The 60,948-nt window shown below is 39.5% G+C and overlaps 9 protein-coding genes across 14 annotated transcripts; 6 read left to right on the top strand and 3 right to left on the bottom strand.

The window, feature by feature from the left end:
• Positions 1-515: 515 nt before the first annotated feature.
• si:dkeyp-121d2.7 (zinc finger protein 436) lies at positions 516-5,839 on the bottom strand. 5 transcript variants are annotated; one of them, XM_060885515.1, is made up of 5 exons: positions 5,695-5,839; positions 4,841-5,157; positions 4,404-4,597; positions 2,885-2,966; positions 516-2,650 (listed from the first exon to the last, which is right to left on the bottom strand). In XM_060885515.1, the coding sequence occupies exons 2-5, from the start codon at positions 5,133-5,135 to the stop codon at positions 1,827-1,829; spliced, it is 1,395 nt and encodes a 464-aa protein (XP_060741498.1). In that variant the 5' UTR covers positions 5,136-5,157; positions 5,695-5,839; the 3' UTR covers positions 516-1,826. The 5 variants fall into 5 exon arrangements, with proteins under 5 accessions (XP_060741498.1, XP_060741500.1, XP_060741499.1 ...); XM_060885517.1 differs by having other exon boundaries at positions 4,841-5,154; positions 5,695-5,766; XM_060885516.1 differs by having other exon boundaries at positions 5,658-5,755.
• Positions 5,840-6,475: 636 nt separating this feature from the next.
• mif (macrophage migration inhibitory factor) lies at positions 6,476-8,026 on the top strand. Its single transcript, XM_060884963.1, has 3 exons — positions 6,476-6,723; positions 6,934-7,106; positions 7,731-8,026. The coding sequence occupies exons 1-3, from the start codon at positions 6,616-6,618 to the stop codon at positions 7,795-7,797; spliced, it is 348 nt and encodes a 115-aa protein (XP_060740946.1). The 5' UTR covers positions 6,476-6,615; the 3' UTR covers positions 7,798-8,026.
• A 650-nt stretch (positions 8,027-8,676) lies between these two features.
• On the top strand, positions 8,677-11,061 carry selenoh (selenoprotein H). Its single transcript, XM_060885029.1, has 5 exons — positions 8,677-8,774; positions 9,287-9,407; positions 9,652-9,794; positions 10,006-10,127; positions 10,265-11,061. The coding sequence occupies exons 1-4, from the start codon at positions 8,753-8,755 to the stop codon at positions 10,110-10,112; spliced, it is 393 nt and encodes a 130-aa protein (XP_060741012.1). The 5' UTR covers positions 8,677-8,752; the 3' UTR covers positions 10,113-10,127; positions 10,265-11,061.
• Positions 11,062-11,394: 333 nt separating this feature from the next.
• clp1 (cleavage factor polyribonucleotide kinase subunit 1) lies at positions 11,395-15,764 on the top strand. Its single transcript, XM_060885625.1, has 6 exons — positions 11,395-11,511; positions 11,823-12,091; positions 12,683-12,790; positions 12,885-13,004; positions 13,130-13,267; positions 14,513-15,764. The coding sequence occupies exons 2-6, from the start codon at positions 11,825-11,827 to the stop codon at positions 15,206-15,208; spliced, it is 1,329 nt and encodes a 442-aa protein (XP_060741608.1). The 5' UTR covers positions 11,395-11,511; positions 11,823-11,824; the 3' UTR covers positions 15,209-15,764.
• Positions 15,765-15,882: 118 nt separating this feature from the next.
• zdhhc5b (zinc finger DHHC-type palmitoyltransferase 5b) lies at positions 15,883-27,114 on the top strand. 2 transcript variants are annotated; one of them, XM_060884961.1, is made up of 13 exons: positions 15,883-16,006; positions 18,781-19,243; positions 19,998-20,152; positions 20,250-20,371; positions 20,880-21,037; positions 21,133-21,305; positions 21,823-21,925; positions 22,056-22,147; positions 22,229-22,343; positions 22,756-22,864; positions 22,992-23,092; positions 23,944-24,698; positions 25,533-27,114. In XM_060884961.1, the coding sequence occupies exons 3-13, from the start codon at positions 20,016-20,018 to the stop codon at positions 25,636-25,638; spliced, it is 1,971 nt and encodes a 656-aa protein (XP_060740944.1). In that variant the 5' UTR covers positions 15,883-16,006; positions 18,781-19,243; positions 19,998-20,015; the 3' UTR covers positions 25,639-27,114. The 2 variants fall into 2 exon arrangements, with proteins under 2 accessions (XP_060740944.1, XP_060740945.1); XM_060884962.1 differs by lacking the exon at positions 15,883-16,006 and adding an exon at positions 16,160-16,396.
• A 37-nt stretch (positions 27,115-27,151) lies between these two features.
• tmx2a (thioredoxin-related transmembrane protein 2a) lies at positions 27,152-30,876 on the bottom strand. Its single transcript, XM_060885317.1, has 8 exons — positions 30,636-30,876; positions 30,026-30,086; positions 29,518-29,631; positions 28,733-28,809; positions 28,527-28,633; positions 28,367-28,432; positions 28,092-28,221; positions 27,152-27,578 (listed from the first exon to the last, which is right to left on the bottom strand). The coding sequence occupies exons 1-8, from the start codon at positions 30,822-30,824 to the stop codon at positions 27,432-27,434; spliced, it is 891 nt and encodes a 296-aa protein (XP_060741300.1). The 5' UTR covers positions 30,825-30,876; the 3' UTR covers positions 27,152-27,431.
• Positions 30,877-31,544: 668 nt separating this feature from the next.
• si:dkey-6i22.5 (polyamine-modulated factor 1) lies at positions 31,545-33,616 on the top strand. The gene is made up of 5 exons (XM_060885261.1): positions 31,545-31,773; positions 32,333-32,438; positions 32,634-32,734; positions 33,031-33,226; positions 33,433-33,616. The coding sequence occupies exons 1-5, from the start codon at positions 31,553-31,555 to the stop codon at positions 33,490-33,492; spliced, it is 684 nt and encodes a 227-aa protein (XP_060741244.1). The 5' UTR covers positions 31,545-31,552; the 3' UTR covers positions 33,493-33,616.
• An 808-nt stretch (positions 33,617-34,424) lies between these two features.
• med19a (mediator complex subunit 19a) lies at positions 34,425-38,873 on the top strand. The gene is made up of 6 exons (XM_060884986.1): positions 34,425-34,756; positions 34,858-34,980; positions 36,702-36,835; positions 37,659-37,755; positions 38,193-38,287; positions 38,592-38,873. Exons 1-6 carry the CDS (start codon positions 34,537-34,539, stop codon positions 38,655-38,657), a joined length of 735 nt encoding a protein of 244 aa, XP_060740969.1. The 5' UTR covers positions 34,425-34,536; the 3' UTR covers positions 38,658-38,873.
• A 1,845-nt stretch (positions 38,874-40,718) lies between these two features.
• On the bottom strand, positions 40,719-59,918 carry slc43a1a (solute carrier family 43 member 1a). Its single transcript, XM_060885240.1, has 15 exons — positions 59,680-59,918; positions 56,469-56,626; positions 56,138-56,321; positions 55,392-55,447; positions 53,536-53,612; positions 51,025-51,117; positions 50,097-50,230; positions 49,320-49,429; positions 47,754-47,900; positions 47,517-47,552; positions 46,508-46,640; positions 46,239-46,371; positions 44,308-44,381; positions 43,212-43,335; positions 40,719-41,970 (listed from the first exon to the last, which is right to left on the bottom strand). The coding sequence occupies exons 1-15, from the start codon at positions 59,682-59,684 to the stop codon at positions 41,791-41,793; spliced, it is 1,644 nt and encodes a 547-aa protein (XP_060741223.1). The 5' UTR covers positions 59,685-59,918; the 3' UTR covers positions 40,719-41,790.
• Positions 59,919-60,948: the final 1,030 nt, after the last annotated feature.

The following is a 60,948-nucleotide window of genomic DNA, read 5'->3' as shown; positions in this document are numbered from 1 at the left end:
CCCATGAAGGATAAACTAAGGACAGGTTTTAAAGTTTCATGAATCCTATATTGAATATCAGTATGAGACCTCAAACGTTAGCTCAGTATCAGGTCTGGTTTAATATCTTCAAATTCAACCTAAGAATCGAAATTGAATACATTCTCAGATGTGATATCTTTTGTACCTTTTAAAGTGACAGAAGTAAGTATCATATAAGACAAATATGGATTAGTCAAAACTTAGGGCACTGATATCTATATAATTTAAAAATGATATAATAATAACAAAAAACATTTTTCAGAGACAGACAATTTGGCAACCTGACATTTTTTGAGAACCTCATGGGTCATATTTTGACTCAAAATAAAAATATATAGTAAAAATCTGCTTTTGTGTACTTATACTTAATACTTACTTATATTATACTTACTTACTTAATAATCCTATTAATGCTGTTTAGGGATTAATATGGAACTGCAATGTATGAAGGTAGCACTGTGTCAGCATAAGGATGGACGTGAGTCCCTCATTCCTTTTTGTATATTTTGGGGGTTTATTGAATGGGGAGTAATGAAGCAGACTGTAATTAAACCAACTTTAAAGCCACTTTACAAACGGGATTAGTTTTCCCTGGGGTTCCTTCACCAATTCCATCATTTGCTGTAGCTAACAAATGTTTGTTTTTTTCCCTCTCTGTCTCTTCAGAAAACTGCCTACTAAAGACCAGCATTACTATAATGATGGTGGTGTAATAAATTTAGTCCCACCCAGACACGGCACCCTTGTGACTTTACACAATATACAGCAATATTTTTTTTGCAGTTTTGACTCACCTATGATGTGATCTTATCTCTCAGGCTGATTAAAAAGACTTTTATACTCATGGACTGTATAAAGTCACGTTATATAAATATATTACAATTATCATATATCCTCATCAGCACTTGTATTAAGCATCCAAAGTTTTGTGTAAATAAACAGAATGCTGTGAAACTCGTCCCTGGAAATTGTTTACTAAAAAAAGAGATATGTGAGTTTATAACGTCATGTATAAAATGATTATAACAGAGACCATTCAAATAAGGCTTAATATCCTGATTCTTCCTCACAAGTGAAATGCAGACTTTATTCTAGCTCTAGCCGAGGATGACATAAAGACACCTAACTGTATGACTCACACAGACAGAGTGTAACGCACCAAACATGGTGCACTTTTTTGATGCAGAGGAGTGTGTGCTTTTTTTTTTTAAGCATAACAATTTACGTATATACTTTCACTGACATGTTTGTGCAAGAAATGCAGTCCTTTCTTATACTGTATGAATGTTTAGATTCAGGACAAGATATTAGGATAGTAGGGCTGTACAACACGGACAAAACGAGTAGATTACTGATTACAGTATATTTCTACATGTGTTGATTGAGATATGATCACAATATATTTTTACTAAAAACATCATGAGCCTGTGACTTTTAAAAGGTTTGTATTAATTCAGATTCCAATACCGACACGCCAAATCGCACCATTGCCATGTTCTTCCAAAATACAGCCACAGATTCCATGTTAAGAAGCTCTGAGATTCCAGAAAGCTTGCAGATTAAAAGAACAAATAATAATAAGTTGTGCTCATTTGCATTACCTAAGCTTCTCCAATATTGGTGTTGCAAAATCTAATCCCGTAATAATAATGATCGATATCAACAAATAATATACATATATTGCAGTCCTATTAGATATTAATATTTGTGTGAAAATCAGCTTTGAGGATCTAAGGACATTCAGAAGTACAGATCGTTGGTCTTTAAAGCTGGATGGAGAATTAGGTCAAGTGTTTAGCAGTTCATCAGGCGCTGGAGAAGCACTGATTGCGTTTCAGCTCTGTGTCACTGAGCGTCTGGTTCCTCTCTCCTCTCTCTCCGCTGTGGATCTGCTGGTGCCGTTTGAGGTACTCGATGCGACTGAAGCGCTTGCCGCAAGCACCGCACTCATACGGTCGCTCGCCAGTATGGATGCGTTGATGTCGCTCTAGGTTGCCCAGACGGCTAAAACTGCGTCCGCATTGTGGGCACTGGTGTGGTCGCTCGCCTGTGTGTACCAGCTGGTGGCGCTCGAGAGAGCGCGAGTGTGTGAACCGTTTCCCACAAAGTTCACAACGGTGCGGCTGCTCGCCCGCCTGTACGCACTCGTGGCTCTTCAAGCTCCAGGCGTGACTGAAGGCCCGTCCACACGCCGAACACTGGAAACGTTCCTCGGCTAGCGGACACACGTGTTCAGCCAGTTCGGATGCAGAGTTAAAGCCACCGCCACACTGAGGGCAGAAATGCAGTAAGTCCTCGACCTCTTGTCCTGACTCCTCCCCCTCGTCATCTCCTTGGCTCCTGGGGCCTATCTCAGCAGGGCTGGCTTCATGTGTTGAGGGAGCAGGGTCCTGCTGAGAGCTGCACAAACCATCCAACCCTATAAATTCCACACTGTCGCTTCTGTCCACTGCATTAGACGGACTGGTTAGTACAGACTCTGCCTCCTCCCTCTCACGCTCCACCTTTAAGGCTGTTTCTAGGCCGCTCATCTCGTCACTGCTCTTTGTGGGTTCGGCTGACAGACCGGGCTGCTCCCAAACATCACCCACAGCTGATCCAGGACCGGTTGAAACAGGATCCAAATCTTCTAAACACAAGATGACTTCAAATGTAAGGACAGTAAAAAGCTCTGGTTCAATGTATCTTATCTGGGTATCTATCTATTTATTTATATATCATCTTACTTTATTAGGGCACTGTGATTAAACAGGATCATTGTGAGACAACCACTTTTCAGCATAAAGCTGCCAGTTTCTCTTTCCCACACTAAGCATGCAGCTATACGCTTTCTCTTACCGACACACTGCCTTGTGGTGCTCACCTTGAGCTGTGTTGCTTTCAGTCTTGCTCATCTGAAGTGCCTCCTGCAGCAGCCTCACAGACTCACACCTGTAGACATCCTCCTGATCAAACACAAAGAAATATCAGCACATTGTATTTAGATACACACACACACACACACATATACATATACATATATATATATAGAAAATATTCAAGGATTATTGCAGTGATATATATTGTATTAATCTGTGTCTTGATGTTGCTGGTCATCTATCTATCCATCAATCACAAGTGAGATACAATTAAGACATTCGACCTATGAACTGGCTTCATGATTTCATCTTAGTCAAGAATCATTTGAACAAGATCAAAACTAGACTTTTTTTTTCAGAATTTCGGAATGATAAACAATCCAAAACAATGTGTATTTTTGTCTGTACAAAAATGTAAGAATTCAAAAACAGATTTTGAAAGGAAATGTACTATAGGCTAAAAAAAATTGTTTATCTTATCTAACCATATCTTAATAAATAAATAAATAAATTTTATTATTCTCAAAAAGATTTTGATTAACAAAGTGTCGAACTTGGGAGCTTTAAAAAGAGAGACTTAGACACAAGAAATAGAGCTCCAAAGTTGATGAAAATGGCTGTTTTCTGTGACTCGTAATGACGGGCTCTTATCGTTATAATCGTTATAACATGGTCTGTATAATGTGTACCATTTGCTGCCGATGAAGTGCACAACACAATGCAGCTTCATTGCATGCATAATTAACAGAATGCACAATAACTGATTGGCACAATAATGGCAATGTTTGCCTGGAAACTGACCAGCCAACAAAGTGGCATCTACAGTAAAGTAATAACTTTATTACAATAAAGTAATAAATATGGTGAGCTAGTTAGTTAGTAAGTGCAGTGTTACAACTAAGGCGATTTAATAAACGTATGATTATTATCTTTGGCAAACAATGTTTCATAACAGAATATCAGTAATTTACTGTTGAATATTTCAGTTATCATGTAGATAGTGGGTTTATGAATAATTCACATATGCTATAGTTACAGCATTGTGGTATCATTGGTATGTCTGTGACTATATACTTATTTACATATTTATCTGTCTGGCTAAATGTCTCTTAATCTATCTGCCTATCTCTCTATGTTTCAGTATAACAGCATTTCTCGTTTATCCTTGTTTATCTTGCTGCACTTTCCTGTGTATTTGTTGTATGTTTGCACTCATGTCACATTGTTTTGTATTTGCACTTCAGGTAGTCATGGTCCAGATGAAACATTTTTGCTCCAATGTATACAAATTATATAGAGGAATTACAAAGTCCCACTTGACAAACGCAACTGGCTTCACAAGTTTGTGTGAATTGGAGCGTCTCTTGTTTTGGCTGCTCCTGCTTTGTTTCATTCCTTACTCACGGTTCCCTCCTTCCCTCCCTCTCCTCATCATACACTCTCTCTTTCTTTCCTCCCTCCCTCCTGCCATGCTCTCCTTATCTCTCTCTGCATCTGCTTCCTCGTCTCTGATTGGCCGCTCACCTCCTCCTTAACGGTGGCCACCTCCTTTCTCTCCCCAGAGACGTGTCTCCTCTCCTCCTCCTGCTCCTCTCCTTCCCCTGCGGTTGGTGGATGTGTGTTGCACACGTCCCTCCTCTCGTCCCTCCTCTCATCTCTCACTCCTCCAACACCCTCCTCCCACACGCCACCACTCCACTCCTTAGCCTGCTTGCCTCCTGAAAGGGAGGGAGAGAAGATCAGGAAGGGGGAGGGAGTGAGACAGCCAGACAGAGGAAAGGAGAAGAACAGAGAGAGGGAGAGGGAGAGGGAGAGGCAGAGGGAGGAGAGAGAGAAAAATGAGAACTGAGGAGCAGGTCGCCATTACACTCACTTCCTCAGTGCATTTTGGTTGCATTAAAAGCCAAAGTCAGACGTCCACCAGCACTCATTAGTAGTAATGAACTTGTGCCTGTGCTTACTAGATTCCAGCTTGCGCTTTTTTGCACAGCCACTCTCATCAGGACCGAGCAGGCCGGCTGCGCGCCGACTGGCCGCCCAAGCGAGCCCGTACTTCCGCTCGTTCCTCAGCTTGTTCTCGGTGAGCCTCAGGCGCAGTTTCAGAGCCTCGTTCTCCTTCCGGTTGAGCGATATCTCCACCAGGTAGTCGTTCACCGTGTCCTCGAACAGCTTGGTGATCTCGCACACAGAGGCGCGCACCAAGCTGTCCATCACGGCCGTTAGATGCGCCTGGAACGTCTTCACCGAGTCCGCCATGGCGCTTTACGCACGAGCACTGCTAGGAATAAGCACACACACTACTCACTCCACTGCATTAGATTATCTACACTTACTATATTCTCTCTTAAAGTGCATCACAATTATTAACACTTGTCCTAATGCAAACAAAAAGAAAGATTTTCTGGGGAAAATTTTACACTCGTCTTGGATGAAATCAACCCCAGGTGAAAAGTTGGAACTAAAAACAAACCCTTATCATGCAATCTTACAGAAGCTGTCATATATATTTCCTACTCTGTTAATCAAACGCTCCTTATTTACACTACAATTAAACCAGCATTCATTTGCATTCGCCTTCCAACGTGCACATAACTCCTATTATTATTACTGTAATTACTATAAATGAACAACTTCACACACACACACACACACACACACACACACACACACACAGCTTTTAAGAAAGACCGCACAGTTTATCTCTATTCTATACACAACACTCTTCCCATCAACTCCACACACACACACACACACACACACACACTAAGTTTTTCTAACCCGTTCACACAAGTATAACGTTACACCAAAAAGAAACCTGGCGTTTTGCTCCCCTTCAAGTCTCAACTCAAGTGCTTTTTAATTCTCGCCTACGATATCGGCCGTATCCTAAAACCCTACTTCATCCTTTTCTAAGTGCCCTGTGTGAGGTGTTACATAATGTCTTCTACACCCTACGCAGTGCACACTATCTCCTAATAGAGGACAGTTTGAGATTAAACCCTTTTTTCCTGACATGAGGTTGTGCGCATGTGCGGCTTTTATACCGTAAACACCAGAAACCGCCATCGTTTTTGTGTAGAACTAGTTCATTTCTATTTTGCTTATAAATGTGTACATGTACAAGAAATACAACAACGAATAAGAAGGAAATGCATAATATCCGAAAAAATGTTATTTTAATATTTTTATTATTTAAATGTTTGTTAGATGTTCTTGTCATTTATTTATCGTTAGTATACAGACCAAAAAAAATGACTCGACGCAAGCACTTGTTTTATAGCAAAAAATAATGAATAAAACAGAATAATAAACTAAGATTTTTTTTTTGTTAAAAAATAAATAAATATGTAATATAATAATAATACTACTACATTTAAAAAAAGTTTTATTTTTGTATTATGAATAGTTTTTTTTAATGTACATTTAAAGTTAAATTCTGCTAAATTAAACCTCAAACCTGTATTCAGATATTTATTCTTAATTCCTACATATGAATTGTTTTACTTCGTTTTTCGCTTTCATTTCTAAAGTTTACGATAATTTGATTTGACGTTTTTATTGTCCAATAGGCGAGTCACAAAATCCAGAAGGCGGGGCTTGTATGAAAACGGGTGGGATAAAGAACGTGCGGGACAAAGTCCACGGCTATTCACCTTAACTGAACTGTTAGATTTACAGTGCATCGATTTAGTTATTTTCTTCAATTCTACGGTATTTTTTAAGGAAGCTTGTCACCATGCCGATGTTCGTGGTCAATACAAATGTATCGAAAGATGCAGTTCCTGCCGGATTACTGTCTGAAATCACCCAGGATCTTGCTAAAGCTATGGGGAAACCACCCAATGTGAGTAGGAGCTCGTGCTCATCTGTATAGGGCAGAATGCACGCGTCAATAAACATTAGGAATTATGTTAACTAATGATTTCTTCATCTCACAGCCTTCACGGGTCTAAATGGATCATTTCATGCCATTGAACTCTATTATCATTCAGTGTGTTTGTTTATTAATATACGCATGTTACTTGAAGCCTGATGTTTGTGTTTCTTTCCCCAGTACATCGCTGTGCACATCATCCCTGATCAGATGATGATGTTCGGGGGCAAAACAGACCCTTGTGCCCTCTGCTCCCTCCACAGCATCGGGAAGATCGGAGGCTCGCAGAATAAAAATTATTCCAAACTGCTCATGGGCTTGCTTAATAAACACATGGGGATCGAACCCGACAGGTGCACACGCACACAACACGTGCACATGCACACGACACACGCGCACGACACGTGCACACGCACTGATCGGTTTACTACAGAGTTTGGGTAGGTTGTAAGTCGTGAGGGATAAAACTTGGTCTTTATTTCTTTTATACCACAATTTGTCGTTTAAAAATTATATTAGAATATTTTTTTTATCCATTTATAGTTACATTTAACGTTTTATGAAACAAAATCAACTACTTTTATGAGACAAAAAACATGATCAAGCTCATGGAAAACATTACAGAGAACCTGGAAAGTGCAAACTGTCCTAAAGATTTTCATGTGGTGGAAAAGTTATTATTTCAAAGCACTAACATTGGAGACTCCTTTCTATAAATGTTAAATAAACACCTCCTTACAGAATGGTGCACCCTACAATAGTTTTACAGTTGGCTTTGTTAAATAACGACACGTTCATTCTTGTTATTAGGTTCAGATTATGTGCGGCCTTCGTACATGTCCCCGTGCATGAGCTGTTGCTATAGAAATGATAACGCATTAGAACAAATGTATTAATATAATCCTGTTAGAGAACATTAATTAAAACCTTCTAAACAGTCAGATTTGTTTAGATTGTTGATTGTTGTTGCTTTTCAGGATCTACATCAACTTTACCGACATGGATGCAGCAAACGTGGCCTGGAACAACTCCACCTTTGGTTAAAGGATCTGGATTTTCTCAATACAGCTATGCATTCCTTCAAAAATAATAAAAAGGAGAGCACTAGTCTCCTATAATTGATTTTTCCCTACACAGCACTTAACGCAATTGTAGTTCATAATGGTTACATGAAAAGTTACTGTTTTTTTCCTGATAAGATCTTAATGTCACTTTACAAGCCTTGTACAAAAAAAGACAAAATAATAAAAGTATGCATATGAATAAACCTGGACACTGCTGCCTCTCATGTTTTGTGATTGTGTGTGTGTCGTATTTTGGCAGGTATCACATCAAAGGCTTGATTTACATATACATTGATTTTATATATATTTTCCTCACGTGTCCCCACACTTGCCTGACCGTAGTGTAACCTGGTGAAGTCTTGTACTTCATCCACTTTAATGTTTAATGAGTTGTATCCTCTGAGATGCTTTTCTGCTCACCGTGTTGGTAAAAAGTGCTTGAGCTACCAAAGCCTTCGTATCAGTTCTCCCCAGTCTAACATTTCTCATCAACAATTCATTTCCATTTGTTTGTTTTTTTAAAGTCTATACACCAAGGTCAAAGACACTGAGATGACACCTCCCCCCATCTATTCTTAGATCCCACTCTTTACATCCATGGTGAGCAGAATGGCATTTCAGATACAGCAACACATCAAACCTGAGTGTCACTACTTTCAGAACAGGAATCAGAGATTAACATGTTTGAAGAGTGGGAAAAATATCAGCTGTTTTTTTTCTGTCCATAACCTGTATATACATGATTGTATGCATCTGTGTTGCTGCCTCGTGATTGCCTGATTAGACATTTGCAAGAAAAAACAGATATACAGCCAGGTGTTCCTAATAAAGTGTGCGGTGAGTATTAAAGGCTGTCATGTCACTCCTCCACCGATAGATGGCGCACCTCAGTGATTTTCCGGTATAGTCTGAACCTCTCTCTGTTGTGCACGAGAATGGCGACACGTGCTAAAGCAGGTATAATAAACCCTTGACTATTATCTTGGTTGAAGTTGTAGGTAAAGACTTGCACCTTCAACAATGTGGTAGTTTAACTTAGAAGAGCTAGAAAAGCCAAGATTATTGACACTTTTAGAAATTGTATGGGATGCAAAATCCTTTATCCATTTTATCCACAGCCCAGGCTGGCAGGATTTATTGTGTATTTAGTTGTAGCAATGTTTAGATGTGTAAATGTTCATACACAAGGAATAACATTCAGGTTCACTCTGATGAAATAAAATGTGCTTGCTTGTATTAATGAGAACTTTGATGTAGCAGTGGTGGAGACGATGGTGCAAAGTCCCAGAGTGCAATGCAATGCAAGCTATATGACACAGTTGTGTGATCTACAAGATATCTGATGGGATAGTGTTTACAGTGGTATTAGCATGAAAGGTGAAGCTTGGGAGGCTTCAGATGAGGACATGAAAGCGCTTGCCAGACAAGTATTCAACAATCTCCATGTACTTATATTACACCTTGTGTAGGTCGTGTGGCAAAGCGTAAAGCGGATGTGCTAGCAGAAGCAGAACCTGTGGCCAAACAGGATAAAGGGAACAACGGTGAACCGGAGGATGATGAAGGACAGAGAGTCGTCATCGAACACTGGTCAGTATGCAACATGGAGGGAAAGCCATTTGTTTTGTTGGAAATTTAAGTCATGGATAACTGAGATTTTTTTTCAACACATTGAAGGAACAGCTTTGTATAATACTTTGTATTAGGTCACACATGACTTTTTGAATATTACGGTTGTTTTTTTTTTTTTATTCAAGTGATTACTGTAGATGAAATTATTCTTGTGATGCTTGAATTGTGTACGATGTTCTGTGATAATCTCTCTGTCTCTCAGTAAAAGCTGACGTGTGTACGGGCGGAATGCCGATGCAGTGCGTGAGGCTCTCTTCTCTGCACATCCTCAGCTGCGTGTCCTGCTCAACCCCCAGAAGCCTCGACGCAACAGCTTTGAGGTTACTCTGATTGATGGGAGCAAAGGTAGTTTTACAGCTGACCGTTTTACAGAAAACTACCTAGAGGTCTTTAAAATCCTGCTTAAACAGGTCATACTTTATACACTTGTGTGTTCATTTTAACAGCATAATTTCAGGTAAATTTAGATGACTTTGCAGACTCGGCCCATGCAGCATATATTAGCTTTATTTTGAGGATCCATTCGTAAAACATTTCTCCACGTATCTTGTCGCAGAGGTGGTATTGTGGACGGGTATCAAGAAGGGTCCTCCCCGTAAACTGAAGTTTCCAGAGCCTGCTGAGGTTGTAACTGCTCTGGACAATGCCCTGAAGAGCAAGTAGATATTGTGAGGAAAGGTTCGTGAGGAATTTTCATGTATTTCACCAATGAGCTAATAAATGCTTGACACTTAAAGATTTTGTAATGGAATATGAATCTGAATTTAAGTCATGGAAATGTCATAACAATTAAATGTCTCTATCTCAATTTTTAGTTACTAATCTTGGGTTTCTTGGATGCATAATGATGAGAATGGACCAAACAGTTGACTCAGTCTGTTCTCTGATGACTCGGCATCCTGACCTGAATCGTTGCTTCCTCCTTTTTGTGTGATCTTCTGCTTTGCATCTTTTACAAACTGAGATGTTCTGTCTTTAACTGTGTTATGTTATGTTAGTACACAAATTTGTCTAGACATTTGCTTCCATTATGTCTTGGGAAATGTTTTGTACACTATATAGGCAAAAGTATGTGGACACCAGACCAATACATTTATGGCACTTTTACAATTATGCCCTCATCCAGAAAGACTTCTCATTTATACAACTTAGCAGCTGTAGGTTAAGGGCCTTCTTCAAGGGCCCACCATTGACGGTTTGGTAACCATGATACCTCTGTGTTTGTTGAACATACTCTCTCAGATTTGGTTCCTTTATTGCTGTTATAATAACCTTTTTTTAATCTACCATGACGATTCGGACATGTGCCAACTGACAACAAGCATCAGTAAGGCACTGATGTAGAAAGAGGAGGCTTATGGTGCAGTTGGCATTTTAGTTTATTAAAAGTGTTCAGTGGGGTTGCTGTCAGGACACACAATCTTATACTTTATCCTTTAGAAAACTGTCAATTATAATTTTACATCATACAGAAGACCCATATGTGGGTGTAATTGTAGGGTATGCACATAAATGTGGCCATATAGTGTACGTTTGTTATTGAAATGTATGTACATGGTTTTTGTACATGGTAAACTACTTGTGTAAAAGAATAAAATGTATCTCGATTCTATTTTCCTTAATTATTTTGTCTCACTACATACATTCCTACATTTACATAATACGTACATACTGACGGGCAGGAAACAACAACAGGTGAGACTGGGAGGTGTTACATCCAGTATTCGGACAATCAGCACTGGCGCTCCTCAGGGATGTGTCCTCTCCCCACTGCTATTCTCCCTCTATACTAATGACTGCACTTCAAATGACCAAACTGTTAAACTCCTGAAATATAGTGTTATTTATGTCTGTACTTTTGAGAGTCACAAACAGCTGGAATCAAATTCCTTTGTGTCAACATCAACACAATCGGCCAATAAACCGAGTTCTAATTCTGATTTCGAAGCTTGTGTTTGAGGGCTTCTCTCGTGACGTCATCACCATGCGCCCGAGTTGCCCTAACGCAGGTGGAGGATTTGAAAACACGGGGGACACATTGGGAGTTTCCTTCTTTTTAAAAGTAAGCAAGTTTACTTGTATAAAATACACACATATGCTTTATAGCACATTTAGAGGTCGAACGGACTAGTTAAATCAGAGAACGGAAGTAGAGAATCCGACAAACCTGTTAACTCCTAGCTTAGCTTATGGCTAACTGCTAACTCAAGCGACGTAGCGTTTGTGTTATCTTAATAAGTGCTACTCACGTATGAGTAAAGTTAATTGTGTTTCTGCTTTAATTTAAAGATGTATGGTAAGTAGGTCTAGCATGACTGATCATGTAAAACGTGTTAAAGTTGGTATAAAGCGTATTTTTGTCTTGTGTGTCAGGTATGAGCACTGAGGCGCCTGAGAAAGCTGCTGATGAAGGCCAGAGCTCTGGGGGAGCCGCCGGAGCGCGGTTTGACTTGGAGAAGGAGACTGAGCTCAGGTTTGAGGTCGAGGCTGGAGAGCGAGTGCAGCTCGAACTGCTGTCCGGTCTGGCCGAGGTGTTCGGATCAGAACTGAACCGGAACAAGAAGTACACATTCGGACCTGGCTCGAAGATCGCAGTGTTTACGTGGCAGGGATGCAGCCTGTCTCTAAGCGGCAAGACCGAGGTGACTGATGGTCACGTATTCAGGAGGACAGCTAATGACGTCATGTATCAATTAGCACGTTCGTTTACTCGTCGTGTTAATTTGCATATAGAGTAAAAGGCTTTATTTTGTCACATGTACATTACAGCACAGTGAAATTCTTTCTTCACATATCAGATATGATACAGTGCCCCTGGAGCAGAGACAGGGTTAAGGGCCTTGCTCAAGGACCCAACAGTGACAGCTTGGCAGTGCTGGGGCTTGAACCCCGGTCCTCTGATCAACAACCCTTAGCCTTAACCACCTATGGCTGACGTATCATAACTTATTAAAGAACATTTCTGAATTTTATTAGAATAGAAAATACCCTTACCATGTAAAGTGAACTGTTTTCATATAAATGCAGTGTCATGTTTTACTCCAACAATAACTGTGTATAAATTATGAACGGCCTGTCGCACGTCGCAATCGTTCTTACTTTCACTATCGTTTTTACAAAGCTCTGACATCTGAAAAGCTGTTTGGAAGTGTGAATTAAATGTCTTCTAATAATGCCCACATGTCAACTGTAACTCTTTTAATCTCTTTATGTCTATGTTTCATTGTATATAGGTGGCTTATGTCTCAAAAGACACCCCTATGCTGTTGTATCTTAACACACATGCTGCGTTGGAGCAAATGAGACGACAGGCTGAGAGAGACAACGAGAGAGGCCCAAGGGTATGTTGCTAATCCCACCTCATTTATCTGCATTTTATTTAGAGACATGTACTGATGGCAGAAATTTGAATAGCCTCTCTATTCACTTGTGCAGGTCATGGTGGTGGGGCCGACGGATGTGGGAAAGTCCACAGTGTGCCGTCTACTACTGAACTATGCAGTGAGGCTGGGCAGGAGGCCCACGCTAGTGGAGCTGGATGTCGGCCAAAGCAGTGTAAGAGAATATGAGCTAGAAAGTTTATTGTCTATTATTGGAGTTTAATGAGACAGCTGCTCAATGGATTGTCTGCAGCCGTTTTTCTCTACTAAAGGAAAAATGTCTTCTGCTTATATTTTCAGGTGTCTGTTCCAGGGACAATGTCAGCACTGTACATCGAGCGTCCAGCAGATGTCGAGGAAGGCTTTTCTGTCCAGGCTCCTCTAGTTTTCCACTTCGGTTCCACAACACCAGGAACCAATATCAAACTCTATAACAAGGTGAAGACGACAAAAAATACAACACTCAGATCATTATGACAGTAATATTTGCCATTGTTGACAATTTACAGCCAGGTGCTCATAGTATGCAATATATTCAGCTTTCAGTATACAATATATTGTTCTTGTGAACACTTGAACACAAAATGTTCAGCTTTCATCAGGAGGAGGTTGTTTACGTAGACAAACATTTTCCCAACCGTATTTGTGCTCCTGCAAAAAAAAAAAAAAAAAAAAAGGTTATGGCACCTTTATTAACCTTCACTAACACTTATGTGCTGGTGGAAAGTCTTTATTTTGGCCCAAGCTGAATGCAGAATTGCATGTGATGTGTATATACATCAATTTCTCATAGGATCAAGTGGAGATATTTATTTGATAGGCTTCTTTTTTTTATGAATATAAAAATACCTATTATATACATGTTAAATATTGGTCATTTAAGTTGAACTGATTTGTCTTTGAGTTTTTACATAAAAAATTGATTTAAGCAATAAATGTGTAAATGTATGCATAAGACTATGACTAGATTCTGAACAACTTCAGATCGTTTGCATGAATTATTGTACTTTATCTACACATATTTGGAATATACTGTTTCGTTTAAATTGCTTATTTCTATTAATTTACAACATTTGCTGATACCTTTATTCAGAGTGTCTTAAAAAAGGGAAAAAAAGAAAGTGAGCCAATACAAAGCCATACATTAGGACAATTAAAACTGAACATTCATTTACAGCAAAAGAAATGGTGTATAAACGGAGGACAGGCTAGTCTGTCTGCTCAGAGCTGTAAGCCACAAGCAAATGCCTCAGTTCTGCATTCACTTATTACTGTTTATATATATTATGTTTATATATATTTAAAATGTTTATTGCGCTAGAAGTGGGTCAAAATAAATTCCATTTCTGCCTTTCAGCCTTTACCCTCATTGTTCATTGCCTGCTCCTGTCTGTCTGTCCGCTTGAGATTTTATGGAGTTTGGAGGACATTACTAATACATACATTATATTACATATATTATTAGGATCAGCATACACACTTGAGTACATAAAAGCATTTCCAAAACTTTTGCAAAACTGGCTACGGCTTGGCTTGTGCAAATATTTACTAAAAGATTGCTAAATGAGGCCCAGTGACTGCCTGCTATAAGTCTGTCTATAGGAGCACAATTAAATGAAGTTCAAAATGTAAAAATGTTGTGATGCTGTTATCTCACTAAGTACTTCCTGTGTGTGTGTGTAGCTGACATCGTGCCTGGCGGAGGTGTTCTCACAGCGCTGTGAGGTGAACCGGAAGGCCAGCGTTGGAGGCTGCATCATCAACACGTGCGGCTGGGTGAAAGGGTCAGGATACCAGGCGCTGGTCCACTGCGCTTCAGCATTCCAGGTGGACGTGGTGCTAGTTCTCGATCAGGAACGCCTTTACAACGAGCTTAAACGGGATCTGCCACATTTTGTCCGTGTCGTACTGCTACCTAAGTCCGGCGGTGTCGTAGAACGTTCTAAGGACTGCAGACGGGAGACCCGGGACGACAAAATCCGCGAGTATTTCTACGGCTTCCGTGGAGCCTCGTTCTACCCACATGCTTTTGATGTGCGCTTCTCGGATGTGCGCATCTACAAAATTGGTGCACCTTCCATTCCGGACTCGTGTTTGCCACTGGGCATGTCACAGGACGACACGCAGCTGAAGCTGGTTCCTGTGAGCCCGGGGCGTGACCTGACGCATCACGTGCTGAGTGTTAGTTGCGTGGATGATGAAACAGAGGGAGGAGAGAGCCGGAGCAGGGGGATTTTAGAAAGTCCGGTTTGTGGCTTCATTGTGGTTACAGCTGTGGACACTCAGGCTCAGGTGATGACTGTACTTGCTCCAGCACCCCGACCTCTGCCTCGCCACACACTCCTCATCATGGACATTCGCTTCATAGACCTGAAGTAAAGGGTGGGGTCGAGTAAGAGGGCTGATGTGCTGGGGAGAAACAGGAATGTGGAAATGGAGCGAGATTACATCTGTATACGAACTGAAGTGGGATTAGCAGATCATGATGTCACTGTGCTCTAATTTTACCTCGATTATAAACACACTGCTTTTTCTTTCATGTTTTTATTCCTCTATTTTATTGGTCTCTGTCTTTCTGTCTAACCTCATCCACTTTTTCTCTGTTTCTGCCGTTGACACCTTCTCTCAAGCTCTGATTTCTGTTTCTGTTTTCTGATTTCACTTGTTCACACTTTCTTGTTTTTTTTCTTAGATTTTTTGTTTTCTTTCTTTCTCTCTCTCTCTCTCTCTCAGGGTCAACAATTTCTTTCCCTCCACTTTCAGTTCCTTGCAAGAAACACAGATATTTTATGTGTTGAAGTATTTTGGACTAATATTTTGTAATAAACGTGTTGAAGTGATTTGTGGAGTTCTTTCTTATGAAAAAAAGAAAAGAAAAGAAAGAAAGAACAACGAAAAAAAAACAATAAATAAACGCCCGGTGTTTAGATGTAAAGATTTATTGTTTTTATTCGCTATTCGTGATGAGCAGTGTGTGGAAGTGTAAGGAGTGAGTGTGTGTGTGTATATGAGTGAGTGAGTGAGTGAGTGTGTGTGTGTGTGTGTGAGAGAGAATGATAAGTTATTTTACTCCTGACCCGATAGGAAGTTGAGGCGGTGAGGAGTTGTCACAGGAGGGAATCTACACACACACACACACTAGAGTTTTCACCCCATTCCATCTCACACGACATCCAGGTATGTTAATAAACACCTTTTTAATGCTTAGTGAATGTAAAGGTCTTTTCAGGGAATCTCCCTCGTGCTGGAGTGACATTACAGCCGTAATCTCGTACTGCAGATAGAGCGTTAGCTAACTGGCTAATTCTCTAACCTGACATTTTCAGTTTTGGTTTGTTTTTTTTTACCATGAGCGATGACGTGTAGAAAACACGTCGAAGACCTGCTCAGGGTTAAGCTACTTTATTACAAGGATGAAAACAACAAGAGGATTTAAACGTCCATCTGTCAGCCGCTAAACTAGCTGCTTAAAACTAGCTAGCTGAGACTCATAAATATCGGCCTAGCATGAAGGACTTTAAGAGCTCATTTGGCTAAGAACAAAGACCTGCTGGATAAACTGAAACAGTAAGATTAATTTCTCCCTATATATATTTTTCGTTTGTTACTCTAAACAATTAATATTTTTTTCATGGGCACTTGATAGTTTCTGAAACGTCCTAGCTAGCTAGTTAGCTTGTTAGGACCACAGGCCGTTTCTTTCCGCTGTGATCCGACAAACTTTTTGCCATCTCTTACTCCTTTTTTGTTCACTTTTTTTTCTTGTAACAACTATTTTAGCGGTATCTTATTGTTCTTTGTAGGGTTTCACTTTGAAAGAAAGTCCGTCTGATATGTTAAAGGCTTTGTTTTCGGGATTGGGGATTTGTTTTTATAAGATTTAGTCAGGCGCATCTTCATTTCAGATCCCATTCGGTCCAGAGCCTTAAAACACAGGTCCATAAAATAACATTATTATGACTTAATACTGGCTATTTGGATTTCTGTTTAATCTTATATAAATGTAATACCTTTTTTTGTACACCGTGTTTTAATGGACACGTCTTCACAGCATTAGTCCACATTTGTAAACACCAATTAAAATCTAAATGCCACATTACATCATTCAACGTTTCACTTTCATTGTCTTTTGGTGGAAAGAAGTGTAAAACACTGTAATCTTTAGTTATCCTGTAAATCTACTCTATAGGTCAATCTGCATGTGTCTAATGACAGAATATATTGATTTGAATAGCCTATAATATGCTGACACTTGTGTATCAGGTACAGCAGGTTTTGAGCATTGTGTCAGCCAGAGAGCAATGTGTCAGCCAGAAATATATGAAACAACTTAAAAATGCCTTTAACATTTTCACCCATTTTGCAGTTGCAAGCAAAAATTGCACATTGCTAAAAAAAAAAATGCTGATATGAGGCTTGATTTACTGTTACTGTGTAATGCCAAAGTTACACAGAACAGCGATCAAACTTGTTGGGAGACTTTGAGTCAGAAAAAAAGTTAAAATTAGGAAGGATGTCATACACTTCTTATTACATCTCATTACACATAACATTTTCTTCAGTGTGTGTAATGCTGCCCTGTGTATTAGCAGTTTAGGAAGATTTGGAAGGCTGCCTTTACGTGTCAGAGGAAGCATGTCACGCTTCATCCACCCTTCTTTTGGGTAGCTGTCATCTCATAGGGAAAACCTAATCTTCATTCAAACACTTACACTTTCTTGTAGGTGTTTCCGAATACTGGTTGTCGTAGTAATAACGTATATCAGTGGGTGTTGCAAGTAGCATACCGCTGTTGACGACAATATACTCGCCGTTTATATCGAAAATTCAACAGTGTATATATATACATCATATCATACGAGATAAAGTCAAGTTTGTCCGTATTCTCACACCATCGTTGTGGCTGGACATGCCCACATCTTGTTTCAGTTGACGATCACTGTCGATCATTGCTACATTTTCTCAGTAAAAATGAATGGCCTCTGGCTGCTGTGTTCCTGCGAGTCACTGTAATTTGTATGCCTTTTTTGACAGAGACTGCAATCTTTCAGTCAGACTGCACAGAGTTAAAAATCCGATATAGTGTTGGTGTGCTTGATACACGTAACAGTCAATAGAGAGAGCAGCTGTTAAGGCAGTTTTCCTCAAATAGCCTACCTGAAGGTGTAGAAAAGGAAAAATGTATCTATAGTACCAGATGAGTTAGTTAACAACTGTTCAGATGAGTATGGTATGTTTTCCTGGAGCAGGGGTATGATACGTTTTTTTGTTTGTTTGTTTTTTTTAAAATAGTGTGATACAGCTTCTAGTGACAGCGCTATATAAGCTATGATGGATTAGTTAGCGATATAGGAATCCTCAACTGCATCAAGATGAATGAAACTAAAATAGATATTACCATGTGATCACACCCATTTTCTGGTGAGTCAGACGTGATAGAAGGAAGAAGGCAAATGATCAGGTTTTGACCTGTTGTGTACACATACGGATGTCAGGGCTGTGCCTTTTTCACTTTCATTGCGAAATGCTTGTGACTGTTGTTGAACAGACAGTTATGTTGAATTAAGAAGGTGTTGATTAATGATCTATATAAGCTGCACTGACAGTAGTGTTGTCTATAAGTCAAGTAATAAGTTTATATACTGAATTCATACTTTTATTTTGTCATTGAGGTTTTTGAAGTTTTTTGTATGGAGATTTTATTTTATTTTCATGTCAGGGCTTTAACAGTTAAATCACCTTTCCACTACAGAAGAGCATTTTGGTTTCTCAGTAACATGACAAGCTGGTTTTGTCATGGAAGAGTGAGTAATCACTGGCTAATTTTTGAACATCAGAACAAATTGTAAAAGGAAAAGAATAAATCTCCAGGTGTTAACAGTTTTGACGCAAAAAGCATCGCAACAGAATGTGTGTAATTGTTAATGTGTAATTGTATTTCCTTCTCACAGGTTGTATCTGTGGCCTGCTTGTAGGACAAGAAGGGGAAAAAACGAAGCCATTTCGGAAATGCTCTTAAACTCCATTCATTTTTGTTTCCGGTAAAACAAAGAGGGGCCCGATGGGTTGCAAAACAGAGCTAAAATGCAATTGGACTCACGTGGGCGCCGTGACTTACACACTCGCCCTGGTGGAAACACACGCAGGCGAGGGAGCCGTGTGTGTTCATACAACCCTCTGAAGGGCTCCGGACATTGCCGTCTTCATATGGATACTGAAATACTCAAGCGTTCACAATATTTCTACAGAAGAGACAAGTTTTTTTTCCCCTGGCACGAGTTAAGTTCAGAAGTATGAGCTGTCATTTAGGCCAGAAGACCACAAGAGCTCCGTTTTTGTTCTCCATTTTCATAATTACGGTCTTTTATTAGACGGACCATCCCAGCGGGCACCGGGGCTCCTGCAGAGACTGTGGTGGATTTAAAAAATTTTTTTTTTTATTCATTGTTTCCCTTTTCTCTTTGACTCGATATTTCCACATACCCTCCATTGTTTTTGTTTTTTTGTTTGTTTTTTTGTTTGTTTGTTTTTTTTGTTTTTTTTTTGTTTTTGATTTTTTTTTTTGAGGGGGGTTTCATTTGGTCTGTCTCATGTTTGACTCATGCGTTCACATTCTCTAGTGTACTCTGAAATGTACACCTTGTTCTTGAGAGAGAGTACTGTTTAACTGGGCTTCCTGTATTACTGACTGCTTTGTTTGCTGCTGTTTCTATTCAGCCTCTCTGATCGCTGAAACACAGGGCTTAGAATCGATTTGCACTAAACGAGCTTTCACTTGATCTTATTTTTCTCTCTCTGCCAAATCGTGTCACATTCAAGCCATATAAATTTCTATTTTTTGATGAAACTATAAATCTATTTTATCACGGTTCAGTTAGATCATATATTGTATATGTATTTTTATGTATAGACACCCATAAACACCTGCACTGTGCACATCAGATGAAATTGTTTTGAATTTGTGCACCTTCTTTTTTTTTTTTTTTTTTTTTTTCTGAGGCTATTTTTACATTTCAAAATATAATTTATAAAGCGTGTAAATTATATATTATTGTTATATTTACCTGAAGTTACTATGAATGGTAGACAGTATGACAGTTTTTTCTTTCTGTAGCTTAGCAAGCGGACATCAAGCGCTCGTTTTCTGACCCCTAAAATCCGCTTTTAGCTCCGTGTTTTCTCCCCAATGCCTGCGGGTCTCAGTGTGGGTGGGGCTCTTGGAGACCCCTCCCCTTCCCGCCGCTTTCGTCCCAGTCGCTATGTGCCTGTATCTGCAGCGACAATCTTCCTCGTTGGGGCTACGACACTTTTCCTGTGCTTCACGTAAGTCACTCTCTTTCCCGGTCATCTGTCTCTCCATGACTTAAGTCTGGGTGAAAAGATTGATTGTTTCTCTTCTGCTCTCTTTCTCTGATTTCAGTTGTCCTTGGCTGGCAGAACGTTTCTCTTCTTCCATTCCTGTCTATAACGTCGTGGTCTTCCTCTTCACCCTGGCCAACTTTTGCATGGCTACATTTATGGACCCAGGCATCTTTCCCAGAGGTACAAACTCATCCTTGCCAAACTGTAAGATACATAGTGCAGGATGAATTAAAATCTTGGCACCACCTTGCGTTTGCTGTTGCCTTGCGGAAGTTGATTGAAGTTTTTGTTTCTTTTTGGCAACAAACATTTGCCAATAATTACAACTGTTCATTAATTAAATAGAAACATGCTATACATTGAAGAAACCTTTCCTCACCAGACTCTCCTTTTTTTCTCTTTCTCGAAGAGAGAACCCGCAAAGTTCTCTGTCCTGTAGAGTTTCCAATGTCAGAAAATGTTAAAACTGTCTGACACAAAGCATTGAAACTGGAGACTCCTTCCATCAATGCTAAATAAACATTTCCTTAGAACAAGCATGTTAATAAAAACTCTTCCGATACAGAGTAGATTGCTCTCATCATGATAGAAATGTTTCATCAAATGTTTCTTCTACAAGGTGATACAAACTGTATATTTTAGTAACTAGTTGCTGGTTATTTGTGTTTGTTGCCTCTGTATTATGCAGCGGAGGAAGATGAAGACAAGGAAGATGATTTCCGGGCTCCTCTTTATAAGACGGTGGAGGTAAGGAACATTCAGGTGCGCATGAAATGGTGTTCCACGTGCCGCTTCTACAGACCTCCTCGATGCTCTCATTGCTCCGTGTGCGACAACTGTGTCGAGGTACATGCTCTTTTACTACATTTTTCTGTTCACATCATCATCATCATGTTGAATTCATATACATCTGATTGATATCACTGTCTCTTGGATTTTAGGAGTTTGACCATCACTGTCCTTGGGTCAATAACTGCATCGGGAGGCGGAACTACCGTTATTTCTTCTTGTTCCTTTTATCTCTCACTACACACATAATGGGAGTGTTTGGATGCAGCCTGCTGTACATCCTCTATCACACCGAACAACTGAATGAAGTGCACTCTGGAGTTACGTATCTTTTTCCCTCGAGGCATCAGCAAGTCTTATTCAGCAAGTCTTATCGCTTGTTACCACAAGATAAAACTAGCCTTTGTTCCTCCAAAGGAAAGGTTCAAAGAAAGTGCTTTTGTAGAAGAAGCCTGCCAATTAGTACATATTTTAATTTCTCACACGCTGAGTGTCCGCTGTAATCCCAGTGGGTTTATCTGTGTTGTGAATTTTCACTTAATCCAATCCAGTTTTATCTGGATACTACATGTAACATAAAAACTCTTATAAAGTACACTCTTTATACACTCTTCTGTGTGACTTGCAATAACTACATGAAGTAAACTTTGAAGCAAATTCATTCCAATCCCTCTGATTATAGATTATTCTTTCAATGCAGATTTTCAGCTGTGTTGTGCATGCATGCATGCCCACAATCTCTAACATGCATGTACAAAATAAAGTTAACAAGACATTCCACACATTTACAGTATGTGCTTCCTGTACCGTTAAAGTTGTAAGTCTTTAACACGGCACTCCAGTATGGCAGTGATGTGTATCGCAGGCCTGTTTTTCGTCCCAGTAGCAGGACTCACTGGCTTCCATATTGTGCTGGTAGCCAGAGGAAGAACGACAAACGAACAGGTGTGTGTGTGTGTGTGTGTGTGTGTGTGTGTGTGTGTGTGTGTGTGTGTGTGTGTGTGTGTGTGGGGCTGTATGAGTATTATTCATATTTTTGTGGTAGAAACCAAATGATCTCTCTCCCTCTTTTCAGGTTACAGGGAAGTTCAGAGGGGGCGTCAACCCATTCACACATGGATGTTGTAAAAACGTGTCTCATGTACTCTGTAGCTCTCAGGCTCCAAGGTTTTAACACTTATTTATTTTATAAATTTGTGTTTTTGTATTTTATCTTCTGGCACAGATCTAATGTGTGTGTGTGTGCAGGTACATAGGGAGGTTGAAGCAGACCCAGTCCCTTCAGGTTCAGCCTCCGTTTCTGCGGCCTCAACTTTCTGAAGCACAGCTTGCGGCAAAAGCCCTGGACAACGGGATCCAGCAGGTACATGTTTACACACACACACACACACACACACACACACAAACGTGCATGCGAAGACAAATTAACGCTGGTGTTGTTTATGCACTTGTATGCTAATGCTGTCTTTAAATTATTAATGAATGGCAAATTGTACTTTTGATATGTTTAATAGTTACAGTTTCCCTTTTTATAATTGAAACTAGTTCTTGGGTGGGAAGTACAGTAGAACCCAATAGGATCTTCTGCTGGTGTAGCACATTTTAGATACTTATACTGTGCACGAGTTTGTGGTTGGTGACTGTAGATTTATCGAGTTTATAACCTTTTAAATATTACCACAGTGTATCACAGCTCATCTTGGTTCTAATGGTTGTTAGTTTATTTAGCATTTTATTTTATACATGAATAAAGATGTTGTGTTTGTGTGTTCTAGTCTAAGAGCAGTCTGGAGGCCATGGAAAGTCAGTCTACAGACATTGAGCCGCCCCCACCTCCTAAACCGGAGCACAGATACCAAGGGCTGCCTCACACACATAATGAAGGTTTTTAATTTAACCGTACCCAAACAGTCTGAATTTTTATGAAATATGAAAATGAAATCTGTCACTTATTTTTCACATAGTTTTATTTGTTATTTCCTTCCTGATGGTTTTAATATCTTCCAATCAGAGAGCAGTCTCCTCAGTGAAGCACCACCCACACCGGCATTATATAAATATCGGCCGTCCTACAGCAGTCCAGGAAAAAACCACACACATTCCACACACAAGGTAGGAAAGACTGCAGATGTTCCACACTCACACACACACACACACACACACACACACACACACACACACACACTGGTTAAGGCTCCTCAATCTGGATGGTCAGCAGTTTTTTTTTTTTTTTTTTTTTTTTTTTTTTTTGTTTATAAATATGTCTGTTTTATTCTTGTTTCATCTCCTAATGATTCTGTAGCAAAGTCACAGAGTAAGAGGGGTGTGTGTGTGTGTGTGTTGTGTGTTGTTTTGTTTTGCTTTGTGGTTATATTTGCATCATGCTGGCCACTTCTTATGAACATGATTCTCTCTGCCTTCGGGTTTGTGTTCTGCATTTCATCTGCCCCTTCGGTTAACATGACGTGAAACAAAAACCAAAATAAAGATTAGATGGCTAATAAACAATTTAAATACTGATGTTTGAACACTGATGAGTCAAGTCAAAAAGCTTTTATAGTCATTTCAACCTTGTACAGCTAATACAGTACACAGTAAAAAGAAATGGCATTACTTCACCATTGTGATATATATATATAACATAGAACAACAGGAGACAACACAGAACTACATAGACTTTTACAGTACTACATAGTGTATGTGTCCTGACAGTGCAGTGCCGACCGGGACACAGTTTTGTAATGAATAAAGAGCAATAATGTAATTTAGTATAATTAAATCATTCCTGTTGTATCCATCATATTTACTGTAGTTTACCACTCTCTACTATTGGAAGTCCATTACATTTGATAGACTCTGTTTAGTATTGTTTCTGTTTCACATCATTTTTAAACCTTCCCCATGTTACTGCTGCTGTTTGGAGCGTTTGGTACACTGTCTACTTCTGTGTGTCTTTCTCTCAGATGAATCGGGGGGACAGTGTGACAGAGTCGCCCTCCGTCCCCCTGTCAACTGGGCACGCCAGCTATCGTTCAGAGCCTAGTCTTTCGGGCCGGGGAATTTCTGGGTGGCGACCAGGAGGGGGAGGGGAGGGAGGCAGAGCAGGCTCGGGGGGACTGGGTGGGCCGTCTGCTCTCGGAGGGCGGTCTTATCCTTCCTTCACTGACACGCTCCTACACTCAGCGGTGGCCTCGTGCTCCTCCAGTATCCGCTCTGCTCAGACAAACCACAATGCACTTGGGCCACTGCTGTCTGAGGGCACAACCTCTACTAGCTATAAAAGTTTGGCTAATCAGACACGGAACGGCAGCCTGTCTTATGACAGTTTGCTGACGCCTTCGGAGAGTCCGGAGTTTGAATCAGCTGCTCCTGAGCTGTCCCCGCCCAGGCCGGCACCCCCACGCTCCCTCGGTTCTACTCCTGGGGCTCCACCCATCATGGGTTACACCTCACCGTTCTTGTCTGCTCAACAGAGAGAGGGCTCTCTCCAGGCCTGCCCTGCCCCCCTAAGACCCTCCCCCAACAGACCTTTCCTGCGCCCCACAAGCCCACCCCCTTCCCGAGCTCCACCCCTGTCTCCTCGCGCTCGCTCTTTGGGTTCACCGCCTCCTGGCCCCACCACAGGAAGCATTCCTATGGGCAAATCGTTTTCCTACGCAAGTGGAGCGGAGTTACGGCAATGCCCATATAACACAGGGGGTGGTACTTCCACGTCAAAGTGAGTAACGCCCACAGATTACGCGGTTCCGTTTTTCTGTCCCTCCTCTCACACGTCGCCTCTCCTTTAATGATGTTAAAAATCTGTGTCCATGCTACGGTTTGGTGCTCTCTGTTTTTGGGTTAATATCTCTATCACTTTGATAAGTAATGTGATATTTTTCTTTCTACATATTATTTCTACTCTTCTGCTGCCTCTTCTTCATTTGCCTGTGCGTCTGCCATGTTGTTGTCCCACCATTCCCCTCTCCTCCTTTATTTTTGATCCCTTTTCCAATCTTCCTCTCCTGTGTCTTCCTCACTTCTCCTGCCTTGTGACCGTTAAGGATGACTCTTTCTCTGTGCAAAGGTTTGTCTCTTTTTGTTCATTCTGTTTGTGTGTGCTGTGTTCAGAGAGAGTGTGTGTGTGTGTGTTTGTGTCCATGCATGATTCAGTCTCACCCTGCATGCATCACACCCACTGTTGTAGAGGGAAGGCAATACATTGGGAGGCTGATTTTTAGTAGAAGAATTTATATTTTGTTTGAACTAATATCTTGAAGTGATTTTTTTTCCCCCAGTTTTAAAATTCTTAATGACCATAAGTACAGGGTACTGCATACGCCTTGCATAAGCCAAATTCTCCCTCCTTAAACTTCACCTTTCAGTATTATGAACTAACATTTAAAGAGATGTGCATAATTATTCAAGAACGTCTAATAGAATCTCATAACGTTATTTAAACGATGTATCGCCCAGCTCTGGATCCTAGCTTACTCTAACAGGACAGCTTTTTTTGTTTTGTTTTTTCAACTTATGCTCCTTTGTGTCTTCCTTTTGCTTTTCACTTAACCAGCTCTAGGCAGAGACTGACCAATCACAGCACCCATGCACACAAACCTGGTGGCGGTGTGAAGAAAGTGAGCGGTGTTGGAGGAACAACTTATGAGATTTCAGTATGATTTCTTTTTTTGAACGACGCAGAGGATTTACTCGTGTCTTCTGCCAACAAGATGACCAGAGAGCAGATCATCTATGTAAGCCAAAAAAACAATCAAAGTACAAAGACACAAAGAAAAAAGAAAGAAAGAAAACCTGGATCCAACTTTGGAGGAAGAACGCTAAAATGTGGATTAGTGAATAAAAAGCCTAATCTCCATATCATGGTTTATGAATCTCCATTATTATTATTATTATTATTATTATTAGTATTTTTTACATATTTAAAGAATTGTTTATGATCCACGAAGGCTGTTCCATCCAGACTGGAGCTGCCGAACTTGCTGTATGAACAATTGGTTATAGACTCCAATGTAAATCTTTTGTTTTGTTTTCTCTGCATACTCTGGGCTTTCATTTTACTTGTAATTTTTATGTTTCTTTTTCTTATTATTATTTTATACCGGTACTGATACAGTATAGCGTAAGATTTATTGATTATGTTTGATAGGAATGTCAATAATAGTAGCACATAGGTTGTGCTTTTTTCTGTTAGTTTGTTTGTTTGAATTTTGCTGTTGAATATAGTAGACGGCTGCATCAGCCAGTCAGAACCCGAGCTGGAGTTCACAGCCAAAGAGACAAGTGTAGTCAGGGACCTGCTTTTGACAGACAGCACACTTGGCAAATAAGAATGTAACATTTGAATCATTACAGCACAAATGTTTTGTGATGGAAACATCTGGGTACTGTACGTATTTGTGCAAGTTAAGGGTTCCTTTGGGTTCTTTGTTATTTGTCTATTAATCTGGAAGGAGCCATTTCAAACGTTGGCCAGAGGAGAGTGCTCTGGTCTCGTGAAAGTACATGCTGGATGTGCAGTATGCCACTGAGACGGGGGAACTGTACCATATCGGGGTTTTTTTTTTATTTTTATTTTTATAGGCAGTGGTTAAGGTTCAGAGCTGGATTATAAAATGTATTCTGACCATCGCTTTGAGTTTTGAATTAGTGCGTGTGTGTGTGTGTGTGTGTGTGTGTGTGAGAGAGAGAGAGTGAGAAAATTGCAGAGAAACAATTATTGATGTCTCAATCTATTCTACTAGAGCACATTCCAGCGTCGAACCTCTTCAGAGACTCTGCTAATTGTAGTGTGTGTGTGTGTGTGTGTGTGAGAGAGAGTAAGTAAGTGAAAAGTAAGCTTCACATTTAGCTTTGAAGTCAGAGGACCAGTGCCCGGTCAGTATAACATTAAAGCGGTTATGCAGTGACACACGTATTTTTACTGATAACCTTTTGTCATTTCCACCATGGTCTTATAAAGCCTTTTTTTAACTGTAATTTACCTGCACGCATTAACAGGACAAAAGGATTAGGTTCAATCAAAGGGTGGAGGTTTTTTTCTACCTGTCTGTATTCTTTTAATTCAGGTGACACTGGGTCACATGAGCCAACACATTTCCAACAAAACAATAAATAAGATTGCAACACTGAAACAATACTCTTTTACTTGTTTTACAGAATGAGTGAATATACTGAGTGTAAACCACAGATTTATTCTTCCAATTGTTGATTTCAGGGTGTAGATTGAAAGGTAATAAAACACGCTGGTGCATCATGATGATGTAAAAAAAAAAATCAATGGGGTGTCGTGATGCAGTCTTGGCATCCCGAAGTGTTTCAGTTCAGGTTGAAACACATCCTGAAGTGTTTCAGTTCTCTTATACCACAGCACGTAAGCAGGCTCTCTGGTATATCTACAACACTAACACTTTGCTTTACTAAGGTACCAAACCACTTTCATCAATCTCTGCTTTTATTTGTCTTTTTTGCTTTCTGACTCCTCCATCAGTGGTTGATCTCCATCAGCATGCTCTTGTGGGAGATTGTCATTGCGCCCCTTGCCGAGCTTTTTACATTTTTCAAGTATTTCATTCAAGTTGAACTCGCGGATGATGTTTTCCTGCAGAAACATAAAATTGGTTTTCAAAACTAATCGTGGACAATATGAGCATTTTCAGCGCTCTTTGGTCACTTCTCATTTCCCCTGATTTTCTTTCCTTATTTCCTTTCTTCACTTCTTAGCCTCTTGATACGAAGACATAAGCAAAGGATGCAAGGAAAATAAATTTGGACAGGAGGAAATCAGAACAGACACATTTGCTAAATGACATTCCCGGTCTGAGATGTTACTCTTATTGATGTGTTGCATGGGGCAAAATGAATCTTTGTATTCCCAACATGGTGTTAATTGTTTGGTAATATCATAGACTATGTTTAAATGGACAAAATGTTGGTACCGTTTTTATTTCCACTTCAATCCCATCCCAAAGCACCCTGACAAATTCTACCAACTTCTGAAGCAATTCCCTCCTTTCTGTTCTGCTTTCAATGTAATTCTTACCATTTCAGCCTGCCTTTGTGCCAGATATAACTAATTCCATCCCCTGTAGTTATTATTTGATGCACCCTTTACCTCTGTGAAGCTCCAGCTCACAGCTCTTCCTTTCTTGTCCACTTGGGGACGACGAACAAATTCACGGCCACCCTGCAGCAGCAGCAGAGAGGGCAGTTGCTTGGAAAGTGGTGAGAGACTCACGTTATACCTGAGCACAGAAACATGTTCATAAATATTCTGCCCATTTTAACCAGCATCAAGATCACTATGTATTTATCTAAAAAAATGTGTAGTTATTGACCCCTTCTTACTACACCATTGTTACAGTTCTAGAGAAAGTCCTCATGGTTCACCTTTCAGCAGCAGCTGCATATTGTCCTATGTCTATTTTTCCAAATTTTAATCCAGCACAGTTATACCTGCAAGATATCAGGAAGAACCTTAATGTATGCCTTTAAATCGATATTAGATGTTAATTCTTTGTATTGATAGTCTCTTGTAAATTGGCCTTACTTCAGCGAGAGGTCAGCAAACACAGGCGCGAAACACTGACACTCTGAAGACCAGTTGGCATAAAACTCGACAAGCCACGTTACACGACTATCCCTCTCCAGTTCCTCCTAATGGCAAAAGTAACAATAAATATAGAATATAGCAATAAAAATGAAACCACCATATGCATTTGATTGAACTATGGTGGTCCTTCTTCCTGTACTCACATCTATGGTTTTGTCATTGAAGTATGTGATGTATTCTGGACCCATGTAGATGGAAGGTTTACATGTGATCAGGAACACTGTAGATTAAGGGATTTATTCAGATCAATAATATAATAACGTAATCAAATATTATAACGTATTGTAACTTAATGTAATCAAATATTATAACGTATGACTTACATTTATATAATTTATTTTGTGTTGTTAAGGTGTTTAATAACATGAATGATACAGTACATGGCCAAAAGTATGTGGACATTTCAATATCACACCCATATTTAGTTCTTGCCTAATGTTTAAAGCACACAATTGTATAGAACGCCTTTGTATGCTGTAGCATTACAATTTCCCTTCACTGGAACAGAACAGCCCAGTGTTCCTGAGGATAAAGTGAGCTCCATGAAGACATGGTTTGAGTAGGTTGGGGTGAAAGAGCTTGAGTGTCCTGCACAGAGCCCTGACTCTGACTCAACCCCACTGAACACCTTTGGGATGAACTGGAACACAGACTGAACCCAGACCTTCTCACACAACATCAGTGTCTGAACTCACTAATGTTTTTGCAGCTGAATAACCACAAATCCTCTCAACCATGCTCTAGTTGAAAGAAGAGTGGAGGGTTTTATAGCGGTAAAGGAGGTTATCTGGATTAGGATGTTCAAAATATACATATGGGTGTGATGGTCAGGTGTCCACAAACTTATTGCCCTATAGTGTGATGTAATGTGACACCTGTTGCTTATAAAGTGTGGGTGTATAAAATATAATGCATAGTATATTATTACCAACACACAGTGTGACATAGAGGAGGCCAAATCTCAGATCCACTCTGAAGAATAACACAACATTTGCCACCTTACTGAAGAGGAAAATATTTCCTAAATGCTGCTCCAGAGTTACTGAAAACAGAGAGAGAGCAAGGAAGGATACAGACAATGCAAAGTAAATCACTTAAAGGCATTTCAGTGCTTTTAATACCACAGCACTGTTACATTCTCAAATCTGATTTGATATCATTTCACCCACGAGTACAGCTTAATGTGTTTTATTCCTTAATTAGTTTGTTATTAGGATGTAGTTTCAGGATTTTGCATTGTCACATGTTACATGGCAGCATTTTATTTTTGGAACGTGGCATAAATATAACTTGTCATAGAAATTAAAAAGTATCAGCATTATTACATATACATTATATATCTCATTACTATTCTACTTAAATACCGTGATGTGTACAGTAAATGTTTGCAGTGTGCTTGTGTGTGACATGAAAAGTCAGAGACAACCACCACTCACTCGCTCTGCGGTTCTTCATCATGACAATAGCACTAAGGAACATAAGGATCTCCAGCTCTCTCTGTAACACATTTCAGAAAATATTGCCCAGAATTATGATTTATAAACTGAACAATCATTGTAATGAACAGATTTAGTTTTCAAGCTAACATGTCACACACAACATATCGTAGCTCACTAACTAATCAAGCAGAGTCTTTACTTTAACCAAGTCCAACATTTGCACCAATGGCTCCACTACTTCTTTTTTGGATATTTCATTAACATGACATTGAATCTTGTTTGAAAATATTAATTAAAAAAAAGTTCTATGAGTGAAATATGAACATCTTCTCTTATGTTTGAATTATTTCTCCTGTTAAACACCATTGTAACTTTACTACGAATGTGTGGCACAATGTGTGGCACCAGAATTACTAAGAATGTCTCGAATATTTTCATATAAACATATTTAATGTGTTTCAGAGTGGACTTTAGCTTTAACCACTATTAAAAATACAACTGTTAAACTGAATAACAGGATCATTTATATTTTTACATTTCACAGTGTAGGAGATGGAAAGGGAAAATAGATTTTAGTAAACAGTGAGGTGAAGCATGTTCGACTAACCCAGTCAAAGTTGCAGGAGTCTCCGTCTTCTCTTTGAGAGGGTAAGTGCTCACACACCCCAGGACATTTCCTCACAGCAAAGAAAGCGATAGACAGAAGAAATGACAGAAAATAATATGGCTTTAAGAACCACTTATAAATCTGTGGCAGGTGGAAGAAAAATGTGAAGAGGCCAGTGATTAATCCCATTTTTATGCAAGTGTGTGTGGAGAGAGAGAAAACGTGTATGCAATGAGGGAGAAGGCAGAAGAGGGAGGAGGGAGCAGAAATAGGACAGCAACAGGTGTGTGTGTGTTTGTGTGTGTGTGTGTGTGTGTGTGTGTGTGTGTGTGTGTGTGTGTGTGTGTGTGTGTGTGTGTGTGTGTGTGTGAGATTTTTATATCTATGTGGGTACCATATGTCCCCACAAGGACAGGAATGAATATCTGTAAAACTTTTGAAGACCTTTGGTTGATAAGGACAGAATACAAATCTGTGTGTGTGTGTGTGTGTGTGTGTGTGTGTGTGTGTGTGTGTGTGTGTGTGTGTGTGGGGGGGGGGGGGGTGCGTCTGTGTGTGGGTTTGTATGTGTGTGTATCTTCCTGGTTTAAAACAGGCTGCTTGGTGAAAATGCTGTTATTTGTTTTAGTTAAAATATAGAAATTAGAAAAGTTTGCATGCAGGAGAATCTAAGAATTTTTACAAGGAGAAGAATTTGAATATAAAACATAATAATAATAATAATAATAATAATAATAATAATAATAATAATAATAATATATTATTGAATTATGACGTTTTGCAGTATATTTATTTATTTATTTAGAGAAATAGTCATTATGCACTACAGTTTTAAGAATAAATTTATATAGCGTTTCGAAAAAGTCGACATGAGTTACTGCAGCTTCCGTAGTTGATTTGGTAATCTTGGCGGGTAGATGAGAATGTCAACATTGGGAGGAAAAAACATGGAGGAAGTCTCTAAGTGCCGGTCAGTCGATCCCAGTCTAACGGGGTCTGGTCAAACAAGAGAGAATACGACCGGTGTCCCTGAAAACGGCTCGGTTAAATCGGCTAAATGTGAGCCGCACAGGAGCCGACTGAAAGTGTTTAACAAAGTGATGGAGAAAAGCCTACAGAGGCTTATAGCTGATGCGAGGTGACTAAAACTCTCCTGTTTCGATTAAAACACAATAGATAATGCAGAATGTTATGGATTTGTTTGTTTAGCCGGACATTTTATAATGATTAACATGTGTGCACATATCTGTATAAAGTGGCTTGACTATAGCAGTGATGTGTCGTTTGACTGCACAATGAGTCGGTTCTTTGAGTCGGCTCTTTTAGGTGACAACACAGAGCAGAGAAAGTTTCATTTTCTGCAACGTTTTAAGTTATAAAATGGTCCCCAAACATATTCAAAGTGGAACCAAACGCTAACTTAAGTGTAAACAGCTGTGTGCATAAGTATCAAACCGAGTCAAATGTAGAGATGTATATTGTATTTGTTTATTTAGAGATCATCAAGATATCAAAATGCTAAAAGAAGGTGATGATTTGTTCATTTAAAGATGGATTCACATGCTTTTATGAAACAATAGAAGAAAAAGGGAAAAAAACTGGACAAAAATCATTTGTGAAACTGATTCAAAGACTGTAAAATGAAAAAGGTCACCAAAACGAGTATAAACAGAGATTGTGTTTGTGCATTGGCTCAGTTTCAGCAGGTTTGCCCACTCTTTCCATCCAATTTGCAAGCAGAATCCACAGATGTCTGAAGTCATCCACAAGCAGTTCATAAGTGACCTGCAGAAAGCTATCCAGGTAACATGTAGTCACATCAGCCTATTTAACATGTTGTATGTCAGTGTGTATATATTTGCTCAACCAGTCCTAGCTTCTTATGAACCTTAACCAATGGTTGAAACTAGTGCCATTAATACTGTATTCTTATTTTTAGGTTTTAGGAATGCATGTACTATATTTGTAACTAACACGTATAGAGATTTGTGTATGCAGGAGGACATAAACAAAGTGATAGAAGAAGGGGACCTACAGGTGAAACTGGATGAGTTGGACAGACTAGAAGAACAAGCAAAAGACATGCCAGGACCTGCATGGTATATTTACTATATACATGGGTCAGGGCCATGACACTACCACGTATATACAGTTATTAATTTGTCTTCTTTGCAACAATTCGTTTTTTTAATTCTATCACAAATTCTGCCAGAAATGCTGTCTGTCTTAGCAGCTATATTTTGAAAAGTCTAGTTTAATGTTATTATGAAAAAAAATGTGATTTTTTTTGCTGTCACGTTGTTTCTTTTTGTTTTTTTAACGTTTTTAAAAAAACAACAACTATTGTGTTACATACATACACATGCATCAAGTGTCACTTTTGTATCTTTTGCAGGCGACCCAGTGGTGTTCCTGAGCAAGATGTGTGCAGCGTGTTGATTCCTTATCACCAGGGGCAGGAGGAGTATGTGCGCAGAGAGCTGAGGAAGCTTCAGAAGGAAAACGCAGCTCTGGCTGAGAGAGTACAATCTGGACGAGACACTATTGCACACACAGAACAGCGCATTGCGGCAGCTGTGGATGAGTGGAAGGTGACAGAGTTAGGAAATATTGTGATCTCGATGTGATTAGATATGTGGTATATTTAGATGAATAGATAGATAGATGTTAGATAGATAGATAGATGTTAGATACACACAATTTTTATTTTTTTAATGTAACTGAATTAAATATTTAATGTTAATTGAATGATTTCACTCCTATTTCTGACCCCACTTTTCTCACTGTTTCCCTGCAGGCATCTGTTGCTGATTTGAAATCGGTTGTCTCGTCGCTTTGTCCATCTGAAGATTTTTAGCTTCTCTTTAAACTGATGTTGACCGAGTCATTGTTCATAGTTAAAACTGTTTTTTAGTTATTTTTAAGCTAATTTGTGTTGTTTTAATCTGCTAAATGTTTCATTAAATCTATTTCTTGTTGGATATTTCTTATTTCTGTATTGACTTCACAACTTGATAATTGTAAATGTATTATCTAAGATTTTAATGCGGGGGGGCACGGTGGCTTAGTGGTTAGCACATTTGCCTCACACCTCCAGGGTTGGGGGTTCGATTCCCACCTCCGCCTTGTGTGTGTGGAGTTTGCATGTTCTCTCCGGGTACTCTGGTTTCCTCCCCTGGTCCAAAGACATGCATGGTAGGTTGATTGGCATCTCTGGAAAATTGTCCGTAGTGTGTGAGTGCGTGAATGAATGAGAGTGTGTGTGTGCCCTGCGATGGGTTGGCACTCCGTCCAGGGTGTATCCTGCCTTGATGCCTGATGACGCCTGAGATAGGCACAGGCTCCCTGTGACCCGAGGTAGTTCGGATAAGCGGTAGGAATCAGAAGGAGCTTTATTGCCAAGGAATTTGTTTGAGTTGTACGCTCAATAAAAATAAGATGAGAATGAGAAAAAAATTTGTAAATACAAATTGACCAAAAAATAAAATAAGTAAATTGTATGTACAATTGTGCTATTGATGATAGAAAAGAATAGAAAAGAATAGAATGAGATGCAGGGATGTTCTAGGAAGGAGGTGGCAACAGGATTATTGTTATTGTGTAATGGGGGAACATTCAAATGTTCATGAGGTAGGTGGCCTGGGGGACGAAACTGTTCTTCAAGCACATACTTAAATTAATATTCTGAAATTTAAGGCATTAACATTCATAATGTCTAAAAAGCAGAATTTACGGTAAATTCCTATTAGCGGTTTCTAAGATAGTTCCTATATTACCGTCATTACGGTACCGCCTGTGTTGATAACGAGCACGGGAACAGTGTTTGATGATACAAACCGGCTTTAACGTTCCCTTTAGATATATTTATTGTTTAAAAATATACTTTATTTTTTCTTAAGTCATGACAGAAATATTTTCAACTCTGTTTGGCCAAAGCGATTCTCAGGCACCCACGAATTCAGCGGCTCTAGGTTTTGGAGCGGGAAAACCGCCACCTCCGCTCCCGCAGAACGCAGCTCCGTTGCCCTCTCAACTCTCAGGACAGCTCGGGGATGAAGGGCCTACAGCCCGGAAATCAGGAGTCATTAACGAGCCGTTCTATTTACTGCGAGAACTGCCTGGTAAACCTGATGGTGTCCTGTGTGTTAAAACATGCTGTATTAGAGAGTACATCAGTGTGTTCATTACACATAACTAAGCATCATGTGTGTGTTTATTTCAGTCGGAAACGATTTAACGGGAAACACAAACCTGATCACACACTACAACCTGGAACATGCATACAATAAGTTCTGTGGTAAAAAGGTGAAGGAAAAACTCAGCAACTTTCTACCGGAATTACCAGGTGAGATGCTAGCACGGAAAAGTGATGTGATGTGGTGTGGTGTGGTGTGATGTGTGATATGTGATGTGATGTGAGATGTGATGTGGTGTGCTGTGATGTGTGAGATGTGATGTGTGATATGTGATGTGGTGTGTGATGTGTGATATGTGATGTGGTGTGCTGTGATGTGTGAGATGTGATGTGTTGTGATTTGTGATGTGGTGTGCTGTGATATGTGATGTGGTGTGATGTGTGATATGTGATGTGATGTGCTGTGATGTGTGAAATGTGATGTGCTGTGATGTGTGATATGTGATGTGGTGTGTGATGTGTGATATGTGATGTGGTGTGTGATGTGTGATATGTGATGTGGTGTGCTGTGATGTGTGAGATGTGATGTGTGGTGTGCTGTGATGTGTGATATGTGATGTGTTGTGATTTGTGATGTGGTGTGCTGTGATGTGTGGTGTGCTGTGATGTGTGAGATGTGATGTGTGGTGTGCTGTGATGTGTGATATGTGATGTGTTGTGATTTGTGATGTGGTGTGCTGTGATGTGTGCTGTGCTGTGATGTGTGAGATGTGATGTGTGGTGTGCTGTGATGTGTGATATGTGATGTGTTGTGATTTGTGATGTGGTGTGCTGTGATATGTGATGTGGTGTGATGTGTGATATGTGATGTGCTGTGATGTGTGAAATGTGATGTGATGTGCTGTGATGTGTGATATGTGATGTGGTGTGCTGTGATGTGTGATATGTGATGTGCAGTGAGGTGATATGTGATGTGGTGTGCTGTGATGTGTGATATGTGATGTGATGTGGTGTGCTGTGATGTGTGATATGTGATGTGGTGTGCTGTGATGTGTGATATGTGATGTGGTGTGCTGTGATGTGTGATATGTGATGTGGTGTGCTGTGATGTGTGATATGTGATGTGGTGTGCTGTGATGTGTGATATGTGATGTGCAGTGAGGTGATGTGTGATATGTGATGTGGTGTGCTGTGATGTGTGATATGTGATGTGGTGTGCTGTGATGTGTGATATGTAATGTGATGTGGTGTGCTGTGATGTGTGATATGTGATGTGGTGTGCTGTGATGTGTGATATGTGATGTGCAGTGAGGTGATGTGGTGTGCTGTGATGTGATGTGTGCTGTGATGTGTGATGTGGTGTGCAGTGCTGTGATGTGGTGATGTGAGGTGGTATGGTGTGATGTGATGTGATGTGCAGTGATGTGAGGTGGTGTGGTGTGCAGTGATGTGTAGTGGTGTGGTATGGTGTGATGTGATGTTCTGTGATGTGATGTGCAGTGATGTGCTGTGAGGTGAGGTGATGTGAAGTGATATGCTGTGATGTGATGTGATGTGATGTGGTGTGATGTAATGTGATGTGCAATTCTGTGATGTAATGTGGTGTGATGTGCTGTGAGATGATGTGATGTGCAGTGCTATGATGTGCTGTGAGGTGATGTGCAGTGCAGTGATGTGCTTTGAGGTTATGTGATGTGTGGTGATGTGCTGTGGTGTGATGTGATGTGATGTGATTGTGCAGTGCTGTGAGGTGATGTGATGTGTGGATGAATAATTGTGCTGTTGTACTTGAAATACACATAACATTAGTATTTGCAACATTTGCACACCTTCTGTGGTGTCATGCAGGTGGTATTTGGACTTTGCTATCACTATTGTTCTCTGGTTTAAAAAAATCAAAACAAAAAGATTGACAATGTGATTGTCTTTAGGTATGATAGACAGCCCAGGGGTTCAGGATGGCAGTTCACTGCGCACCCTCATAGAGAAACCTCCAGTGTGTGGAAACTCATTCAGCCCACTGACTGGAGCACTTCTGACTGGCTTCAGACTACACACTGGACCGGTACATACATATATACACACACTTTCTCATGCACACTACAACACAAACAGACCTCATCCTGTGTCTGTGTGCACGCAATTCCCCAAACAAACGCAGTCCGTGTGTGTGTGTGCTGGAGTGGCACATGAGTAGCTTATCTATACAGTGCGGAACACGACGTATACATTACTATAAACCCAAAATCAGGATAACCTTTATTGCCAAGTATTAGATTTTTACATGTACAAGGAATACGTGTTGGTGCACTTGGTGCACATGTTTCTCATGTTTTAATTTTCAAGTGAGCCATAAATTACTTAACGATCGTCAAAGAATTGTGTCTCGCTAGAATCGTTGTCTACTAATCAGTACAGTGCAACAAACTTCAGCAGCAGTGCAGTGACTGGCATTTCAGGCAATCATTTGGATCTGTGTGTTTTAACCAGATGAATGCTGTAATGTCGTACGTCTGATCTCCATCTGCTGACAAATGCTAGGCTGGTACCCACAGGAACACTAAACTACGTGCAAATACGATAAGACCTCATGCTGCACATGTGTACACATACACACCTAGACTCATGCACGGTATAGATTAGATTATCACTTATGCACACTCAGGCTGTGTGCTGCAACGTTACACATGTGCACAATAATCATGTGAACAGATCTCTCCCTAGAGGGTACCACGCATCTACTTTTACACACTACACAATGGATTAACACATTTGCCCATGCGTGGCTAGAAATATTGTATCAGTATGTGCACTATGCACAACACACACAAGCAGTTACATAAATATGTTGATAGTGTATACAATGAGTCTTTGTTTTTGGCTTGTAGCTTCCAGAGCAGTACAGACTGATGCACATTCAACCTCCGAAGAAGAAAAGCAAACATAAACACAGACATCATCGACCTCAGGATCCTATACCACCAGGTGATATACACACACTTGTACAAAAATCACAGAATGTCTACAGCGCAGAAATGAGATTTTAGGACAGTACGATTGAGTTTACAAAAGATTAAGTAATCCTGATTATGAGAGAGCTCCTAATTCAATTTCTCCTCTACAATTGTTTGCTGACGCCTTATAAAATTCGCTAAAGAAGGACATGTCGCAAATTTGTAATTTCCAATGTACTATTAATTTAGGGAAACTTATTACTAGTAGATAAGCACCTGTAACTGCTTATTTTTGTTCATATACCCAAATGTAGAAAGCACAAACTTCTTCCTAATTGCTCGGAATATTCAGGTTTTGGATCAGAATGAAATCAGGCAGCTGCCTTAACCTGGTATAAGAAGTAGTCATGTGCTGCCCAAATAATGTGATAACGTGCACACGGTAAATTTGTGGTTTTCTATGAGCAGAAACACCGTCAGACTCTGATCCCAAGAAGAAGAAGAAAAAGAGGGATGATGATCCTGAACGCAAGAAGAAAAAGAAGGACAAGAAGAAGAAAAAGGTGGGCTGAGTTACTCTGCACATTAATTACATTATTAGTTTAATATTATTTATTATTATTTTCCCCACACTGCATGTCCTATCAAAAAAAAAGATAGGAATCAGACATTTAAATCGATGTTCTCTCCATCAGAGATTTGTTCAAAAATGTATCTCAGTTCATAGAATTTGTTTTTTAGATCATCTGTCTAATACAGTTTATTGATCTGTGTTGATGACGTGCTCTCTCTCTCTCTCTCTCTCTCTCTCTCTCTCTCTCTCTCTCTCTCTCTCTCTCTCTCCTGCTCTCGCTCTCTCTCACACAGAATCGCCACAGTCCCGATCACCCTGGTATTACTAGTTCTCAGCCCAACAGCAATAGTCTGAGATAGAGACACTGTATACTGTGTGTGTGTGTGTGAGAGAGAGAGAGAGAGAGAGAGAGAGAGAGAGAGAGAGAAAATGTGTGCATGTGTGCCAATGCTATGATTGTGTTGTTTTTTTCTAGCTGATGTCGACACTGATTCTGGTTTCAGATCAGTTGTATTTCCAGTATTCTTTTGCTTCATCATTTGATGACTTGAATAAATTTTTGGTACTCTACTGCACAGCCTGTCTTTGCATACTTTGTGAATTTACAGATAAATAAAAGAGCTGGACTACCGAACATCAGTTGTGTGATTCAGTACGGGTCAGACGGGCAATAGCGCAGGAAATAAAACACAACACTAGAGGGCAGTGTGAGGCAACAAACATAGCACTTTCAAGTCTTTAAAGGTGGGGTGCACGATGTTTGAAAGCCAATGTTGACATGAAATCACCAAAACAAACACGCACCTAACTCAAATGGGTGTCACCCCTGTTTTGATAGCTCCGCCCCACACATACATACGCAACCCAGGCAACTATTATGGGCGGAACCTGCTGGGGCAGCTGGCAGAGGAGATATTTTTATCAGTAAATAAAATCAATGAGTAATACTATGGTGATACAAATGTTGTAGTACTGTGTGTTCTATCATGAAAGGTTTAGCTACATTTCACGCAGAAGACGTTCAGTTCTCTCTGGCGCAGGAAAGCTGATTTAATATTAACACGGTTCCTGCTTCTTGCCTTATCATAAGCCTTTTTTCGCTTTTTGTTTTTATCCGCCATGTTTCATTCGCTTTCTGCTAATGTCAGACATGCGCACTGAACGCTCTCTCCGCCGCATATTGACAAGACACGCCCCTTTCTGCTCATTGGCTACATGTTTGTTTTGTTTGTCAGTTTTCTGAAGCATTTCTCAAACAACGTGCACCCCACCTTTAATTTAGATGTAACAAAGATGCACTGACATTTTACTGTAAAAAATAAAAACAATAAAAACAAGTACAGACATCTCGATACAGATTTATTGTATAAACAGATTATAAAATAATAGGCAAGTTTTTATTGATACCAGAGTTTTCTATAAAATTAATTTTACCTATAGAGACAATTCAACGCAACTTAAATTGAAATACTTACAGGAGTTTTAAGAGTTTCTTAGTATCAGGGAAATCGTTTATTTATGCTTTAATGACAGAGTGCACACTAGATGACGTGGACAACCTTGTGATCTGTCGTATGAACACATGCTTCAGTGGACCATATAAGACTCAGAAAATCTGACCTTTTTACTACATGGTCAGTATTACACATTTGCTAAACATTTTAATAGTGAACAAGAAATTTTGCACATTTCTTTTTTGTTGTATTGATTATGAAACGTTCTGTTTATTTGTAGTATCGAATTTATAATAAAAAAAACATAAAAAAAGGGGGAATAATCTTCTCCAGCATTGTAGACTTTAAGCTAATCACCTTTATCTTATAAGAAACTCTTCATATTTTGAGCTTTTTCAGGAGGTATCTGCCCAATTGACAGGGCAGGAAGATGTCTTAGATACTGGAAAATATTTTAAATAATTTGAAAATCAGTAAGGGGGGCACGGTGGCTTAGTCGTTAGCCACGTTCGCCTCACACCTCCAGGGTTGGGGGTTCGATTCCCCTGAGATAGGCACAGGCTCCCCGTGACCCGAGGTAGTTCGGATAAGCGGTAGAAAATGAGTGAGAGTGAGTGAAAATCAGTACAGTTCAGTCCTAGTGACTTGTAGAATCTATAAGGTACATTGCGGCTATTCTGCTTAGTTTTTTCTATGTTTTGTAACCAGTCAGCATATGAATGCTAAAAAAAAGTAAGGGTCTAACACTGGGGCTTGAAACACTTTATTCAGATGCTTGAACATGTCCATAAAACATACGACATAGTTTGAGACAACTTAACTTGCACAAATCACAGATTCTGATCCTATCGATTGCTGATACACAATTAACAATCTGCCTAAAAATAATTGGCAGATCCCACCTTCATGTCATTGAACTGCCATTGAGAAACAGCAGAATGCAGACAAGAAAGAAAACACACTAAATCCTTCTGCACAACTTTTTATTTGTAACTTTTCATTACATTTCCTGAAATCTACATTATCTATGGCTTTAGTGACCTCCATAAGGAGGCTGAAATAGCTTTGGTTGCATCCGTGAACCATGTTGTACATTCAGAGGTATAATTTTATAAGGCACAGGTTCCACACAAAGACACGTAACAGACTGAACAAAGTAAAATTTGGCCGTAAAGGCAAAAATCCCCCAGAAAAGGGAAACATCTTCATCACTTTGACCTCTGATTATTGAAGGATTCTGTATGATTTGTCTACCGCTGATATCACACAAGCAAGCAAAAGTAAATAGAATGAATATCGTACTGAAATATTGAGCATAAAATAATACAATAGTAGCAATGCATATGCAAAAAAAAAACAGAAAATTTCCTTTCCACAGAAGACAAAAATACAAACTAATAGCACAGATTTTATATTTCCATTCATGGCTGTTCGAAATAAAATTCAAAATATGTTAGGGTATGCACATAACATTTCAAAACAGATCCTTTAATATATACTTGAGATCCCTTTCCACTGGCTTTAGTGTTTGAAATGCTGCATTAATGTGTTTATTTAAATCTCATTTTCATGACAAAAAGACAATAAAATGAAATCATGGTATGTATCTACATACACGCTCTTTAGTGAACATCAACATGCATTTCACAGACAAACTGACTAATCGGCTCATCGAGACAGAGGCCACGATCGGTTGAGGTAGCTTGTCTACAGTCAAGTCAAGTGGAGGAGAGCGTGTATACAGGGTGCTTTCAGCCTTTAGATTTCAAGTTACAAAATAAATACAAGGTTAAAAAACAATATGGCATTTTGAATAGTTTGTTTATTCAAACATCTTGCACAGTAGTGTGTGTAATGTCCTCATGAAGTTGTATGGCTTTAATGAAAAATTCAGCACCGCCATGCAAAGCTAAATTCAGCACCACCATGTGAGGCTAATAATGACTGCTTCTAATCTGACGTGCCATGTTTATGCTTAAGGTTTGCACTTTTTTGGGATAAAAAGCATTAACATTCCTGTGATTGTTCCTCGGAGGATCTAGGCCTCCTGGTGTGCATGTCCATTAATGCCATTGGCTTCTGGGTGGCTGAGAGCCTGAGTCTCTAAAGAGGCCTTGTCCCGTAATGCCTTCTGTTGCACCAGGTGTCTGCGGTGGTAAAACAGGTATCCTGGCAACAGGAAGCCGGCCAGTGAAAAGATCAGCAGACCGAAGTTGATCTGATTGGATGAGAAGAGAAATGTATATTTATTTAAGTAAAATCTTTAAGAAGATCCAGCTATTAAAAATGTCCTGGATCAGCAACTAACATGACTAAGGGTGTTTTCACACCTAGTTCGTTTTAGCCCTCCAAACGCTCTCAGAGCGGTTCAGTGTGTATATGTGAACAAACCATGTGATCTGAGAGCCCTTAAAAGGACCCAGAAGCGAACCGTACTCAGACCACCTCCGAGGTGGTCCGAGTACAGTTCGTTTGAGGGTTCGTTTGTGTGTGACATGTGAAAGCAATGAGGTCCCGGTCCGCTTTGCGTTTCATTTCGCCAAATGTCCCTGGAGGCTTGCCATACCTGCAGCCGTGTTCCGTCACTGCGACTGCTGAAAACACAAAACCTTTCGCCATGGCAGGTCGCGGAGTCGTGTGGTCTTATGAAGAAAGCTGTGCACTTATTGATATTTGATTGTAAATGTACAATGTACTTAAAAATGTACCACAGCCATGTGATGACAACTTGTAAAGAGGCCATTTTGAATACCCAAAATCCATTGCTGCACAGAATTCTGGGTTCTGAGTTCTTATGAAGTTGAGGTGTGAACACGAAAGGGTCTGAGATCACTTCAATACTAAAGAGGACCAAAAAGAGAACTGGCTTCTCTTTTGAGTCCACTATATTGTGAACACCAAACGGACTGAGGTCACATTCGGCTAGTTCCTTTTCTGGTTCACTTTAAGTGAACTGGGTTTGGTTCTTTTAAAACAAACTATATCTGAAAACACCCTAAAATATCAACCACATGCTTTTTTAAGCTTAACCATTAATTAATAAAAATTCATTGCGATAAACAAGATAATTTATCGGGATTTTGCTTTATTTTCGCTTCACATTCCCTATTTTGTTTAGAGCCACAAACTCAGATAAGAGTTCTGTTTGAGGTCTGATTGTCTCTCAATATTTGTTGTTTTTTTTTTTTACAGATCTGAATGTCTGCTATTGGCTGATCCATGTCTAGTACTGGCTGGGCTTAATTTTATATTCTAGTATGTTATCACATCATATCAATAATAAAAAACAGTGTCACTGTTGTGTAACGTCTTCAGTACAAAGGAGTTTATGCTCTGTGATTTCTTGCTAATCTGGTAATCTTTGTCATGTTAACACAAGTGATAGCTGGAACGAATTTATCCTTAATTATTATGATGTATATTATAAAACACTTTCTCTATGTGAGCCGTGTTTCTTACCCAATACCCGTTTCCCTCCAGTGGTCCCAACATCGCAATGAAGAGTGGCTGCTGAAGCAGGGCGACCACAGCGCTGATCATAGACTGCAGGCCGGTCAGAGTGCCAAAGTGATTAGATGGATAGCTGCAAGAGAGAGATATAATATTGGCATTCTCCATTTTCTGCAAGTTTTGTAAACAAGTTTCCTCTATCTTTGGCATACAGACTAATACAAAGCTAATCACTGACTGATCAGAGAATTCTTAAACATGGTTTATTGTTTTCTACATAAGTTTGAATTATGAATTTTGGAAATTGGAAATGCGCCTCGTTCCTGTCCCCTTCCTCTGATGGTATAGGCAACTGTAACTGCGACATAATTGGTTCTTATATTTTATGATATAGCACCTAATAGGTTGTAAACAGTAACCCAGAATTTTCAATCCCTGTTTCAATCCCTGTTTCAATCCCAATTTGCCTCCCTGTTTTGTAAAAACTGCAGCAATCCACACACTCTCCAGTTTGGGGACTCAAATCATTCATTCATTCATTCATCTTCTACCGCTTATCCGAACTACCTTGGGTCACGGGGAGCCTGTGCCTATCTCAGGCGTCATTGGGCATCAAGGCAGGATACAACCTGGACGAAGTGCCAACCCATTGCAGGGCACACACACACACACTCTCATTCACTCACGCAATCACACACTACGGACAAGTTTCCAGAGATGCCAATCAACCTACCATGCATGTCTTTGGACCGGGGGAGGAAACCGGAGTACCCGGAGGAAACCCCCGAGGCACGGGAGAACATGCAAACTCCACACACACAAGGTGGAGGCGGGAATCGAACCCCGACCCTGGAGGTGTGAGGCGAACGTGCTAACCACTAAGCCACCGTGTCCCCCTGGACTCAAATCAATTCATCAAATTTCTAAAAAATGCTTAGTTTCTAGTTGTAGGATGACTGATGAGCAAGTGTTTGTTTTTTTGTGAATGAATTCCCATTAACATCATGGATAATTAAGGATTTGTTAAATTTGTAAAAACAAAACAAAACAAAAAAACGTGTCTTGTAGGTGAAAAGCCCATATCAGACTTTGTGAATGTACTTACACAGCAGCGTACAATCCCCCGCAGCAGGAGTGGATGAAACCTCGGACCATGGTGTGCAAGATAAATGTCAAGATCTGTACACAGATTAAGTGGCACAGGGGAAAACATAGGGACAAATAGTCAATAACCAAAACCAGATGGAGTGTAAAGTAAGCAGTCAGAGGGAGTCAGCGGTTAAAAAAAATTAGAGAACATGAACACCAACTTCAACCAGGAAATCAGGAGTAAACGCTCCAGGTAGTACAGGTAGTACTACATTCTGAAACTATATTCCAGTTCTAATGGAAACATACCCTCAGAAATCAGAAATGGTACTTAAGTAAAGCATCGGCTATAAACCATGTAGATATAGCAGATTTAAAAAGTCTACACACCGCTGTTGTTATTGCAGGCTATTTTTTCCCCCTTTAATGTGAGTATTTTTTCCCCCTTTAATGTGAGTAGTATTAGAAATGTTTTATGAAATGAAAGGGGGAAAAAAATGTCACTGACCTAGTTACACACCCTTTATAATAAGGAATGTGATGGTAACTATGATAATTAATGACATTCAAACTCATGTTCTGAAGTAATTATCACACATCTGTCATCTAATAAGTCTTTATTTTTGCTTTCATCTGAGTGCTGAAGTCATGGGCCGCAAAGATCTTACAGAGCATGGGTGAGATGGCATTGTCAAAAGGTATCCCTCATGAGAGGGGTATAAAGATGTTCCAAAACATTAGATGTACCATAGAACAACGTGAAGGCCATCATCAAAAAGTGGAGAAAATGGGGCGCCACAGTGGCATTACCAAGAACAGGACGTCCCTCCAAAATTGTCCAAAGGATAGCTGGCATGTACTGGTCACACTCCACATGTGACAACAATCTCTAATGTTCTTCATGGGGTAGGGAGACCAAATGGAAGCCAGTTCTTGAAAAATACATTCCAACTTAAATCACCCAAACCATCTGGCGACAATTATATTTGGATGATGAGCTAGTTAATTTGAGCAAAATTCTAAATATATTGTTGGTGCAATAACAAGACAGCTTATCACCCAAAGAACACCATATCCACAGTGAAGCATGGTGGTGGCAGCATTGTGCTATGGGGCTGCTTATCTTCAGCTGGGACTGGGGCTCTAATCAAGATAGAGGTAATCAAAGGCAATCTATTTTGATAAGCATCTGTTAGGAAGCAGAAGATGAAGAAAGAAGAAGATCAATGCTTTTATAGGTTCAGGGGGAGCCCAGATTTTAAGCCGATCGAAAACATGTGGAAAGACTACAGCATTTTTGCAGGAATCACATTAAGATGCAATAGGTTTTTATTTTATTTTATTTTATTTAAGGTTTAATTGTACTTTAATTTTGATATATATAAAGACTGAATGCTGTATTACAAACAGATGGAGCTTTAACAACGAATTAGTTAATGGGTGAGCATACCTTTTGCTAAAATATTTCTACTTTTTAAAAACAATTCATTGGTTTTTCACTTACATTTTGTTAGCGGCTATATAACAAGAAAGGTGGATTAAGATCTTACACCTAGGTTTCATTTTTCCACAAAACTCTGTTCTCTGCACTGCACTCTGAATAGAACACCATTTCTAATAATGAACCTGAAAGAGAAATGGGATCTCACTTTAAGCAAACCAGGAACACAGCTGGAAGATTGTCATCTGTGGCAGTGCATTAAAAGATCAAGACGGCTCAGACACAGGATTCACTTTTCCAAATGGAGGAGATTCGAGGTATCAGACTGGAGTTCAGACCGGATCGGTTATAGAATCTGTGCCAAGGTGCTTTAAAGCTGTCCTGGTGGTTCTTCCTTTAATTTGATACCTGTCTATATTTACTGTCAAATGTGCAGTTAAGAGACTTTAAAGAAATGCAATTCATTTTCATACTTAATCTAAATAATTAGCTGCGTCTGTTCTTACCTGTAGCGGCAAGTTGTCAATGAGCGACATGATGCCAAACAGGACGAGCAGCAGGTTGGTAAAAGTGAAGGCTCTAATGGCGTTTGTCAGTTTCTGGATCTTTCTGTCACGCTTCGGTTTGGAGGCAGAAGTGCTAGAAAATCAGAAACATCTTGAATTATCTGCAGTTAGTTTTCTTACAAGTTGCATATTCCAATTTCATATCCTTTTTATTACACTGTCCACCCTTACAGTATATTTCTGTCAGCATTTCCGAGTGTGTGTCTCACCTTTGCTCTTCCTTTGTAGGGCTCTGCTCGTCCTCACACTCCTTCATCTTCCAGTCCATGATGTAGCCGATCAGAGGGCATGTGACCAGGCAGAGGAGCTGCAGCGTTCCGAAAATAGATGAATAAAAGCTTACTGTGGGGAAAAAAACAAAAACGCAGACACAAATAAACACACATATCGGTATACAAACAGCTCGTGCCAGAAAGCACAAACATACGGGTACAGCACCTGTATGTTTGTGCTTTCTGACACGAGCTGTTCGTATACCGATATGTGTGTTTATTTGGTGTTAATATGGCGTGACTACGTTATACAACCTGTCCACAAAGATGAAACAGAATAAAAAGGTATACAAGAACTTTCAGCAGTCTGTCCTAAACATTTTAAATGGAAAGTTACTGTGATGAGAATTTTATAATCACAGCAATAAAATGTAACATTTTGTAATTATTATTACTCCATGCTGAAAGTACTAGATTTTACATTGCAACTTTAAATCCAAAGTCATAGCCTTTATTTGGAAGGATACGGATCATCGATCATGAATAATTGGATTGTCAGATGTTGGTGGTGAACCCAACACTTTCTCCATCCTTAACAGCTGCATTAAAATTATAATGATAATCATAATAGGACTGTGCTGCCATTAGGCTACACTGAAATGTATGACTACATATAGGTGATATAGGGACCGATGCGTTGCACAGGGGACCGACCTGAAGTCCCCTGTGCAAGACCAAAACTGTGTTTCAGAAATAGAGCGGTTCAGGCACGACACTTACAAGAGAACAGGACGTCACTGTAAAAATGGTCAAACACCAAAACCACCAAACAGAATAAAGTATCTGTGGTTGGAAACATGTTCCATCCTGGTAGATGCCATGCAAGAACTAAGGGCTGAAAAGTTAGTCTTGTTGTTTCAGTTTGTTGATAGTGCAAATATGAGACACCAAATGTTATAATATCACAATCAAATGTCAAATATAAACCTATACACTCATTCCTTACCTTTCTCTTCAGCTAAATGTTCCAGTTTCTTAGAAGCTGAAAGTGGCAAAGAAATAAATATGAGCAATTTTATTAAATCGATGCAATCCAACAAGTTAATCAAAGTCAAATTTCCAAACACACTGTAGTGCAAAAATCGTTAAATAACAGACAGATCGTCGATGATTGTTTGTGTCCTCAGGTCATTTATGGATCCTGGTGTATATATTATGTACTGTATAATGCATGCACACTCACGGTGAGGTTCTCCATGCGTAACCATAAACTCCAGCAATTTGTTCATGGCCCCCATGTAAAAGATGATACGCAGCTGTGTCATCCCCATGGTAATCAGACTCCACAGGAAGATGGGAGAAAACACAGAGCGACGGAAAGGAACTGGGGCTGTAAGACAGAGACAGAAAGGGGGCACATTATGGGCAAAAACGAGGAAAAAACCTGGCTGAGTGAAAAAAATCACGTTGAAAACATTTTTCTTATTATTTGCCCACACATCCAGAACACATCATATTTCTGCATCAGAACCTTTGTTCTTTGGCACAGTTTGCATCTGGCGGCTAAGCTGCATCATGACTTGAAGTTTAGCAGCTTGCCACACTGTATTCTGGGTAAACATCAAAGCACACTATGGCTTCATTTAGACCTGGTGCATCTATCTGATGAATTTGAACCTACAATTATTTAAGGATGTCCAGCTAAGCGTTATTTCTGAGTACCTTAATTTAAATCTGATCGCTCGATTGAGCGTTATATTGTATGGAAATCAGCTCATGACATTTTAACCACCAACTTCTGGTCCATGTCCACCCTCCTAGATTTGGCTCACTGTTCTGACTGTCAAATCAAACCACAGTAAGAGCTATAGATGCAATTTACACCCGAATAACATCTGGTTCAAGCAAGTGGATGAGTGAGACTTGAGTGCCATGAAATTCAGATAATACCTATCCTGATATAATCCTGACGCATTTAAATTATAATTTCAATAAAAAATTACATTTTATTTAATATTTAAATAAAAACAGATTTAAATATCAGACTTGTTACTTAATTATACACAATAATAATTTGGGTATGTTTTAGAACCATAGAGATTTTTTATTCTAAAATTTACATAAATGCTATTTTTTGGATGAAGTTCATTAAGTTAATACACCAAATCGTATGAGCCATAAAATAAAATTTGTTTTTTGTGGGAACTTGTGAACCTGTGGTAGAACTTTTCAGTCACAAGATATGGGGAAATGTTGACTGTAATATATATATAATTTTAACATATAGCCTAAAGGGAGGAACTGAAATTGAAAGAATGAAACGTAGGCAATAAGTTTCGGAATTCAGACGTTATTAAGGGCTGGTTTAAGTAGCAGGTCTGGTTATTCAGACCTCCCCTAAGAAATCTTATATATAGTCTAAAAAGGAGATGAGACAGACTGCAGTCATGGTCTCAGTACAGGAAGAGCTTAGTTTAACGGTATGAACCTAAATGACCTTTGTTTTAAAACGCACCAAAGGGTACTTTAACCAAAATCAAGATTATTACTGAGCAAAGCTCACAAAATAATCTTAATTCATGTCTTTATTGCTTTGACATTATTTTACCCCAGATATAATTTGCTTGTTAAAGTCTGTCTGGTCAGACATCCATCACTGACCCTAAAACCGCTATAGGACAAACACCGTTCCTCAAATCTGCAACCAAAGATTGTGGCTACAGCCTGTTTCTCAGTTCAGCAGGTGGAGTCCCGGCGGTGTGTGTGTGTGTGTGTTTGTGTGTGCATGTTTGTGCTATATATAACATACGTGGTTCACTAAGGGCCGCATCATTCAATTTGTCACTTGAATGATTGAGCTGATCTTTTTTCTCCTCCAGAGCGTATTTCTGAGATTCGTCACCTGAGCGCATCTTCTTCCTGAGAATGTGAAACGTAAATTGTAAACGTATGAATGATTAATATCCAGGAACAGATTTAGTCTAACGCTTACATTTTGTCATGTGAAGTGCTGAAGAATTAGACGTTGGGTTTGAACACTTTTTCTATACTTTATAAAGCATTAAAGGAACAATTCATCATTTTATAATGAACAACTTAATCAACATAATCCTTATTTCTTGCATCTACATAGTAAATGAAACCACCAGAATCAGGTTTCAACATGAAGTGAGAAAAGAACTGAAATAGAAATCCTGGATTGCTTAAAATTCCCTTATAATGTGTATTAAAGGGCAGCTGTTGAAATCTTTTAACAGATTTTGAAAGTAACACAAATTCAGAACTCCTACGGATGGCATCCTTTTTCACCCCTGTAATCGTGGGCGTCTCTGATTCTGTTGCTAGAGTACGTTATACACACTGATAAAGACATAAAGAGATTATTTCCTTTGAGACTTTGGTAAATGACGCCTGCACCCAGTAGTACAGTATGTCATTTGGCACGCTGAAGAGTAAATGGCATTCAAGCTGACGTCTGAACTGGGTGGTTAGTGAATTCCTTGGGAACAGGCTCCCTCCTTTATTACATTAGGACATTTTAATATGTCTGTGTGTACTTAATAAATAAAAAACATTTTACACTGACATCTCCTCCATCTCCTCGGGTGTGGGGAACGACTCCGCTGGCCAATTCAGCAAACAGTTGACAAAGATCAGGACGGCAAGAGCAGACCAAACCCACATGATCACTGTGAACGGCACCCCAGCATTATATATCAGCTATTGGGAAAGAGAGAGAGAGAGAGAGAGAGAGATGATCAAGCTGGATTTTGTTTCTGTGTTGGGTGCACAGTTACAGTTCATTGTTTGAAGAAGGCCATACAGTGTTTGTGCCTCATATAAACTGGTTGATAACACCGCCTAACCAATCATTCATCTTTTTTTCTGATGCAACTGAGGAGAAGCCTTACACTACACAAAAGCTCCACCACTTGCCTCGCAGCATTGACGCACCTCATTCTTTTTCTCACAGAGCAGTTTTGGTTACGCAACGGCACACAATAATTGTAGCAACTAGTGCGCTGGCAAAATGCCAACATCTTTTTGCCATTCCTCAATTCACTGGTTTTGTAGTTAGGGAATGAACATGCAAATGAGAAGGAACAGTTTTGTAAAATAGCTTAAATCATTTTTCAACACTGTTCTCCTAGTTTGAAAGTTCGTAACCTTGGTGTTTGGCTCGAAAATTGTGTAGTTACACATAAACTATACAGGCAACATTAATGTAACTTCCATTTTGCTCTCATCTCTGATTAGTTCTCGGCTAATAAAAAGCAACACCACAACATGGTGCAACCACCACTATGCTTCAAAAGCAATATCACACTTGCAACCATGTGGCTATATTAATAGAACAGAGACATATGATGTCCTTTATCTTCTATTTTTCTAGGAGTTTCACACAATCTTCTGTGCTGCTGAAACAAAGTCAATTCCTACACAGAATCATTCTGACTGTGAAGTTAAGAACTTCATATAAGGTGCGAAAGAACGATGTGAGATAAAATCCGTACCTTAACTCCAGGGAAAGTGACAGCGGACGATGCGTAAGAGCCGATCATCAGTGACATCACGGTGGAGCTGAGGCTCCCAAACATGTTGGGCAGCTACGGTGGAAGAGACACAGCATGCAAAAAATTTACAACAACTTTCAGCATTGATTGTGAATAAAAAAACCAAAAAACAAACAAGAAATGTGTTGAATCCATTAACTGCTTTGCACAAAGTTGGAGATGTGGATTCGTGGTGTTTGCTTTTCTTAGAAATTCAGCATGTGCATAACAGAAGAAATTGTATTTGTGGTGTGGTTTCTTTTCAGTGAAAATCACACTGGTGTGAGAAAACAATAGGGACCTGGGACAACCAACACTGTGGTGACAAACTAGTAGCAAGAATGTGTGAACAAACCGGGATATCCTTGTTCCTTGGGGTTAAACCCGGAAAAAGAGAGAGAGAGAGAGAGAGAGAGAAGTTGTTTCCTTCCGTCATTAATCAGAAGTAACATATGCCCGCCCATTGGTGCAGCATGCTTCATAAATTCATTTGTATGTCTAATGCACTTCCTCAGTCAGTACGGAGTACCTTGCATATTGACTAAAGGGTGGAATAATTGTTAGAGATGTGCGAAAAATAAACATACTGACTATGCATCACAGCTATTACACAGGTAGTCCACAAATGTAAACCATTTCGCTTTAACTCTGTGACTGTAGGATTATTAAGTAAGTGTGTGTGGATAGTGTCAGTTCATGTTACATTTTGCAAGCAGTAAAACATGACAGACAGTTCATTTGTATAAGCACGGCCATAAGAAAGTGCATTAGTCCTCGTACATATTACGGCAAAAGATTATCAATGAACGACACACCGTTTGTTTAACGATATTATTTTAGAACAGAGGACGTATCCGAACAAGCATATTATAATGGTGCATTAATAAAAGCAGCCAACTAGAATATCAAACTTTTAAATGTGTAACAAAACTGCCCTTGTTTACGTGCAAATTTCGGAAAATCAGAGGAAGCTCATGATGTGAAAACCGACTTTAAACAGTAGCCAGTAAAATGAATGACCTCATCAACATCACAACTGATTCTGTTCAATTATTAGAGTAGACTAAACGTATGACGATTAAAATATGTTTTTTGGCATTGGCACTGATTGCATTGTCTTTCCTGGAACAAGCTCTGCTACTTTTCCCTTACACATACATATACACACACACAAACTGAGTTCAATGAGTTTCCTATGATACACTTCAAGGTGAGATACTAAACTAATCAGAGAGAGAGAGAGAGAGAGAGAGAGAGAGAGAGAGAGAGAGAGAGAGAGAGAGAGAGAGAGAGAGAATGCAGTAACTAATGTTTATGTGTTTGTGTGAGAGAGATAGAGAGAGAGAGAGAGAGAGAGAGAGAGAGAGAATGCAGTAACCAATGTTTATGTGTTTGTGTGAGAGAGATAGAGAGAGAGAGAGAGAGAGAGAGAGAGAGAGAGAGAGAGAGAGAGAGAATGCAGTAACCAATGTTTATGTGTTTATGTGTGTGTGAGAGAGAGAGGGAGAGACAGAGAGAATGCAGTAACTAATGTGTATGTGTTTGTGTGTGTTTGTGTGTGTGAGAGAGAAAGAGAGACAGAGAGAATGCAGTAACTAATGTGTATGTGTGTGTGTGTGTGTGTGTGTGTGTGAGAGAGAGAGAGGTCTGACAGGTCATAACCTTCAATGACTTGGCTAAACAGCATGGTGTGATTCTGTACATACTGGCACTAAACCCACATAGCTAAAGTGTGTGAGAGAGAGAGAGAGAGAGAGAGAGAGAGAGAGAGAGAGAGAGAGAGAGAGGGAGGGAGGAGAAAAAAGACGAGGGTGTTCTGTGTTCTGTATTTCGAAGAAAAGCACAACACAGCGTCATGGTATGAAAGGGCTGGTTGTATTCAGTGCTGAGTATCTAGTCCACATGTTTTTCCAGTGCACACTTAGGAAAAAGTTTGTATGTGTGGAGTGTACGTGTGCAAGCACTAGAGTAAACAATGTGTGTGTGTGTGTGCAAATTGCTGCCACTTGATAAATACGGTCTTTCCGTTACATAAGGGATCACAGGTATTTCACACACACTGAATATATAAATGTATATATAAACACAAGTCCTTTTCTGTAACAGACACTATGTCGCTATGGGAAGATGGTGATAAATGTAACACCTGTAGTGGGTATAGACTTATGTAAAATGATTGCAATGCTATGTGCGCATGTGTGTATGTGTGTGTGTCCTTGTCTGGTTTAGGTAAAGGAGAGTGGGTGGAGTAGAAGGTGTGCATTAAACTTGCGTCTTTGATTGGTGGAAACTGCTCGCCTCTGTCATCAGTGCCCAGCCTAACTCACTCCCATGAACACATACTCTTACTGGAATTAAAATCTGTCACGGCTAAACACCACGTGCATGGCCACATATAATTCCACAACAAAACATATCTCTGGCCGGTCTGCTTGTCTTTCTCTCTGCGTCCTCCCCTCACAATTTTCTTACCGTGAGTGATGTGAAGGTCAAACAGATTCCTCCAAAACCATTAAGTGACAGAGCAAGGAAGATGAGAGCAGAGAGGACTAGCAAAAATAAAAAAGAAACAGAATGATAAGAAACCTTATAACCATTTCCTCTTAGCACTTACATTATAGCAGCTATAAAAAAAAAGCATTCCTTGACCACAGTCACTTTTTAACCCTTGCGTCAAGTTAAATAATAAATAAATGCAGCTTGTTATGTTGCAGTGAGAAACCCTTGTGAGAAAGTAAAAACGTGACAGTGGAGTCTCCTTCCATAAATGAGACGAATGTCTCTTAGCGGAAAGTCGTTTATTTAAATAACAACTTGCTTGCTTGCTTGTTTATTATTAAGCATCGATCATGTGCAGTTTCTGCCATATGGAAACAATGCACACTGTACTTTTCTGTTACTAAGACTATGTAAAACACCTGCACATTTGGTTCACCACTTTCCACTCTGTACCGTTTGCAGATTATTTACTGTTACTACATGAAATTTAACTGCACATCACAGTCTACTCTTACTGGAACGTGTAACCTGTTACTGCAGAATTTTTTCATATTTGCCTTGTTTCTAGTTATATTTATTTATTCTTATTTCAGTCAGATTTCTACGCACAGTCTAATTGGAGTAGTCTGGGTTTGATCTACATCGTCCTATATCTACATCCTAGATCAAGCAATTAATATAATATATATAATCCTGCTGGAAATAACCAACATATTCTGACCAATCAGAATCAAGAATTCTGTAATATGCTTTAATGTAAATTACTGTCTATTAATATTACTACATTCTGTCATCACATGACAATAAGGCTGATTTTAAGAGTTTTAAATGATTCGAGCTCAGACAATTACTTCCAAATTTTCCCCAGGTGACATGGGTGGAACGGCGATACTCAAGGTGTGACATTCAAAATCTGCTGGCTGAAGTAGTACTTTGCATATCTGGAAAGTCATAAAAGTACTACGGAGTATATAAATGCTGGCCTGAAGCCTATCGTTTTGGATTTGACACGTTTTACAGCCGGATATTCTGATTCGAGAATTCCATTTATGACATTTGGCAGACTCCTTTATTCAGTGTGAAGTGTTTTGAACTCTTTAACGATTAAATAAATTCACATACTGGATCACTGGGACTAAGAGTACTATCAGAATAAACATGCTGTTGGGGAGTATAGTATAGCATGAAAAACATAACACAAAATTATCAACGCAAGTTGAAATGTTTTTTATTTTAAATAATAAAGTGCTAATTTATACACAGTACATTAAACAGTGGCATGGCACAGATGTTCCACATGATTATATAATACGTGTTATGGCATGTTCCTGTCACATCTGTCACATTTCTCAGTTAAGTTAAGTTTAGTTAACTTTAAGCCAGAATTAGATGTTTTGTCTCAAGACAGGACTTAGAGAAACTTGTTCATGCTTTCATCACCAGCAGGGTGGATTATTGCAATGGACTCCTTATTGGGATCCCCAAAAAGACCATTAGACAGCTGCAGCTCATACAGAACTCTGCTGCAAGAATTCTGACCAGAACCAAAAAATCTGAGCACATCACTCCAGTCCTCAGGTCCTTACACTGGCTTCCAGTTACATTTAGAATAGATTTTAAAGTATTGTTACACGTTTATAAATCACTTCATGGCTTTGGACCGAAATACATTACAGATATGCTTATTGAATATAAACCAACAGACTACTCAGATCATTAGGATCAGGTCAGTTAGAGATACCAAGGGTTCACTCAAAACAAGGTGCGTCCCGGGAACCGAAAAATGAAATAGTGTGTGTGTGTAAGTGCTATGTGTGTGTTTGACTCACCTTGAGGATGATATGCCGATATAGACATCATTGCACAGGAAAGAGCAAAACAGGCGCTGAGTGAGAAAGAGTTTAAGTGTGAATTTAACATGACCAGATGATTAGTGACTGTTTATTATGATTAATGACTTAAATGATATGTCTTTTGCATTACTGTTGGATTTACTTGGACCACTTAACAAGAAAATTATGTTTAAAAATAATCTCATTTCAGAGCTCAACAAATACAGACCTCTGTATTTTGCACATCCTGTAAAGCAGCACTCATGACACTTCCTGTGTGTTTGAAACCTCTTCCTAAATATAGCACTGTTTTAACACACTGTCATCATACACATGGGAGCGCAAACTGTGCACATGCACTAATTCATCTACAGGAATTGTTTTATTCTGGTCAGGGTCGCCGAGGGTTAAATTACAGGGGAAGGTACAGACAAAAATACCTCCATGAGGGGCCAGACTGATCATAAATCCTTAGGGAACTGGTGTGGGTTAAAAAAACACCTCTAAGATTAATAAGATTACATGACTCTGTATAGAGGTTTTACACACATTTGTTTGCTTAAATCTGTCTCAAATATTGTAATGTCCGGTATCGCAAGGATTCGAATCGTAACCGATTTTGGCACATTGTTGTGCTTTTGAGAACTAGAACAACTGTTTGTAAGACGTAAAAAAGCTCTGCCACTGCTTTTAATGGTGGGATCAGTTTATGTGTGTGTTTGTGTGTGTTTGTGTGTTTATACCTCCCGGTCAGGCGCAGAGGTCTGGGCCCGTATCGGTCCATGAGGATGCCGAGTGGCAGCGTGGTAGCACTGAGCAAGAAGGAGCCAATAGTAAAGCCCAGATTGAGCATCTCCTCCTGCTCTACACAGCTGACCCAGACTTTGTGCACCTTAGTACTGATGTTAGCCACCTCAGTCTCATTTTCTAGCAGTGACACAGAGAGACAAAAGAGACCTGATCAGCATATGGTTTATTCATGGTTTTCGTCTTCTCTGGCTCATGTGCCATGGCTGAATGACCCTGACTGGCTGTGTCTAAGTGGGTTTTTCCATCCTTCCTAGGGCAGCTTACCTGAGCAAAGATGAGAGTAAAAGCCCTGGCCCTTCAGCATAATGAGCAGAGATCCCCAACCAAGAAGGACAGCTGAAAATCCCAGGTTTTCCACCACTGCTGTGCCGGCCATCCACCATCGCCTCCGGAAAGCCTGAGACAGTGAGGGAGTCAGCCATCTGTCAGAAAACGGAGGAAAAGTGAGAGTGAGATTACATTAAAAAAATACAAGCCTGTTCTCCGTCAAAACTGATGTTGTGAGGGAGGAAAATGAGCATCCAATAACCTGATAAATATATCTCAGATGCACTGCTGAGCAAATCTTTAAAGTGCTCTGTCATTTCCTTTCACAAACAATGAAAAGCAGGTCAGGAGGACACCCACATGAACACAGACCTGTTGCTAAACCCATAAAACTTGAAGCCCATAAAGCTTCAATGCCTCAAACTAAACCTAAACTAAAAATGACAAGAAAGTTCAACAATTTGTGTATTTGCTATTTATTATATTTTTATATTGTACGGACATAATAGCAGTGACTATGGTTATATGTATAACAATCTCAGTATCACACTCAGTTATTTTGTCATCTGATCAGCATCTGATTTACATGCAGCAAGTAACCTGATATGCTGGAAATGCTTCATCTACATGAATCAGATTTATGTTATAGCATAATTATTACATTATTCATCGGGCATGAAATTTTTGAATCTAGTTTCTCAATAGCTTAATATTTTGCATATTAATATTTTGTAAACAGAGCCTTCATAAACATTCATTCATTCATTCATTCATCTTCTACCGCTTATCCGAACTACCTCGGGTCACGGGGAGCCTGTGCCTATCTCAGGCGTCATTGGGCATCAAGGCAGGATACACCCTGGACAGAGTGCCAACACTGGGTTCACACACACACACTCATTCACTCACGCAATCACACACTAGGGACAATTTTCCAGAGATGCCAATCAATCTACCATGCATGTCTTTGGACTGGAGAGGAAACCGGAGTACCCGGAGAAAACCCCCGATGCACAGGGAGAACATGCAAACTCCACACACGCAAGGTGGAGGCGGGAATCGAACCCCGACCCTTGAGGTGTGAGGCGAACATGTTATCCACTAAGCCACCGTGCCCCCGCCTTCATAAACACTTCCATTTAATTTTCTGCACGTACACTTTCTATTAATTTAATTGCGTTTGGATTCAAGATGATTTGTTTGGTTGTTTTTTTATATATTTTTTCTCATATTTTATCAGAGGCTTGACTTTTACTTTAATTTGTACACAAAGAGTAAAAAGTATCAGTACTTAAATTCTTAATGAGTTAAAATCCATGTGTAATTAGCATAATTACACTGTTTACATGACCATGCACATGGATAATCTGATAAAAGTCAGAAACAATGATCTTACCACAATAATAATACAATAATCTCCTGGCTAATTAGTAAACCTCAGAACACGTGCTCTGTTTGACCTTTCTCTATTTCCATTTGTGTTGTATACAGATAGTGAACGAGGTCACTTCAGTCCTTTTGGCTACCTGTTGCAGACGGCTCAAATGAAACCACATAAACCTTCACATGGAAAAAGAGCAGTGTGACCCGGCATAGCCGGCAAGTCAGTGAATGTTTCACAACAACCCTGATACTTGTCATGCTTGGTCAGCCTGCATTTTCAAGGCAGGATTAATTTGTTCCCATTATTCACTGGTATAAAAAGCACATGCGCGCATTATTTTACTTTCCATCCTGAAGCACAGGCGTGACAAAACAGAGAGGCGAAATTGACCTGTCACTACCGCTAAAGAAGTGAACAGTCAGACAGAACAAGAAATAGGGGCACAGTGAAAAAGAAAAGGAAGGAAAAAACCTTTTCACTTGGCATTAAGTGAGGGCAAGACTAAAGTGAATAGGTCACCCATTCCGGTTGGGTTTCTTTGTGTTTAATGTGATTAGACACAGCCCACTAGGTAGCTTTATCCTCAGCAGTCTGGCATATAGAAGGATTTCTTTTGTAAGTCACACTGCCTATTAGCATACAGTCAATTAAACACACACACACACAAACATGCAAACTAGTTGCACATTTGAATGTCCCACTGATATGAGTGTTTAATAAAGTGTGTACAAGGTTTCTCTAAAGGTATCTTTTTACTATGTTCATCTGAAATGTGTCCAAATGTGTCGACACACCGTGACACACACAACGCTACTAACGTCTTACCCCTCGGTGTTGCAGTGTTAAAGCGTGGCAAATGTTTCAATATCCTAACTGTTAATAATTTCAAGACTGTATTATTAGAACAAAATTATATAATGTATTTTGTAAAATACTGAATGATGAATGTTACATAATGATGGGATGAATTACATACATATATATATACCTATCTAATTTATCTATCTATCTATCTATCCATCCATCCATCTATCTATCTATCTATCCATACTTCTACCTATCTAGCCGTCTGTCTGTCTATCTATCTATCTATCTATCTATCTAGGAAAAGAGCACATTAAATAAACACTCAAAGTAAAGTGTTTAAATAACCAAACACTGTGTGTGTGTGTGTGTGTGTGTGTGTGTGTGTGTGTGTGTGTGTGTGTGTGTGTGTGTGTTTAGCATCCTGCTGCTTGAAACCAAATGGTCAAATGGTCATGACCCTCCTTTGTACAAAGACTGAAACATTTTCCCAAGAGAATTAAAGCCAAAACCATTGACTTTTCTTGGAGTTGTTAGATCTAAGATGGATAGATAGAGCGAGAGAGATAGAGAGAGAGAGAGAGAGAGAGAGAGAGAGAGAGAGAGAGAGAGAGATTTCTCAGTTTTCTCTAACTGAGCCCCCAGGTGTGTTTCCTCACAGAGAAGTTTTAGGCTTTGTTTCAAACACGCGCGCGCGCGCGCGCATACACACACACATACACTCGACTTCACAACGAATTGCAAGCGTGTTATAAAATGAGATACAGTTGTTTTGTTTTTTAAAGCTTCAACAGAATAAAGTTGAAGAATAAAATAAGAAACACAAGCAACAATAAGTTTCTAAAGTCTCCGGTACTGTAAGTGAGGGTACTGTAAGTACTGTACTAGTGCCACGTGTGTAAAGAGCACACACACATCCAGACAAATGTGTTCTGTAAAGCTTTTTAATCAACACACCTAATCTTTATTTCACACTTTATTACATATAAACCTCTAAACTAAAGCAAATTCTGAACTTACTTCATTGTCGTGTTTTTTTTTCCAGCCACACACGTGTCTTGTCTTGTAAGAATCCCTTCCTCTTTAATTCGGGTCAAATCGCGAAAGTCGATATAATAATGTAGTAATAACCCTAATGTTGTTTCCAAGTGACTGACCAGTAAACTACTGAAAATCTTTGTGAACTTGTAATGGTTCTTGATTTTTAAGTCCCACTCCTTGTCCCTCCCAGCTGCCTAAATGGCCGCTCAAAAAGTTCTTCTCAGACAAAGAGTCGACTCTCTCTCTCTCTCTCTCTCTCTCTCTCTCTCTCTCCACCCAGCTGCTACTCTTACACGTGCGTGTGAAAGCTGGAAGTGACACTCACTGAACGATGAACGATAATTGTCACTGTACTTACAGTTTAATCAACCGAATCGATAATTCAGTAAACTGAGTCACATTTATTTGTCAGATGATTCATTATTTGGCATTCATTGATATTTTAATTTTTTTGTGAAAAAAACAAACAAACAAACAAACTAATTATCTACGACAGCATTTTGGCTTGTAGTTCCAGCTGTAATTCAAAGTATGGGTTTATATATTAATGTGCTAATGCTATGAACAAATAGTCTATAGCAGCAACTCCACTTATGCACTCTGGGGATGTCTATAGGACAGGGAATTTTGTATTTGTAGGTAAAATGGCTGAATAAAGCTTATTAATTTATTTGTCCTAATGGATAAAGCTACTTTTTCTGGATGCTTTATATACCAGTAAAGGTCCTCTGATTTGACTGTGCAAGCACCATTCCAAGAGTGCTGATATTTAGTAAAAAAAAAAAAACAAAAAAAAAACACTGGTACATATCACTCTTTGTATCACTCTGTTTCAATTCACCTGACTCAATACATAAAGTATTAATTCTAGCAATGGTTCATTATATTAACATCATTCAGCAACCGCCACTGTGGTGCTTTCTTAAACGATTCATTTATAAAAAGAAAATCCTTGATTCTAATCTACGATTAAATGTCTAACTTGTTTGTAAGCAGTAAAATACAGAAGGCCAAATTTCTACCTTCCATATCTCATACTGATGCCGCTGTTGAATACTTTCATTCATTCATTTTCTACCGCTTATCCGAACTACCTCGGGTCACGGGGAGCCTGTGCCTATCTCAGGCGTCATCGGGCATCAAGGCAGGATACACCCTGGACGGAGTGCCAACCCATCGCAGGGCACACACACACACTCATTCACTCACGCAATCACACACTACGGACAATTTTCCAGAGATGCCAAT

This window comes from Tachysurus vachellii, chromosome 13 (genome assembly GCF_030014155.1).
Source record: "Tachysurus vachellii isolate PV-2020 chromosome 13, HZAU_Pvac_v1, whole genome shotgun sequence".
Classification (NCBI taxonomy): Eukaryota; Metazoa; Chordata; class Actinopteri; order Siluriformes; family Bagridae; genus Tachysurus; species Tachysurus vachellii.
This window is presented reverse-complemented; position numbering and strand designations above follow the sequence as displayed.

What these genes read in the sequence shown, in the direction of transcription:
- si:dkey-6i22.5 (XM_060885261.1), top strand. Translation starts at nt 31,553, where the DNA reads ATGAGAATGTCAACATTGGGAGGAAAAAACATGGAGGAAGTCTCTAAG. An exon ending in ACCTGCAGAAAGCTATCCAG is followed by an intron (nt 32,439 to 32,633) that starts GTAACATGTAGT and finishes TTGTGTATGCAG; the next exon opens with GAGGACATAAACAAAGTGAT. An exon ending in CAGCTGTGGATGAGTGGAAG is followed by an intron (nt 33,227 to 33,432) that starts GTGACAGAGTTA and finishes GTTTCCCTGCAG; the next exon opens with GCATCTGTTGCTGATTTGAA.
- slc43a1a (XM_060885240.1), bottom strand. An exon ending in TGACCTTCACATCACTCACG is followed by an intron (nt 51,118 to 53,535) that starts GTAAGAAAATTG and finishes CTTCCACCGTAG; the next exon opens with CTGCCCAACATGTTTGGGAG. An exon ending in ACATTTAGCTGAAGAGAAAG is followed by an intron (nt 46,641 to 47,516) that starts GTAAGGAATGAG and finishes TTTTCCCCACAG; the next exon opens with TAAGCTTTTATTCATCTATT.
- med19a (XM_060884986.1), top strand. Translation starts at nt 34,537, where the DNA reads ATGACAGAAATATTTTCAACTCTGTTTGGCCAAAGCGATTCTCAGGCA. An exon ending in TCAGGATCCTATACCACCAG is followed by an intron (nt 37,756 to 38,192) that starts GTGATATACACA and finishes TTCTATGAGCAG; the next exon opens with AAACACCGTCAGACTCTGAT. An exon ending in AGGACAAGAAGAAGAAAAAG is followed by an intron (nt 38,288 to 38,591) that starts GTGGGCTGAGTT and finishes TCTCTCACACAG; the next exon opens with AATCGCCACAGTCCCGATCA.
- clp1 (XM_060885625.1), top strand. Translation starts at nt 11,825, where the DNA reads ATGAGCACTGAGGCGCCTGAGAAAGCTGCTGATGAAGGCCAGAGCTCT. An exon ending in TGGATGTCGGCCAAAGCAGT is followed by an intron (nt 13,005 to 13,129) that starts GTAAGAGAATAT and finishes TTATATTTTCAG; the next exon opens with GTGTCTGTTCCAGGGACAAT. An exon ending in ATATCAAACTCTATAACAAG is followed by an intron (nt 13,268 to 14,512) that starts GTGAAGACGACA and finishes GTGTGTGTGTAG; the next exon opens with CTGACATCGTGCCTGGCGGA.
- tmx2a (XM_060885317.1), bottom strand. Translation starts at nt 30,824, where the DNA reads ATGGGATTAATCACTGGCCTCTTCACATTTTTCTTCCACCTGCCACAG. An exon ending in TCAATGACAAAACCATAGAT is followed by an intron (nt 28,634 to 28,732) that starts GTGAGTACAGGA and finishes TTTTGCCATTAG; the next exon opens with GAGGAACTGGAGAGGGATAG. An exon ending in TGAGCTGGAGCTTCACAGAG is followed by an intron (nt 27,579 to 28,091) that starts GTAAAGGGTGCA and finishes ATGTTTCTGCAG; the next exon opens with GAAAACATCATCCGCGAGTT.
- mif (XM_060884963.1), top strand. Translation starts at nt 6,616, where the DNA reads ATGCCGATGTTCGTGGTCAATACAAATGTATCGAAAGATGCAGTTCCT. An exon ending in CTATGGGGAAACCACCCAAT is followed by an intron (nt 6,724 to 6,933) that starts GTGAGTAGGAGC and finishes TTCTTTCCCCAG; the next exon opens with TACATCGCTGTGCACATCAT. An exon ending in ATGGGGATCGAACCCGACAG is followed by an intron (nt 7,107 to 7,730) that starts GTGCACACGCAC and finishes GTTGCTTTTCAG; the next exon opens with GATCTACATCAACTTTACCG.
- si:dkeyp-121d2.7 (XM_060885515.1), bottom strand. Translation starts at nt 5,135, where the DNA reads ATGGCGGACTCGGTGAAGACGTTCCAGGCGCATCTAACGGCCGTGATG. An exon ending in AAAGCGCAAGCTGGAATCTA is followed by an intron (nt 4,598 to 4,840) that starts GTAAGCACAGGC and finishes CCTCCCTTTCAG; the next exon opens with GAGGCAAGCAGGCTAAGGAG. An exon ending in TGGCCACCGTTAAGGAGGAG is followed by an intron (nt 2,967 to 4,403) that starts GTGAGCGGCCAA and finishes GTGTTTGATCAG; the next exon opens with GAGGATGTCTACAGGTGTGA.
- zdhhc5b (XM_060884961.1), top strand. Translation starts at nt 20,016, where the DNA reads ATGCCTGCGGGTCTCAGTGTGGGTGGGGCTCTTGGAGACCCCTCCCCT. An exon ending in ACACTTTTCCTGTGCTTCAC is followed by an intron (nt 20,153 to 20,249) that starts GTAAGTCACTCT and finishes CTCTGATTTCAG; the next exon opens with TTGTCCTTGGCTGGCAGAAC. An exon ending in GAAGAACGACAAACGAACAG is followed by an intron (nt 21,926 to 22,055) that starts GTGTGTGTGTGT and finishes CCCTCTTTTCAG; the next exon opens with GTTACAGGGAAGTTCAGAGG.